General features: G+C 34.1%; 7 protein-coding genes across 7 annotated transcripts in view; 1 reads left to right on the forward strand and 6 right to left on the reverse strand.

The window, feature by feature from the left end:
* Window positions 1-2228: 2228 nt before the first annotated feature.
* LOC132725518 (pituitary tumor-transforming gene 1 protein-interacting protein-like) lies at window positions 2229-8473 on the reverse strand. The gene is made up of 3 exons (XM_060710655.1): window positions 8317-8473; window positions 3826-4027; window positions 2229-2481 (listed from the first exon to the last, which is right to left on the reverse strand). The coding sequence occupies exons 1-3, from the start codon at window positions 8360-8362 to the stop codon at window positions 2244-2246; spliced, it is 486 nt and encodes a 161-aa protein (XP_060566638.1). The 5' UTR covers window positions 8363-8473; the 3' UTR covers window positions 2229-2243.
* Window positions 8474-14747: 6274 nt separating this feature from the next.
* LOC132725519 (uncharacterized) lies at window positions 14748-20830 on the reverse strand. The gene is made up of 3 exons (XM_060710656.1): window positions 20682-20830; window positions 18692-18893; window positions 14748-15409 (listed from the first exon to the last, which is right to left on the reverse strand). Exons 1-3 carry the CDS (start codon window positions 20728-20730, stop codon window positions 15316-15318), a joined length of 345 nt encoding a protein of 114 aa, XP_060566639.1. The 5' UTR covers window positions 20731-20830; the 3' UTR covers window positions 14748-15315.
* Window positions 20831-24347: 3517 nt separating this feature from the next.
* LOC132725521 (uncharacterized) lies at window positions 24348-25295 on the reverse strand. Its single transcript, XM_060710658.1, has one exon. It carries the CDS (start codon window positions 25293-25295, stop codon window positions 24348-24350), a length of 948 nt encoding a protein of 315 aa, XP_060566641.1.
* A 605-nt stretch (window positions 25296-25900) lies between these two features.
* LOC132725515 (uncharacterized) lies at window positions 25901-27121 on the reverse strand. Its single transcript, XM_060710649.1, has one exon. It carries the CDS (start codon window positions 27119-27121, stop codon window positions 25901-25903), a length of 1221 nt encoding a protein of 406 aa, XP_060566632.1.
* An 8558-nt stretch (window positions 27122-35679) lies between these two features.
* On the reverse strand, window positions 35680-42680 carry LOC132725520 (uncharacterized). The gene is made up of 3 exons (XM_060710657.1): window positions 42519-42680; window positions 40079-40280; window positions 35680-38341 (listed from the first exon to the last, which is right to left on the reverse strand). Exons 1-3 carry the CDS (start codon window positions 42565-42567, stop codon window positions 38248-38250), a joined length of 345 nt encoding a protein of 114 aa, XP_060566640.1. The 5' UTR covers window positions 42568-42680; the 3' UTR covers window positions 35680-38247.
* Window positions 42681-51108: 8428 nt separating this feature from the next.
* LOC132725516 (uncharacterized protein F54H12.2-like) lies at window positions 51109-52365 on the forward strand. The gene has a single exon (XM_060710653.1). It carries the CDS (start codon window positions 51109-51111, stop codon window positions 52363-52365), a length of 1257 nt encoding a protein of 418 aa, XP_060566636.1.
* An 18013-nt stretch (window positions 52366-70378) lies between these two features.
* The window catches only part of LOC132725517 (deoxycytidylate deaminase-like), a gene marked incomplete at its 5' end in the record, with an annotated part of 2298 nt that continues 587 nt past the window's right edge, over window positions 70379-72089 (reverse strand). The window contains 1 exon segment of the mRNA XM_060710654.1: window positions 70379-70749. Coding sequence (XP_060566637.1) covers window positions 70692-70749 — 58 coding nt within the window.

The following is a 72089-nucleotide window of genomic DNA, read 5'->3' on the forward strand; positions in this document are numbered from 1 at the left end:
ATTAGTACAAAATGCAAGCATTGAAAGTATTATTATCATTTAGTATCCATTTAATGTTAAACTATTGAAACTTTTTAATTGTTTTATTTGATGCAGGTGAAGTTGCTTCAAACGGGATCTTAAATCACAATGGCAGGGACCAGTTGAGAAGAGAAAGCACTTGCAAAGGCTTCATTCCAAGTACCTATATCAGTAGCCATTAATTTGGCAAGAACAATTGTAAATACTGGCTGTGCCTCAGTGAAAATTACAAAAAATTGTAATGATAATTTTTTACTGGAAAAAAAAACAGTTTTAGCATTTGTGAATTTTTTTCTTCAATGACAGGATTTTGAATTGGATTTTATTGATGCAGTATCAATTGTGTAAGACTGTAACTAAATAGTAAATGTAATTAAATATAGTAATCCATTTAAGACAAAGTGAAAATTGGTTGTATTTATCCCCATCTTCAGTGATAGTGATTCTAGTTACTTCAGTGATATTTCAGCTCACCTTAGCACAGAGTGCTATTGTGAACTATTGGATTGCATAATGTCTGTTATCTGTACCTGAATCTTGTCAAAGATATTTCCCCTTCAACCATTTCTTATTTATATAGATTGAGTAGCAACAAATGCCAAAAATTTCTGACAAGTGTGCATTTTAGATTTATTCAAATGAAAAAGATATTTGCACCAAGTATTTCTGCATTAGGGTGTGTTTTTTCATCCCTTAAACAATAAGGACACCTGTATTTTTGACCTGTAAATTTTACACCTGTATTTTTGAGCTAAAAATTATACACCTGTATTTTTAGACCTGTAAAATTTTACACCTGTATTTTTAGACCTGTAAAATTTTACACCTGTATTTTAACAGCTGTAAAACAGTACAACTGTATTTTGGACCCGTAGAAAAATACGGTTAATTTACATATTTCGTTCATAATACAGGTGTAAAACAGCTGTATTTTTGAAAAAACAGGTGTAATTTGCTATTCGTTTATCTAAACTGAAAAGAAATACAGCTGTAATTTTTAACAGAAAAACAGGTGTATTTCAGGCAAAAATACAGGAGTAAAATTTCGTACAGGCCTCTATTAAACAAAAGAAATGGCCCCTTAGTCAATTTAATTGGAACGGACATATTACTAAATAAAGTATATTACTTTCATATTTGTAAATTGTTCAAGGTTAGGCTTTGTTAATTGCATTTGATTTTATTATCCCTCACTTTTTTCATGATGCTAATTTCCCAAGTTATTTTTACTGTTAATGCAAGTGTGCCACATGACTAAGAATTTTGTACTGTTACATAGGTAACAGTATTTTTTAACAGTATAAAATCTGGTCATGTGGTCTATTTTCTAAATAAAATGAAATAAAACGGCCGCCATTTTTCTCTCGATTCATTCTTCTTTTCTTTGTTAAACCCCGATAGGACATCAATTTCTTCTCTGGAGTATCTATGACACCCATAAAATTTAGTAGTTCGCACCCTGGTGTGCTTTTCGTGTATAAAATATCTTTTTGTTGAATAGTCAAAAAGTGAACATCCGTTTTCAACGGAAGTACTTGCAATGTAAATAATTAATTGTCAAACTGGAACATGCAGATGATTTAAGCATGCCACAAAGGATTATTTAACAATTTTAATCAGTGAAATGTACAGAGATGGTGGACAGACATAGGATATCATCGTTATTTTGTCAAAAACCATGCTAAGAATATTCTGAAAACAGAAGGATCAGATTTCACAGATCATAACCGTGTAAATGGGCTGGTGTTTTGTTTTCTAAATAAAACCTAGCTAATTGCATGTTTATGAATTGTAGATATCATCACTTGCATAAAGAATAAAAGAAAGAGAAAACTTCTCAAGTTGGCCTAAAGTACACTTAAAACTTGAAAGGTAAGGACAGTTTAATAAGTTTAAATTAGTTATCATTGACAATTTCAGATCATCGCATATTTTTGTTCGGGTTAATAAAATAAATAACACGGGTTTGTGAGTAACAGTAAAAATATCATCCCGAGGAAATTACTGTTACCCGAGGCGTAGCCTCGGGTAACAGTAATTTCCTCGGGATGATATTTTTACTGTTACCCACAAACCCATGTGTTATTTATATAATGTCATTAGTCCAGGCTTATTACTGAAGAATGATTCATGTGGTAGTTACATAGATTGTAATATACAGAAATAATAACAGACCACATGATCAGCAAAATATATTTGCTATGAATGAGTTGAATAATAACTCAACATTTAACAAAACCAGGACATAACATAGAGCTGGCTACATTTTCAGATTCTACTAAGACCCTTATACATGTATAACATATAAACGTTACACAATACTTACTAGGTGGTGCAGCTGTATGGATTACCACAGGGGCTGGGTTCTTCCTACAACATCCACAGCAGCAACAACAACAACAGGTACAGATTCCGATTATAATGAGCAATCCCACAATGCCAGACACAATCGGCACCCACCTAAAATTAAAAAAAGAAAATATGTAAAACATTTATCAGTCCATGAGATAGCTTTTACAAGATAGCATTCTCTCAGGATTTTTGGACAAAATGTACCTAGATAGAAATAATAAAAAGTTCCTCTGCAGGTAGTTTTTTCCCTAGAATATTAAAAATTTTAACACTGGATGAGTTTTCTTCAAATAAAGTGGCTACATCCTTACCAGGAAAGCATGAGTGTTAATGATTTTGTGAAAGTCTTATACCAGACTGATTCAATCAATGAGAAAGTTTTTCTGAACAATCAATTGGGGAATGATTATGTAAATACACAGAGACTTTACAAGCTAACATTGTGTACACACCTCTGCTGCTTTAAACTGTTTCTCTTAACTGACACAGTGCCAGCTAGACTTCTGAGTGCCGTTTTATCAACGGTCATGTGCCTAGTCGTAGCTTAGATTTGGTAGTACGACCAATCTGACCCTCACAGCGTGTTTCATCAACATGGTCACAGCTAAGACATTGTAGATAAACGTCCTAACTCTATGACTGCTGCAGGCCAGTCATAAGTAGGGTCACAGTTATGACTGTCTTTGTTGATAAAAAGGCACTGGTGCTTAGAGTACACAACTCTTTTCTAGCAAGGGTAAATTTCCCTATCTTCTGAGGGTCACTGATAAAGACTATTCCCAAAACAACATTTTTATCCAAAATAAGTGGAAAAGTCCAAGGATAGTAGGTCAATAACTGTGTGCATAAACATACAAGTTTCATTGGAATCATAAGGTAACCATAATACACAGACCCAACATGGAGGACCCTTCAGGTTTCTATCAGATGCATCTACCACATACAACATCTTAACATATAGAACTATAGGCTGCCTTTATTAGCTGTGCATGCTTTAATACCAATGATTTCTTTTTATAAATTTTTTTTAACTTTTCAAGCATTTTGTCATACATGTATTTTAAAAAAAATTTAACCACGACCCAATATTTTTTACCAGAGGGGGTTGCAAAATCTTGACACATGGTATTGTATACCCCATAACGCCCCTGTTAAAATTCTACAAGATTTCATGATGTGGTTAAGGGTCAATTTAATGCTTATTTCCACTTAATTTTAGGTATTTTTCGTTAAAAAAGGCTTAAGTTGATGTCCACCTCTCAAAGGGGTCAGCCTACATACTATCAAAATCCCATATGGGGGTCATGACCCTCAACCTCCCAACTTCCCACCTCTGGATCCAGGCATGGCTTTACCTATTTGTAAGTATACTAAAATATAGAGCTAAGACAGGGAACTTAATATTGTGCCAACTTGTTAATCTAAATATAGAAAAACACAAAAACAACTTACATGTGTTCTTGAACCCAGTCGCGGACACAATCATCATTCTGATTTTTTGTAGCAGGAATCTGCCTCATAGGATCACTGCAACACTGCTTGTATTGTTTTGCAAATGTTAAACAGCAATAATCTGCACATAGCTCGGCCTTATGGTGATCACCATTTCCATCTGTGTAACTTCCACAGCAGTCACCTGCTTCTGATCCGTGACCTGTTGATATATTTTATATTCCTCTAATTTTTTGTTATAAATAAGAAAGGCATTTTTTAAATTAAGAAATTTCATAAAATTATCCAATGGTCAACATACTACATAACTGAAACCATGAGTAGGTTTTCATGGCTTTTACCATATCTTACCACAAAGACCTCGTTAAAACATTTTAGTATATTATCAGGTAGGTTTTCTTGTTTCTAAAAGGAACATTATTTTCTATAGCAACACTTTAATGTGCTTCGGTGACTAATTTTAACTCTGCATCCTGCTTCCAGAAACCAATGAGTTTGCTGTGGATTGCTGTGGATGCAGTTTCAAATAATGCGTGTTTTCTGGAAGCATGCATTTTTCTAAATAGGGACTCATATCGGATAGGAATAATTATGGCAAGTAATTAATGCAAGTTATGTCAATCTAATTAATGACAGTTCTTACTATTCTTAGAGGACATTTTTATCTGTTACTAGCCTAGTTGATGTCAACATTTTTATTTGCGTTGCCCTTGCTTGGAATTCATTTTACTGATTTGACCCACCCTGGGATGTACTATCGTATGTTCCAGACCCACCCAAAGTCGAATTAACTACATGTACTATATCATGTATATAGTAAGCAAGATTTTTTGAAACATTTTCCTATGTTCAGATAAAAAATATCTTAATAAATTAAGTTACAAACAATAAAGAAATACAACTACAATTAAGTAGACTGTTTGCTGCATATTAAAGTTGCTGTTCTGAGTATTTATTTGATTAAATTATAAAATTTTCTAAATTCATAAAGGGCCATAATTCCGTCAAAATCCATCACAGAGTATAGTGGCCTGAATTTATGACCCTGCAGATATCAGTAAGTTTGCTGTCAATACCTTTTAATAAGTTGTTTTAATATTGCAAAAAAACATTAACCAAAAACATTCAAAGTTTAGAAAGGACCATAATTCAGTCAAAATCCATGTAAGAACTATGTACCTTGGATAGTAACCTCTGGTTATGACCCCACAGACATGCATTAAAAATCAAGTGAATTATCTTCAGTACTTTTATAACTTCTTAAGATTGATGTTGCATGCAAAACCTTAACCAATAATTTTCTATGTTCAAAAAGGGCCATTATTCTGAAGAAGAAAACTCATACTAGAGTTATAGGCCTTGGACCTCCTAGTATTATGCTCTTAACCCTTTCACTGCCATAGGGACGGCTTAAGCTGCCCCTGTTATTTTCGGTGTATTTGCCATATGGACGGCTTTAGCCGTTTCTATAATAATAATAGTAATAATAATAAATTAATGATAATAATAATAATAATGATAAATATAAAGAAAATTATACCATCGACAATAATTATTATTATAATAACAGATTTGGAAACATATATAATTATTATAATACTAATAACAAATAATAATAATTATATTAATTAATAATATAGTAATTTCTTAGAAAATCCTCTGGCAAATAGGTGAACAATAAAACAATAACCCTCTGGCAGCAAAATTTAAGGGTTAAATAAGTGTACGAAGTTACAAGCAACTATTATTATGTAGTGGTTGATATGAAGATGCATACATCATCTAACAGTGTTATGTAGTCCAAATAATTAGCCGGGGGGGAAAAAGTTATTTAACATTTTATAGTTATCATTGTGACATATTACATTTTATATTATCAAGGGTAACATGGTAAATGAAAGATGAATATCAGATTTATGAAGGATGAACATGAAATAGGTTATGTATAATGGGTCTTATAATATAATTAGGACTACAGTGTTATGCAGACATCAATACTGACACGTGGGTGAGTAAGGTAGCCCTACTATTCTTCAATTAGTCAAGCTAAAAAAGGGGTATAACTCTATACTAGATAAAAAGCAAATTCGTTGAATTTATATCCCCCGCAAAGCCGGTTATTACTAACACATAAGGCTTTATTTACATAAATTAATCATGGCATGCAAATTTCCTTTTCGTATTAATGGTTCCCATAAAATCTTGTTGAATCAATCCAACAGTTGAAAGGAAATAGTAATATTCCTCTATATGCATACTGCACAAATAATCAAGGGCCATAACTCTGTCTTGAAGAGTCTGACTCAAACAAGGCAATGATTTGTGCATCTCCCCATGGTATTGATTGTTGCAATAAAGTTTCATTGAATTTCAGCCAGAACATGCAGAAAAATAGAGCGCAAACGATTATTGCTCTATATGCATGTTGAAGGGTCTGACTGGAATAAGGTGACGATATGCACATCTCCTCTTGGTATTGAAGGTTCCAATAAAGTTTGGTTAAATTCCAGCTAGTAGTTGCTGAGAAGAAGCGCAGAAACTATTATTGCTCTATATGCATACTGCATAAATAATCAAGGGCTATAAGTCTGTCTTGAAGGGTCTGACATGATCAAGGCTTAAATATGCCCATCTCCTCTTGGTATTGATGGTTCCCAAAAAGTTTTATTGAATTCCAGCCAATAGTTGCAGAGAAATAGAGCTGAAACGATTACTGCTCTTTATGCATATTGCATAATAACTAATCAAGGGCCATAACTTAAAGGAGTTAAAGGATCTGACCGGAACAAGGTGACAATATGTGCATTTCCTCTTGGTATTGTAGGTTGCCATAATGTTTCGTTGAATTTCAGACAGTAGTTACAGAAAAATATTGCAGAAATTATTATTGCTCTATATGCATACAGCATAACTAATCAAGGGCCATAACTCTGAGTTTAAAAGTCTGATCAGAACAAGGCAACAATATGCGCATCTCCTCTTGGTATTGAAGGTTCCTGCAAAGTTTCGTTGAATTCCAGTAAGTAGTTGCAGAGAAGTAGGGTGGAAACAATTATTGCTCTATATGCATACTGTATAACTAATCAAGGGCCATAACTCAGAGTTAATGGGTCTGAATAGAACAAGGCGTCGATATGCACATCTTCTCTTGATATTGATGGTTCCCATAAAGTTTGTTGAATTCCAGCCAGGAGTTGCAGAGAACTAGTACCGAAAAAAAATTTGGACGGATGGATGGAAATTGAAATTAAAATCACAGAAAATATTGTTTGAAAGGAGGATAACTCTTTCAATAATAATTTGATTCACGAATAACGGAATTCGCAAACCTTGCTAAATGCCGTTTTCCGGTACTTTCTGTACATAGCTCTGGGGAATTCTCCAAATGGAGTGTAATAACGAACACTGTGTTTGGCCTTTTTTCATTAAAGTGAAATAAAACGGTTATTTCTTTCTATGAAAATAATTAAATACATGTAGCATTGTATGAATAATTCCATACAAAAAGATAAAGTAAATAAAAAAGTTTACACAGAAAATATCTCTATTTATCATGGAAGATGCCACTACGACTGTTTTAATTTTATTGATTTTCATTATAAACAATTTATTTTTTGAAAAATTTGCAATAGATATTATAGGAACATTGATAATTTTCAATTTCACCTTCAACGGTAAAATAATGATAATTGGTGTAATTCCCCAGAGCTAAATCCATAACGTACCGGAAAACGGTGTTTAGCTAGGTTTTCAAAAAGGTCAATTGCTTTAAAAAATTTGAACTTGACCTGTGTTTTGATAAACAGATAAAATATACTTGCAAACACAATTATCTTTAAAATACTTCAAAGTTACCAAATGATGGGCTAAACCGATAATACCACCTGTTAAAATGGGGCATACCTCTTTCAATAATATTTAAGTTGGTAGCTCTAGGAGTGAAAATCAAACTTGACTTGTGTAGGCGTTCAGCACACTTGTCTTGCCAATAATTGACAAATTATCATAAAATAATCTCCCCTTGTTGAAAAAAAATCAAGGGGAGATTATTTTTTGTTAATTTGACATGATTGCACAATTATAAAATCAAGAATTTTATAATAATTATTGGCAAGGACTCCTGTAGATATAACATACATGTAATTACATGTCAATGTATTACATTCCAAAATATCAACACAATCGCTGAAATCCTTCAAAAATTAAATTGTCTACGGACAGACGGACACTATCAAATACCAAAGCGTGTAAAAAAAAAAAAATACTGTACTGTACCGCGCATAGATTTATACTTTAAATTTATGATAATTACCGGTATATAGGTTTAACAGTATAATAGAGTTGAGATGTACCGTAACGGCGTAAGCAAAAAACAGAAAACACAAAGGAGTCAACAAAATAGTCCTCAAACTTTGAGCAAACTTTAAATTAATTTAGCTTAAACATTAAAATAGGATATTTACAAACATGTAAAAAATAGAAAAAGATTACCTGCCAACACAACCAAAATTACGGCGAATGTACAAAGAGTCCACATTTTGCTAAGAGTAAGACACGACTTTAGTATGTTGAGCTAACCTCCTGGAAAACAGAGAATTACTGTACGTTACAGAGCGTGTCTGGGGTATGACAAGGGAAAATACATATAATAACTTCAAGTTTGTAACATCTAAACTTCTCAAAGAATTATGAGAAACATAGGCTTTTTTTACTGAACTTATCAGTGCTATTCTTATTATCTCATTTAGAACTGTTTAATTATAAAATAAAATTTCTAGATTACGGTTTCCCTTTTTAGCGCCTCCAGATTTTCAGAAAATCGCAATTAAAGGGTGCATATAATAAGGGCGCCAGGTAATTCAAGGGAGGCAACTTACGTAAAAAAAGAATGGCCTTCGTGATAAGTTAGTTTTCTTATCTAGATCTCTTTGTGTAAAAAGGGGAAATTCACGTTACATTAAAATTATTTAGTAAGTTCTCGAACTTTAGCTCTGTTTTCGTACAGCCATGGAGGAAGAACCTTGAACATCGCAGATTGGACTGTAGACTGATAATGTTTTATAAGATCTGGAACATACGATACTTTATAGTACATCCCAGATAAGATATACCATAATCTAGTTGCAATTAATCTCCCAACATATGTTCAAACCCCACATAGATTAACCAGACATATGCACCCCTTATCCCTACGCCAAATACAGGTATCTTCCGACTATCATAGGTACTCTTTCTTCCCTCATAGCATTATACTATGGTAACATTGCCACCCTGCCCAACTTGAGTCAGTTCAAACAGGCAGTGTTGGGTTTGCAGTATTAGTCTTACTCCCAGTGTTTTTAAACTATTTTATTTCTTATCATCTTGTTTCACTATTAACATTTTAACCATGACTAGAATACATCTTCAGTCTCACCTTCCAAGCATGTCAATGTTTGGACTTTTCTTTTTTTTTTTTAGCTTTTCTTTTCACCTTTTACTAACAATCCGCCGTGCACTAAACTCCTGCCTTTAACACTCGTAAGAGGGGTTGGCAGTATATTACCGACGCCAGACATGGAGTTTAACCCTTCAAAATGCCAAGTAATCCATAACCATTTATTAAACACAATTTATATATGCTCCATGGCCAAGTCCAAGAGTCTGTTACAAATGCTAAATATCTCGGACTAGATCTGTCTGCTGACCTTAAATTTAATACACATATATCTCTAATAACCTCCAATGTAAACAGATCCCTTGGCTTTATTAAAACAAATGTTATTACTAAAAATGAGAGAGTGACAGAACTAGCATACAAGTCCGGCCACATGTTGAATATGCTTCAATTACTGACATCCAGAGACGTGCAATAAGATGGGTTAAAAGGGATTAGGCTACTCTCCTCACTCTAGTGTCACAGTCATGCAGGAAGAACTGGGCTGGCGATTTCTTGAACATCGCAGATTGGACTGTAGACTGATAATGTTTTATAAGATATACCATAATCTAGTTGCAATTAATCTCCCAACATATGTTCAAACCCCAAATAGATTAACCATACATAATATTATGCAACCCTTATCCCTACGCCAAATACAGGTATCCCTCATAGCATTATACTATGGAATAAACTTCCTAGTAACATTGCCACCCTGCCCAACTTGTGTCAGGTCAAACAGGCAGTGGTGGGTTTGCAGTACTAGTCTTACTCCCAGTGTTTTTAAACTATTTTATCTCTTATCATCTTGTTTCGCAATTTAACCATGACTGGAATACATTTTCAGTCTCACCTTCCAAGCATGTCAATGTTTGGACTTTTCTTTTTTAGCTTTTCTTTTCACATTTTACTAACAATCCGACGTGCACTAAATTCCTGCCTTTAACACTCGTAAGAGGGGTTGGCAGTATCCAGAGATAGATAGATAGTAATTGCTGCGGTGATGACAGAAATATAAATTTCATGGATAAGAAGTTTCCAAGGGTGAAAAATCAACATTACGCAAATTTATAAAGACAATATCAGGTAACTTTGGACCCATGTTTTGAAATATTTTGATCTGTCTCAAAAAAATATAACAATAGATAAATTGGTTAAGTACTATCGAAGAACAATATAGGCCTAAGAGGTCGAATAACATTTTGATTTTTTTCTTCAAAAAATTAAAAATTGTAAATCTTAATGTTCAATTTCCTGAAATATATGGGAGTTTGGCCTAATATAATACGCTCCGTTAGGATTACTCTGGATGGGGACAGATCTATACAATTCCATGTTACTTCTATTTCTATAAATTATGTTTTGTAAATTCGTAAATGAGATATAGTGCGACATTTTTAGCATGTTGAAGTAATGTCGTGCGCTCTATTTAACTTACTTACCCTAAAAATATTGTAACACGGACATATAATAATTATGTAATTAAATTCCGCGATGGGAGAATTCATGATAACAGGCGGACATCACCTATTATCACGTTGTATGTACTTGATAATGCCAGGCTCTGATGATTATAACAGGGTCTGGGGCTGTGAAATAGTAAAAAAGGCGCAAGAATTTCTACTTTAATCTTTTTGATTAATCCTGCCAAATTTCAATCCCGTTTTTGATCTATAAAACTGCTTTGTTTTTTGTAAACAGTTCCTGCACTGTTATGTTGTATCATGGATGATAACAAGATTCAAACTATTCTACTATTTATTATAACCATTTTATAAATGTTGTTACGAAAGAATGCCCGGCATGATCATACAAAGATAACATAGCATTAATGCATACATCAAGTAAAGGGAAGTAATATCATTTTACTGTACGAATAAACATGTAAAGAGTTATCTGATCTTGATATCATAACACGCACCATGGCAAAATATCAACTCTTGGCTCAAATTATATTCATTTCCACTTATTTTCAGCTAATTGTGTAAAGAAATTACATCTATATGACCCTTTGTTTCTTTTCTGTTGGTTAACAATTCTATATGGTAACGTTTTTCTGTGAAAATGACATTAAAATTTATACATTTTTTGGAGATGCGAAAAGAGAAACTATAAATCTTATAATCGCTGGTTTCCTTGAAATTGTAAAAGGTACATGTGATAGGTGGCTCAAACAGGATAATCAACAGAACTTTAATTGTATGTGTATCCTTTGTCTGTCGACTGTGTCAATTGAGCCGCGCCATGACAAAACCAACATAATGGGTTTGCGACCAGCATGGATCCAGACCAGCCTACGCATCCGCGCAGTCTGATCAGGATACACGCTGTTCGCTTACAAACCCTATTACAAGAAAAGAAACTGATAGCGAACAGCATGGATCCTGATCAGACTGCGCGGAGGCGCAGGTTGGTTTGGATCCATGCTGGTCGCAAACCCACCATGTTGGTTTTGTCATGGCACGGCTCAAACATCTTCAAACGACACATCATCCACTGGGGGATTCACATTTGTTGAATTTCTTCCCTGACAAAATTTCCGTTTATATTGCAACCAGTAATAAGGGCTGATCCATAATGGAATTTGAAAATATATTGTAAAAATATTAACAAATACTCGTATTTAATTGAATCAAGTGACCAAATGATACAGCTTATGATCAGCCATTCAGCTCTCTTAAAATGTCGGCTTACAACTTACTAACATTATGATAAAAAAGCGAACTTAGTCATTATCCATAAAAATCAAATGTAACCAATTATTTATTTTCGCAATTATCTATATCGCTTTGGGTTTATACAGAATTTATTTTAGTTCAATTGTGTAGGAAGCTATTAGCTTGTAAACACACTTTCGAATCCGTTCCTGGAACCAACCAGTACAGAGCAATGAGTGTAAAGTTTCTTGCTCAAGGAAACAACGACTTGCCCATGTCAGGGTTTGAACCCATGCGGCTAGCGATCAATAGATTACAAGTCTGACGCGTTAACCACTCGGCAATGCCGCCGCCTATATCGCTTTGGAATCTTCAAAGTCATGTAAAACCCTTCACATTCCGAATATTCAGTGAGACTTCGGAAATCTGGTCTTATATAATAGCGAGTTGGTCTTGTAATGAGTTTGGTCAGACCGAAAAAACTGACAGAACGTTTACAAGATTTTCTACACATTGTACAAGTATTTTTCTGGACTGTTTTATTTTCAAGTTTCTCTCTAACGAGAGAATAATATTTTGGTAATGCACACTTTTATTATTTTTCTATTTTGACATTACAAATCTCTTTTTTTAACAAGGAATAAGATTAACACAACTTCATCAAACAATTTTAAAATGTAAATTTCGACGAGATATGAGCAAAACAATTTGTGCAAATATTGCCATTTTAATATTTATTATTTTTCGCTCTACAGAATATAAAAATGCATTCAGTTCTGAATATAAAACAATTATGCAATAAAAAACAACAACATAGTGACATATCGGCAAAGTCATTCAGTTATCCCAATTGTGTTATTCAGTATTATAAAATGCATGCAAACTAAACACTTGGAAGGAAAAAGGTCTTTATTCATCAATATACCTCAAATTAGAATAAAAAAATGAGCCGCGTTAACGACAAAACCAACGTAATGCGTTTGCGACCAGCATGGATCCAGATCAGCCTGCGCATCCGCGCAGTCTGATCAGGATCCATGCTGTTCGCTTATCAACCCTTTAACAAGTAGAGACACTGACAGCGAACAGCATGGATCCTGATCAGACTGCGCGGATGCGCAGGCTGGTCTGGATCCATGCTGGTCGCAAAACCATTATGTTGGTTTTGTCGTGACGCGGCTCAAATGTACATTTGTCCAGCTTATGTCTCTATGATATGTCTTGATTCATAACCAACCATAAAAAAACAACTTTGAACGTTGTTTTACACTTAACCTGCTGGAACCGGAAGTAATTATTTTGGCCTCTTCCACCAGTCAAGAACAATGCCAGTCTGCACATCCGCCCAGTTAAACCAGTCTACTGTACAATGCATTAACTATTTAATTTTTTTACTATGCCGATATTGAAAACCCTTAACTTTAGTAAAAGTTTGTTTTAAATTAAAGCAGGAAAAATCCTTTGCATAAATTTCGAAGGTTAAGTTATTCTTGTTCTAACACATGATATATACCATAGACTTTATACATGTATACGTTTTTTCCCCAAATTGTCTATTATTATAGTAACAGCGATTTAGTTCTGATAGGTAATATTGCCAATTGTAAGTTATTAGTTTAATTAAAAAATATCTATTTCATGCCACCTGGGATGAAAGCTTAAGGTCAATATGAGCCACCCTCTGTTCCGCTTCCTGTATAGCATATATAACCAATGGCACAGGACGTGATTTATATAACATAAACCCATTCATATATGGCCATATAAACTGTCAAAAGTTTTTAAAACGAATTGATGATAATGTACAAATACCTCTTTATTTTGGTTATAAAAAGAGAAAATAATTTACAATTTTGCTATGCATAGCCGTGTTAATTGAAAATATAAACGTCACGATTATTCAAATCGACGTTACAGACGTGAAATTTCACAAGAATGAAGCGTTCCTTATCACTGTAAAAAATATCTAGACCAATGGTCCTACTTAGCTTAAACGTAAAGATACATGCCTCCATATGAGCTCAAAAAATTAAAGAAAATCAACCTTAAATAAAATGTACTAAGATTATAAGAGAAGTAGAAATATTTATAATTCACTCAATAATTTACATGTTACATGCAATGAATGACTGATTTAGCACTTATTTATCACCCCATTTCTACTGCGTGAGTCACGGAGTAAGGGCTTTTTTTGTATATTTTGACATTTACTTGATAATTTACGTGGACTGAAGCTGACGTTTGAAATGTGTTATTAACTTTCTTTGTTCACTTATAAAGAAAGATAATTTATTGACGTATACATTCAGTACATATAGTCATTTCACACACATTTGTATAACTTACAATTAAACACGATATCACGGTACATGAACAAAAGTTGTGGCACAAAATATTCAATTTACATATTTTTGGAGAATGAACGTTAACATTAACGTTAACAGCATTTAGTACTAAAGTAAGCTTAGCTATGAAAAAGCGTTTACATTCTTAAAGATAAAAAAGTGGATTTTAAAATTAATTATATGCTGTGATAAGATTGCATTTAGCAGTGATCCATAATTGACACATTATCAAGTAACTTAAGAACTCAAATATAACGAGACAAATTTATACATTGATTTACAGAGCATTAAGTAGTTCAATTTGATGCTTTGTAGCATAAAACAAATATTTACCTAAACCTATACTGTATATAATTTTACTTTTTAATACATTTTCCTTTTTTTTTTTTTTTTTTAATAAGCTTGAATCTGGAGGCATGCTACTTTAAACAACCCGAAAACGTATCTTTTACATCCAAGTAACCTTTCAACGAAACTAAATGATAATTATATACAATCTAATAGTCTATTATTACAATTTAATAAAACTACTTATATATATGACTACACGATATTCAACCATAAAATAATAAAACAATTTCCCACCACAATATAATATAAACACAATGCATACAATATCCATTGAGTTTAGTCTCTGTCATGTCATTTGTTCAGATAATCTATATAATATAAATATATAAAAATGGCTCAGCGTCATTAAAGTGCACCAAAAATCATTCACTTCTTCGGCAAATTTAGGAATGTTTACATGTAAGGCATATGAGAAAATCTATTGTCAGCAGTTCTGTTGCAGATCTTTATAAACAGTATTTGAGCTGTGTCATGACAAAACACACATATTGGGTTTGCGACCAGCATGGATCCAGACCAGCCTGCGCATCCGCGCAGTCTGATCAGGATCCATACTGTTCGCTATCAGTTTCTCTACTTGTAATAGAGTTGGTAAGCGAACAGCATGGATCCTGATCAGACTGCGCGGATTGGTCTGGATCCATGCTGGTCGCAAACGCATTATGTTGGTTTTGTCGTGACGTGGCTTATTTTATTTTTTGACACGTATCCTCTGCACTTATCGTTTGCAACAAGCACAGCAGCAACAGCAGCAGACGACAATACCGATGATAATCAGCAATCCCACAATGCCACAAACAATCGGTACCCATCTATAATAAAAGACAAAAATGCACATTAATTTTATTGTTTCATATTTTTCACATAACAAATCAATTTTGTAAGACTATAAACTATTTACTCTACCCTAATTCCATATTCCATATAATTTCTGTATATAGATCAAAAGCAAAAAAGATGTTACCATGAAAGAATCAATTTAATGAGGACAAAACCAATTTTTTTAAATCATTCTAATCAATTTAATTTCATTGGATATATAGTATTTTATTTGAAAAATGTGAGAAGAAGTAATTAATTGGAAAATGTTTCCAAGTCCTTCAAGATTTTAACAGGGGGGGGGGGGACACGTAACTAGTGCCGATACGAGATTTGAAAGTTTTTGTTCTATATAATAACAAGAATAACAAGTTAGGTCATGCTATGACAAATATTTCCTTTCAGAGAATCAGACCTTTCTTTTCGTTTTATTTTTGCTTTCTTTTCGTACAGTTCTTGCGCTCTGGTATCTTCTATAATAATTATTTACATGTAAGTAGTTCATTTTTATCACGGTCAAAATTGTATTTTACTCCACAAATAATTTTCACCAGAAAAAGGTTTGGCTATGGTGGCTGATTTGGAACGCTTTTGTGTTGGCGCTAGCGACAACAGGACAAAGCGCCAAACGGCGCGTTGTCGGACTTTCGTCTTGTCATCCTCTCGCTAGCGATTTACGCCAAACGCCAAATGTCACAATGCCGCTCGGTTCAAATCTAAGGATTGGCTTATAAGCCAAGCGACAGAGCGACATCGCGACAACGCTATCGACAACGCAACGCGCAATGTACCATAGAAAACGGTTTGTTTTATCATATTATAGCATAAAATCGGCTATTTTTCCCTCTTTTGCCCATGTTATAACGGGACCAAAACCATGTGTTAACATAGTCACGCGCTCTTGTTATAGCCCGGTTTCACCTATGCGCAATACATACAGGGCCCAGTAAACAAACAAACAAAAAATGACGATTTGGCCTGTTTGCCGAAGAGTCATGCGTTCTTGTTATATTGAAATTTATTGATTCGAGGGCCTCAGTCGCATATTCCAGTAACTATGCCGGAAAAACGGCGTATAGACAGCGGTGCTAATCTTGGTTGTCGCCCTTTCTAAGAAACGGACAGTTGTCAATGTAAACAAATACAGTAGAATCTACCTGTCATTCAGTTTAACACTCCGATTAACTTACAAAACTAGAGAACACAAAATTAATATGAGAAAATGTTTTTTATTTATGTTAATGTTGATAAATGCTCTTTATATTTCTTTGAGAGAATAATGCTTAGTGCCTGATTTTTTTATAAACTTGTTTGCTTGAGAAAAAAAAAACGATTCTGATGTCACTGATCTTTTTTCTATCGTCAATCTGAAATCACTCTAAGAATTTCTGAGGGTCATGTTTTGTCTTGGGTAGAGGGTACAGTAATGTAACGGTTTTTTTCTTGAGATAATAAATCTTCAAAGGCCAAGCTTTGTTAAATCAATTAAAATTCAAAATTTCGATCGGTTCCGAAAATTTTCCAAGTTGTTGGCCCCGGAAAAATGAAACGCATACGTAAAACATAGAATTGGATAAATACCGTCCAGGCACAAGAATTTAATGTTATTGTGTTTTGTATAAACTATGCATCACGAATCTGTTTGAAAATTTTATGCTATAATAGCGTCAACGCACGTTTATTTCGTGTTATAAAGTCTGCAGAGTCCCTCGGAACTGTTGGAGCCCTCGCCCTACCGGGCTCGGGCACCAACCGTTCCTCGGGACTCTGCAGACGTTATAACACGGAAAAACGTGCGTTAACCCTATAAAAGAAGCGTTTCATATGATGGATGATGTACACTTTGCGCGCTGCGTAGTCGATAGCGACAACACTACCTATATCGTTATTGCCTTTTCGTATTGTCGTCTTGTCGCTAGCGGCAAACGGCGCGTTGTCGCACTGTCGTCTTGTCGCTAGCGAAGCACGCCAAATCAGCCACCATAGTTTCATGTTCTTCTATTTATATACACTCCTGCGCATCGGTCGAATGTTTCACTTAAGGCCTCAACAGACGGTAGGATTTTGAAGTACAACACCAATTAAAACTGAGATGTACAGACAAATCTTAATGTATGAATGCTACTATTTCTTGATTTCGGAAACCTTAAGTCAAGATGTAAGGGATAGGACATGTTCTATTTTAAAAATCTTGTCGTACAAATTTTTACAGACATACCACAATGACAAGTAACAGATAATCAAATCATCTCCTGATAATGGGTGTAATGAATGAAATTCCAGAACAATTAGGGCTAAAAGGTAAACATAGTAGTAAGATGGGGTAAAAATGATGTTGAAAAACTCTTCAGGAGACCCAAAGTTGTGTTATGTTCGAATCCCAAATTATTCCGAAAATGATTATGTCACGGTATTAAATTGTTCTCTAATTAGGGGAAGGGAGGTAGTTTGTATGCGGCCAGATAGCTTAGCCAGTAGAGCCGCAATACGGTATTCCGAGGGTCCGTGGTTTGAGTCTTGGTCAGGCTTCACATAAAAAAAAATATATTATATATATTTTTTTAAATGGAGGTGTTTGAATCATTACTCATGGCGAAAAAAAAGTAGTGAGTAAAGTATGTAAAGGATCAATGTAAAGGGATCCTTTTTAGGGGAAACCTCAGATGATTCTTACAGTGTAGAATTACCGTCTGAATGCAAGTGTTGTATAGCTTTAAAGATTGTACATCTTATCTCTAATTAGTGCTGTACGTAGAACTAAATCCTCCCGTCTATTGAGGCGTGACTCACTTCAGCGTGAGTGCATTCAGTAAGCTGTGAAGGGAGCGTACTATTTATACATTTAAGTCAAACTATTTTTCGTTTCCTGTTTGGAGCAAACAAGTTCCTGACTGCAAATAATGTCAAGTGAAAGGTTTGACGAGTGAAAGGTTTCTTCAATCTATTTTACAAAACCTATAGTTTCATGATTACAGAAATTGAAAGTTAAGAAAATATAGCAATAGACAGAGCATATTAGTTTAGTTTAAACCTATTTATTTAAGCTCGATTGTGAAGCAAGTTCATGCAATTTATATTAATCACTTTCGAGTCTGTTTCATGGAACCAACCAGTACTGTCATATTAAGTAACATGGTCGTGACCCGAGTATGCTTCGAACTCATGACCCCTGGGTTTCAAGGCAAACACCTTAACCACTAGGCCACTGCTGTCCTTTTAATCCCTTCGAGTCACTGACGGATAGGAAAACTTCAAGTACCATACTAAATACTTACATATGCTGACTTAGCCAGTCTTTAACGCAATCTTCATTTTGGTTCTTAGTCGCAGGTATCTGCCTGCTGGAATCGTCGCAGCATTCTTTATATTCAATGCCTAGTCTTATGCAACAGTAATCCGGACATAGTTCTGCTTTATGTTCTTTTCCGGAAATGTCCGTGTAACTTCCACAGCAGTCCGCGGCTTCTGAGCCCTGACCTGTCAACATAAACAATCTTTGCAGTTGAATTTTGTATGAGGTGGGCATATGCGCTATTGATCCGGATATAGATTGTATTTGACAATGCTACAGGCGAACGCGATGGAATATCAACATTATTGAACTCGATAACACACATGCCATAATTATCTGGGAAAACTATGTACAAAAAGCAGCATTCTGAACATCTCGGCCGAAGTTTGACGGAAAGAGCCGAGAAGACGCGACTACGGACCCCAGTCATGTCAGGGTTAATTTTGAAAGATTGCCACGGAGTATTAGCCACAGATATGTATTTTTAATCAAAAGTAGGTCACTGTACGACGGCCAATGAGAACCTTAATGTATACATGTAGTAACCCGAGACAATATAAAGAGGAGGAGGTAGCCATACATCTGCAAAACTAACAATAATAAAACACAATTAAACAATATATACAATTTAAACGCCAAACAATACGCCTACACATTTACAAGAACAACCGTCATTCTTTTGAACGTATAAATTAATTATGATAAACACTGAAGGATGAACGATTGCTTCAAAGGTAAGTCGTGTGTGTTTATCTCGTATCTAATTTACATCAACTAAATCTTAGAGAAGCGTGCCCTAAGATTCAGCCAATGCCATTAAAATGTCTGATATTTTCGTATTAGATTATCTTCTTATAAATAGTTCATTGAAAAATAAAGAACTTTAGCGAAACGTTTTAAAAAATCGAATATTAGGTTTAAATATGCGTTTAAGAGATATTTTCAAAATCCGTATACAAAATTGTATAATTGATGAAAAATATTATTACACGTCATAACTTTACCCCAACAAGAACACAGTCTGGGGTATTCCTGCATTTGCTGCAAGTTTATAAATATCTACAGTGATCTAGCAGATATGTTTTTACTACTGGTAAACAAAAAAACCTGATTTCATTTTGTATCTGATTTTTTTTTGTAAGAGTTAGCTCGTTTAAAAGTTTCTAGAAGTTAAAGGTGTATATAATGCGAAAACTGCCTTTTTGTGCACTGTGGGCGGCTAGGTCAACCGCACATTTTCCATAAGTATTTCAAATAATGACAAAAACAATAGAAATGTATCATTTGGATATTCTTATTAGATGCTGCATAAAAAGTGTTGATAAAGTACTAGATCTAAGTGTTTTAGAATGATCATTAATTATCTGATAAAAAATATTATTTTGTTCTAGAACAATTTTTTATCTGTTCTATGAATATATTTGATATTGTATCATGTATTTTCCGCTTGCCAACAACTTCCATGTTTAATTCGTTCGTGGTTTGTTGTCATATTTAATACTAAATACTATCAAATTATCAATGTATTTATATTTATTCATTGTTTTACAGACCAAATCACTTTAAACACAAACTATTTGGCATTTTGGATTTCGTTATCAAAAACAACATCATAACTATATATAGAACAGAAATGATTAGCACAAAACTGGGGGGCGTGTTACTTTAACCAAACATATTTAACCTTCAAAAAATGCCCTTAAGAATGTAAACTGTAATTAAGTACAAGTAACAACAATGACATACAAAACAAGAGTTGTTTTTAAGCCAGGACATTGTCCTTAAAGTAATACATACATGTACACAATCGTGTTTACATACTGTATACGTATCTTGTTTTCTGATACCGTCGGAGAAGAAAATAGAAAAAAAAAACTTAACCTGTGTAATAACGTATTATTTATAAAATATACAATTATTTTTTTTATATTTAAAACGAATCACATGTATAATTATATAAAAAAAATAATTACCTGATAATACAAACAAAACAACACCGATAATCAACAACAACTTAAGCATTTTCACGGTATTTACACTATCACTATCGTCTACGCTATGCCGTTTGCCTTACTGTGAGTAATAATCATTTTGAAGAGGGCCCGTGAAGGGTGTTTTGATAAGCATCAATAATTAAACGGACACTATTGTTATCAATTCAATTCACTTCGAAAAAGTCATTTTGATCATGTATATTTGATTACCATGCATTTAAACATTTTCTTATTAAGTAAATAAAAATCCTCTCAAATTCTAGGGCGTATTATTGTTTATTTTCCTTTCATTTTCTTCTAAAGTCGATAAGAAACAGCTTCGGAACGCCTCTTAGTTTCGGAAAATACGTATTTCAAAATACAGGAAAAAACACTTGATTTGAATAATGTATCTTTATGAATAATATGTCCGGTTTCAATAGTGTTTCATTTTTTCGCATTTTTGTTTTAGTTTTTACTTAAAATGTATTATTTATTGTCTGAATCGATAGATCGGACAACTTTTATCTTGCATAATCCGATAGAAGATGAATCATTCAATCTAATTGTATTGAACATATTTCATCCGCCCGCGAGGCATGCACATATACAATTTGTTTTGTAAATCCAACCCGAGAACACAATGTTATGTCACAGATGTCATTATATACTGTCTGGACAGGCTTATAAATCAATCAATAATCGTTGCATAATTCGAAACTATCTGATAAACTGAAATGATATATGTACAAACAATTATAACATAGACCTCTATACGTGTATAAGCTTCGATCTTTAAGTGGTTTTATTATTCTTACGTTTTGGACTTTCTTTAGGGATTCTGTATTTCTCTATTTTATTATTCTTAGATTTCTTGGAGTTCTCTGAAGTAGTGTTATTAGACTTTTTGTGAATTGAAGGTCAGTGGGGGTAATAAATCATGCATAACTTATTCTTTTAAATTGTTTTTATTATATATACATGTTTCTTATTACTCTGTATAAAGTGGCAATGTTTCAATGCTATGTAGATGTGTATACTGTTATGTATTGAAATGATAGCAGCGCAGTTGCATATCCTATAAAAAAAATTCCAAGTGTAAGTTGCGCGCCATTTTTTTTCATTTAGATTCAAAATGACTATATTTTGGTAGTAAATTGTATAGTTATATTATATTTGGTAGAAAATGTTTACATTTAATTATATTATATTTAGAAGTAAAATGTATAATTATATTATATTTGGAAGTAAAATGTATAATTACAGTGTATATTATATTTGGTAGTAAAATGTATGATTATATTATAGTTGGTAGTAAAATGTATGATTGTATTATATTTAGTAGTAAAATTATGATTATATTACATTTGATAGTAAAATGTATACATGTAATTATATTATAATAGTATTCGGTAGTAAAATGTATAATTATGTTATATTTAGTAGTAAAATGTACATATATATTATATTTAGTAGTAAAATGTATAATAATGTTATATTTGCTAGTAAAATGTATGATTATATTATATTTGGTATATTTCGAGGTAAAATTTCATTGTTCTTTTCTTTTTTAAACTAAGCTACTTTAGATGTATTACTACTTACATTAATTAATCTGATTTCTCATTGTTTTAAATGTTTCATTTAATTATTAACATAATAAAATGTTTTGTTCATAAATTTCATTTAAATATCACACTTATAATTAATCTAAATCAATACCGTTTTTATACTAAAAAGCAATAACAGTTATTTTGTATACCATTTCAGATCAAAATATGACAAGACAATTGTTGTGTAAACACTAAATAATCAAAAGATTGCACTGGTTCTTCAATAACGTTGTTTATTATCGATTACCGGAAGTCAACTCCTATAATGACGTCAATACAATAACATATAAAATGGCGCGTCACGCTAAACGTGACGCTAATATTGGCGCAATAACTCTGTACATGCATATGTACGTAACACTCCGGGGGCCACAATGCTTGTTCAAGATCATATTAAATAAAATAATTATTGTACAAACTGAAATTCAATGAAATGAAGTATTGTAACTTAGAAACTTTAAAATCAGATATATCTAGTGAATTAAATTACAAGTTCGATCAATCAAATAAATTCATAAACTGTCTCTGATAGTAAACCACTATTACAATTAGTTTCAAATCATTGTTATTATACTCTTATTGTAATTAACCGGTAAAGCTTCACTGATTATATATAACAAATGTCAATTTATGTTTCAAAGGCATGCGCGAAAAATTGGTGCCAGCAAATGCACGTGAATCACGTGTACAATGTTATTTAAGTTCTAGTGGGTACAGCTTGGCAATAGGTCGTGTAGTAATTCCTCGTCTGGATTTAACACGGGCTGCTCGAATATGTCCATCACCTCCAGTTACTACATCTTCTATAATTCCTAATGACCAGCGATTCCTTGGTAAATACTCGTCCATGTATTTGAACCACGTCACCAAACATTGATATTGTCACCATGGTTACCAGATTTCTGTGAAACTCTCGCAACGATGTGAGGTATTCGTGTTTCCGATCTTGACCAAAAAATGATCAAGCGTTGCAGTCTTAAATACTGAACAATTTACCGGCCGATTCTTGGGTTAATTCCTTTGTTGTGGGATCTCTGTCGTCTGGATAAATAGGGGAGGTAATCCTTCGTCCGTATAGTAGATGCGATGGTGTTAATGGTTCTTCATCTTTGGTATCTGTATATGTATATGTAAGAGGGCGGTCAATTGATAATGCATTCTATTTCTGTTACAAGTGTACGAAAGAACTTCCATGCTTATTAATGATTTCCAAAGCACTTTTCTGATACATGTCTTGGTAATACCTATAAGTCTCTCCCACCAACCACCATACCAAGGGCATGTTGCGGGATAAAAGTCCATGAAATATTGTGTGTTGCCAAAAATCTCGTCCTTCAGGATTTTGGCAGTGGCTATATATGTAAGGGCGTTATCCGACATTATAATTTTTGGAATTGATTTTCTAACTGAAGAAACGCCGTAGAGCCAAAATGAATGATTCCACAGTCATATCTGGCACAATCTCTAAATGGATAGCTCGTGTATTTGCGCCACGTGAAAAGACAAAATATATGCCTTTTTGTAGATCTCCATGAGGTGTTTTTACTGTCAATGCTCCAGTGAAATCTATCCCTGTCACAGTGAATGGTGGTGCTTGTTTCAATCTGTTGCTCGGTAAAGGGTGTGGGCGTCGGGAATACTATATGCTTTACCTGTTACCTTGCGGCACGTGACGCACGAGCGAACAATTTTCCGGACACGTTGACGAATACTTGGAATCCAGTACTTTTGACGAAGAAATGTGACAGTATTTGCTGTACCGGAATGAAGCTGAACAATATGTGCGTCCTTTATGATAAGGTCTGTAAATTGATGTTTAGACGGAAGAAGGTACGGGAATCTCGTGCTTTCTTGTAACGGTGCATTATGTAATCTACCGCCGCAACGAATTAGCTTATCGTCATCCATAAAAAGATCTAGCTGTGTTACTATAGTTGGTCTTCTTGATCTGCTAGATTTGTTTTTCTAACAGGTACTTTATCACTTCTGGGAAATTTTGTCGTTGCACATGTATTATTAGTTTGTCTGGCTGCTACATCCATCTCGTGTGTCTCTAAAGGTCACGTATTTTCTCTGAACGTCTGCAATTGTTAACAAATCGGTTGACGTAGGCCGTAACACGTAATAGTTTCATATATGAATTATATCTCTGGAAGTCTAGAATCTCTATAATATTTGGTGTTTGTAATGAGTCTCTTGAGGCCGTCAAAACAGTTGTTTCACATATAGGATTGTCATATTCAACAAACTGGTAATCGTTCCTTGGAAATGCTCTCTCATCCGCCAGCCATTTAGGGCCATGCATCCACAATGGATTATTTTGAATTTTTTCGTAGGTAAGTCCTCTCGATAAAAGGTCTGCAGGATTCTCATGAGTCGGGCAATACTGCCATTGAAAACCATTAGACATCTCTTGTATTTCCTTTACACGATTTGAAACAAATATCGGTTGTTTCTTGGCTGAAGAAATCCAACTCAACACGATTTGACTATCGCTCCATAGATATATACTTTTACAATCAATAGCTGACTTTATATGTTGACAAAGTCTTGCTGCAAGAAGTGCTGCACAAAGTTCTAGCTTTGGAACTGTAAGCTGCTTAATTGGGGCTACTTTACTCTTCGCCATGATGAGTATGCTTTCGTTACCGGAAACGAGATATGCGCATGCTCCATACGCTTTAATGCTTGAATCGGCGAAAATATGCAGGCTTTCATCTTTGTGTGTGGATTTTGGGAAATATTGCCGGCTGAATTTTATTCCGGTGGCCTTGACTAAATCTTCTCTTATCTTTATCCATTCCGTAATTATTTCTTCGGGTAAAACCTCATCCCAGTCGAAGTTTTGTTTCCATAGCAACTGTATCAACATTTTTCCTCTAACAGTAATTGGACAGAGCAATCCCAACGGATCAAAGATTGATGACGACTCTTTCAAAATCTCCCTTTTAGTTAATAACAAGTCATTACTTGGGTTTGAAATCTTTGGCGAATACGACATTTCATCGGCTGAAGGATCCCAACGCATTCCCAGGGTCTTTGTGACTGTATCCTTGTCGCCGACTTCATCGGACTGGATAATTCTACGTAATTTTGGGTTGTTTGAGCTCCAGGATCTCAAATTAAAGCGTGCTTGCTGGAACAGGTGTCTGCTGTCTTTGTAGAAATCCAACAGTGAATTCTCATCTGGTATGCTTGCAAGAATATTGTCTTACATATTTAACGCTTCCTTGACTCGGTCTGTAATGCTTTACATTGATGTAAAATCTAAATGTTTCAATAATAACTGGCGTTCAAGAATGATGGTGAGCACGTTGCCTCCAAAAAAGCACTGACTTGAAAACGGTATAATCTGAAGAGAACTATCTGGATCATTTGGATCTGATAGCCAAAAAAACGGGTGACGGTCACGGTCCGTCTTGATGTAAAGGCTGACGTTTAAGAATGCTTTCTCAATAATCGCCAGTGCAGACAGCAAAAATTTGTTGTAAACCGGAAACGCAGTAATATTGAAGTTCAAAGTTCCGTTAAGTTGTGGTGGTATATTCCATCAGAAATCATTTTTAAACTTGGAAAAATTCTTAGAATGATCTGGCAACTGCAAACTCATAAACGATACGAATGGGTGTGGTTGCCGAGTCTTTTTCTCACAGGATGATGGGGAATGTAGTGTACTTTTGGTCGTGGTAATAATGGGGTCGGGACTAATGTGTCGTCTATACTATGAGACAATGGCTCTATAACCTTCTCTATAAATCCTCTCTGTTCCTGCTCGTAAATAATATCTCCATATTTCTTTAGAAGTTCTGGGTCTTTTTTCAATCTATTTACAAAATTTATAGTTCTTCGTCGGCTTATGTTCTCGTTACTTGATAGAAAAGGATGGTCATCTTTCCATGGTAATTTGGCAATGTATTGTCCATTACTGTACGTAATACTATTGTCCTGATACTCTCTTGTTTTCTCAAAGTTTAACTGTTGGTTTGGTTTCAGTTCAACTCCAATGGACTCCACCTCCCAAAATTTCTCTAAATTTACAACATCTTGTGTTTTCATAGTAATAACGTTCATCATGGATACGGGAATCGACGTAGAATTTATTAGAGTACCTGTTTTCAATGGTCCTGATAGAAGGTATCCGATTTTAGATAGTATAGCTGTAGGCCCGTCTCCTCTAATAACTTGATCTTGTATAACGTCCCAGTAATGATCAGCACCAATAAGAATCTCGATATCAAAATCTTCATCTCCTGAGACTGGATGTGCGAGTTTGAGCCCTTTCAGGTAAGGAAGGTGACCAGCATGTTTGTGATAAGATTTCAGTGGCATGGAAATTTCAGGCACTATCAAAACATTTATAGGAATATTTTCTTTTGCTGTTTCTATATACACGGTTGCTCTGCTTAAATGTCGCACGCGACGCTCTGTGTCTCCGAAACCCGACATGTATAATGTTTCACTTCCGGTGGGCTCCAATTGTAATTTTTGGGCTAGGTGTTCACTTATAAATGAACTCTGGGAACCTTCATCAAATAGGATATTGGCGGAAATGGAGGTACTTTTTGAGGTTACCATGGAAACTGCTGTCTTTAATAATACAGGACCTGTTGTGGTAGAGTGAGCAGAATGTAATACCGAAGTGGAGTTCTTTTTCTCATTGTTGATAACAGGATACTTATCTGTAGATTTGGCTGCTATTTCTACTCCACAAATACTAGTATGATGTCTGCGTGAGCATATTTTACACTTGAATTTAGACTTACAGTCTGTAATCTTGTGGTTTCCCAGACAATTAAAACATAGCCTTCTTTCCTTCACTATCTTCATTCTCTGTTCACGATCTTTACATTTTACACAGTCTATACAAGAGTGCTCTCCCTTACAAAACACGCATCTTTGTCTTTGTGATCGTAAGTTGCTTGGTATGGGTGTATTTTTTCTTTCTGTTCTAGAATGTACTAGAATCAGATTTTGTTAGAAAAGTTGCTGTCGGAATTAAGTCTTGAGGCGTATTCAGCAAATTTCCAGCGTCTAAAATATTGATTTCATCATTCAGTATACATTTCATCAATTCACGCAAAGTCCACGACTGTATCCCGTGCGCACGTGTAATGTTTGTTCTGACCTCTGGCGGTAGTTTTTGAAGGATAACCGGTGTAAGTAGTGAACCGTATGTGGTCTCATTCTGATTCAGTGAAGCTAATGCTCTGATATATGTCTCTGTTGTATCATAGAATTTTCTAACGCTCTGTATAGTATACCTGGGTGCTGGAACTTCTAGTAATGCTTTCATGTAAGTTTGTATAATTCTGTCCTTTTGACCATATCTCTCATGTAACAATGAAATAGCCTGTTCATAATTAACATTAGTTAAGGCAAATCCAGCTATTGTTTGCAAAGCTTCATTTTTAAGACACGACTTCAAGTAATTGAATTTCTGTACTCCGCTAAGTGAAAGATTCGTGTGTATAGCAGACTCGTAAGAATCCCAGAATGAACACCAGTCAAGGACATTTCCGTCGAACTTCGGCAAATCTAACTTTGGTAATTTGTGATATACTGAGCTTTGAGATAAGGACGGTAAGAAATGCATCTGGGAACTATTCTCGCTGATACCTGGCGCACAAATCTCGGATGTTTCGCTTGAAACGGACGCTTGAAATGGCTGAGCATTAGGGTTAAGAGCCGGGGAATTGTAGTTCAAATTTGAAATTGATACCTTCCTAAAATCATGTATCTTCTGTATCTTGGTCTTTAACATGTATATATACTCATCATGCTCAAGAATTTCTGTTTCTATTTGTTCTTCTTCTTCGTCTTGAAAAGAATCAAGGATCTTTTCGTGAATCTCCGTGATCGTCTGCTGTTTCTGTTTGAGGGAATCAATGATCGTCACAAGTTCCTCGTAATCGGCTGCCTCCCGCTGAATTATCTCGAATTTGTTCAGGAGTCGTGTAACTGCGCCTTTGTGACCCTTCTGTATAGAACGTAATTTTGTTGTCATAGTGTTATCCGGTTCGCGGGACCAAAATGTTGTGTAAACACTAAATAATCAAAAGATTGCACTGGTTCTTCAATAACGTTGTTTATTATCGATTACCGGAAGTCAACTCCTATAATGACGTCAATACAATAACATATAAAATGGCGCGTCACGCTAAACGTGACGCTAATATTGGCGCAATAACTCTGTACATGCATATGTACGTAACAACAATATTGCACTTTTTGAAGCATTTCACACAATAAGATTAACGATCATGGACACAAATTCATATATGTCAGAAGAGAATAGATGTGCCCTCTTGGTTCAACTTGAGTAGTAATGAACAGACCAGTAAGATGAACACTAAAGAAGATTTTGCCAGATGAAAGGTACATCACAAGACTTAATTTTCATTTTTACACATAAATAAAGTTCAGCTACAGTAAAAAAAAAACATTATAAGTGCAATTAAAATATAAATTGATATATTCTAGAAATGTCATAATTCTTGTTACCACTTCATAATAAAATGTATATATTTTTCAGAATTTCCATTGGTAACAGTAATGAACACAAATTGACAACTGGTATTTGAATCGCCTTTAATTGTAATACCTCTTCATGGCAGTTGCAGAACAGATGAAAAAAACTATCAAACAGTTCAAAGAAGAATTACAGAAAACTGAGGAAGAAAATAAACAGTGATATTGAACTTTTGTTACAAACAAACTTTTAAATGATAACAGTTGCATATCTTGTTTATACAGGATTTTCAACATATGTATATTCATTACAGTTTTCAATGTTTAAAACATCAGCAAAAAACATTAAGAGCTTTTATTATGAAGCAAGCAAAACAAACAGCTTGACTGATAGAAATAGATAGATGTTGCAAGCTGACAAAATGTATTTTTAGCATATTTTAAAGGACCATTTGTTTAATCTTTTGTGTCTTAATTCAAATAAAATAATTAAAAAAGAAATCATCGCATTACTTTGTTTTTAACATTACTTTGTTTTTAACATTGTGCTTTGTTACATATATGGTACAGCTGCAGGGAATATGTCAACATGGTAATAACATTTAATATTTTGTCCTCTTATTGCATTATATACTGTTGAGTGAATATTTCTTGGAATGTTAAAAGAAGTGCTGAAGCTAGATGCTGTCTTTCCTAATACCCTCCGACTGCAAGGTCCTGCACATGTTTTCTGCAAATGTTCAGTCCCCTAAGTAAATGAAATGTCTGGGGTTGGTTAGTCCAGGCAACATCTTCTGGAAGTGCCGTGTACCCCAATGATTTGTTATATATCAGCTAGTACAGGCTTCCAACAATATGACCACATTATCAAGTCGGACCAACTGGACAAGTGCAATAAGCTAATGATACTTCAGCTTCGTCTTAAGATTTGACTGATATTTGCAATTAAATGATTGTAATTTGTTATATACTAAGTATTTAATACTGTAATTAATTAAAACAGTTGATAATATATAAGTTTTACATCCGTTACTTAGCATGAAATGTATTTTTCCATTGCTGTAAACAACATCATGTGTTAAGATACTGAAAATCCATTGAAATGTATACGACGGGGGTGTGGTGTCATGTCTAAACAAAATTGTTTTTTTGATTTGGTAAGGCTGCCTGTAAAGTTAACCAGTTACTAGACGGTCATCTAGAATTTTTGATTTTTAGATACAAAGTGAAAAAACTTATTGTTTTTTATTTTATTTCAATGGCTAAATTTAGGGGAAGTATGGTACAGAATTCAGCATCCAACTGTTTACATCTGTTATCAATTAATTGCTTTATACATTCTTGACCAACAGCAATTAAATACTGATAACATAGATAATGTCTGTATAAGTTGCAAAGAGTTAACCTGATATTTATACTTGACACAGAATATTAGATATTACTTGTAATTATCATAAACATGAATTCACTTTTCAGGTCTCGAATACATGTATATCATTCACTGTATATAGCGTAAAATAAACCTTGTTGTTGATTTATTTATCTCCAGTAGAGATAATATAACTCTCAACAAGTATATATAGTACTGTCAGTACTATATTAAGATCTCTAAATCTTTCGGCCATATATTCGGCCATATATTCGTGATATGTTTACATAGAGCAGATACTGGAGCTTGTCGTTCTGAAAAATCTATGAATATGTATGAGGTAATATTAAGAAGGGTCTATTATTAAACACAATTTATACATGCTCCATGGCCAGGTCCTTACGGAGGAGCATTAGTGCCAGGTGTATGTTTTTTATTAACTCGAAATTTCGAGTTACTAACCCGAAATTTCGACTTATTAACTCGAAATTTCGACATACTAACTCGAAATTTCAAGTTACTTATCTCGAAATTTCGACTTACTAACTCAAATTTCGACTTATTGGCGTCCGCGCCGAAGCGCGGCGCCTTTTATGTAATGAAATCAGATTTTGTGAAAGGGCGACATCAACTTCTCGAGCCTTTATAGTTGTTCATAATAAAAGCCGATCATTCCGATCGGTATGAGGGTGCTTGATTATTAATTAGTCGCGAAATGTACAATGAATAGCGAACTGGAGAATTTCGCAATGCAAACATTTTCAAATTAAATAACCTTTTCCGTCAATAAATCGCGCTCTTCAAGGTATTTTTATTTATACTTTGTAGTACACAGTGGATTATTATGGTATGTTATTCCGAAAGCTGTAAATAGAATGATGAGTTGATGACCTAAATATTCCGAAAATCTTTTTATAGAGGGATGTACTCCTGTCGGTAATTCCCGCTCTCTCCTGGTCTATTTTGACGACCGACGAATAGTACCACATGTTTATTGTCCGGTCTCTCCCGGTTTTGGAGTAGATGTTTGATATCGTTACAGAACAGAACAAATATTTTACAGATAAATAAGCTTTTTTCAAAATGAATGTTTGTCACTTAGTTTGGTTACAATAATTAATAAACACAGATCAACTCTCAAAATTATTGCTTATTATTATACATAAACATACAATTAAAAAAACCAACAACACAAATCGCATGTTTTATTTTATCTATATGAGATAAAACCAATAAATATGTACAATAATTGAGAAAAAATGTACATTTTTATAGCGTTAATATGACACTATCAACTTTGAAACATTTTATTTAATTTGTTATTCGTGTTTAGTAAAGATGCCGAGGAATTATTCAAAGTTACAAATCAGATTTTATGAATTATTCAATTGATTGATAATTTAAGAAATGATAAAGAAAAATACAAATGTACATGTATATGGTTTAAGAATAAACAATATTATATATTGAAAGATTAACCCTAATTTACTGACTTTTTCCAGTTAAGTTTTGACTTATAATCGTCGGTCATTATGACAATTGAATTCTTAAAATAATAGTAAACGTAAAAACTCAGTATTAAAATAGTGCATAAAGCACAAAAAAAAGAAAAGAAAACAGTATTCATAAAATCTGTATTTTTTTATTAAAAAAGATATTATAATTAGTGTATAATAAACATTTATGCTCAACATGATCAACATGGTAATTTAACAAGTGTCATATTGCTACTAAGTGTGAACAGATACCTTAAGAGGGGGTCTTCGCTAATAGCGATAACATAATAAGGGACAATTACACAAGTGTGGTGTTGATCATGCGTTACTCATATGGATTATAAATGATTGTATACATGTATATCCGTTGCTATTAATAATCACGATCATAAAGAAATAACAAGTAATATTCTAATTTCTAGCATGCCAATCAAATTTATAAATAATGAACAATGTCTTTCGTTCGTTCATTCATAAGTGATATACAATTCTGGTAAAAACCAACGAACCATTAAACAGTTTATCATCATATATCTACTAGTTCATCTGCACCTGCTGCATTTCTTGCTTGGACGCCCTTTGATGCTTTGCATCAATGCTTTTCTTGTAAACATTACTGGAATGGCCAAATTTATGAGTTACCATGTGTTTAGATATATAAGATATAGTACTTAGGGAGTGCGGTTTCAAGAACGATGGAGATGGAGAAACGGGGTGCCCGGACAAACTATTAAAGTTTAACTTAAACTTAGTAATGGCATGTACACGCCAGAGCTAAAAAAACACAAGGCTTCCTTTAATGTGTACGTTCAGGCGTTCTTCAGACGTTGTATGTGATTCTACCTATTCGACCATATCTTTTCACTAATCATATTCTTCTCATCCATGTGAATAAAACGATCCTATACTTCACGTGTGGGACATCTGAGGAAAGTATCACTGAGTGGCCAAAATAGGGGTGCTGGGGCTTTTGTCAAATTTGTTGGAATGACTATATTTCTTGTAAAATTGGATGCTTTTATATTATTCCCAACATGTATATAACAACAAGTTCCACTTTTATCAACTTTTATCAACACAATATGAATCAAAGTCTTAGTAAATAATGAATAATGTTACAAAAACATTATTAGTATAAAGAAACGTGACAGACTAACTGGCGTATACACGCCATTTAAAACTTATTTAACACATGAATGTTGCACAGTTTACAATAGGGTGGGTTTTGGACTTGTTGTATCTCCACATGATGGTTGTATGTGTGCTTTAGAAAAAGAAACATCCGGTTAACACGGAAATGTGGAAAGTGTGATTTTACATACCCTCCCCCCCTCCACAAAAAGCGAAGGATATGTTCAGTATGTGTGGACAATTTGACCCTATTAAATTGTTCTGTTAAATACATAGGTGCTCTGTCAATGTGCAACAGCAACACACGAAAGAAAGTATCTTGAATTCAATCCCTGTTTCACCGGTAACCAATGAAAGTCGTGCAATTTAAGTCGAAATTTCGAGTTAATAAGTCGAAATTTCGAGTAAGTAAGTCGAAATTTCGAGTAAGTAAGTCAAAATTTTGAGTAAGTAAGTCGAAATTTCGAGATAAGTAACTCGAAATTTCGACTTACTACCTCGAAATTTCGACTTATTAACTCGAAATTTCGGAGATAAGTTACTCGAAATTTCGAGATAAGTAACTCGAAATTTCGAAATAAGTAAGTCGAAATTTCGAGTTAGTAAGTCGAAATTTCGAGTTAGTATCTCGAAATTTCGAGTTAATAAAAAACATACACCTGGCACTAATGCTCTTCCGTAGTTCCTAGAGTCTGTTACAAATGCTAAATATCTCGGACTAGATCTGTCTGCTGACCTCAAATTTAATACAGATATATCTCGAATAACTTCCAATGCAAACAGGCTTTATTAAAAGAAATGTTGTTACTAAAAATGAGAAAGTGACAGATTTAGCATACAAGTCCGGTCACAGGTTGAATATGCTTCAACTATTTCGTCTCCTTACACTAAAACCAATATTGACAAAGTTGAGATGATCCAGAGACGTTAAAAGGGATAACTCCCCTCACTCTAGTGTCACAGTCATGCAGGAATAACTGGGCTGGCGATTCCTTTAACATCGCAGATTCGACTGTAGACTGATAATGTTTTATAAGATATATAACCTAGTTGCAATTAATCTCCCAACATATGTTCAAACCCCACATAGATTAACCAGACATATGCACCCCTTATCCCTACGCCAAATACAGGTATTCTCCGACTACCATAAGTACTCTTTCCTCCCTCATAGCATTATACTATGGAATAAACTTCCTAGCAACATTGCCCCTGTCAAACAGGAAGTGGTGCGTTTGCAGTACTAGTCTTTCTCCCAGTGTTTTTAAACTATTTTATCTCTTATCATCTTGTTTCATTATTAACATTTTAACCATGACTAGAATACATTTTCAATCTTACCTTCCAAGCATATTAATTCTTGGACTTTTCTTTTTTAGCTTTTCTTTTCACCTTTGACTAACAATCCGACGTGCACTAAATTCCTGCCTATAACACTCGTAAGAGGGGTTGGCAGTATCCAGAGATAGATCGAAGTAATATCATTTACTGTACGAATAAACATGTAAAGAGTTATCTGATCTTGATATTATAACATGCACCAACTCTTGGCTCAATTATATTCATTTCCACTTATTTTCAGCTAATTGTGTAAAGAAATTACATCTATATGACCATTTGTTTCTTTTCTGTTGGTTCACAATCCTATATGGTAACTTGTTTCTGTGAAAAAGACAATAAACTAAACATTATTTGGAGATGCGAAAGCGAAACTGTTTATCTTATGATCGCTGGTTTCCTTGAAAATTGTAAAAGGTACATGTGATAGGTTGCTCACAGAACTTTAATTGTGTTTGTATCCTTTGTCTGTTGACTGTGTCAAATGAGCCGTGCCATGACAAAACCAACATTATGGGTTTGCGACCAGCATGTTTATACAGAATGCTGTTCGCTTACAAACCCTATTACAAGTAAAGAAACTGATAGCGAACAGCATGGATCCTGATCAGACTGCGCGGAGGCGCAGGCTGGTTTGGATCCATGCTGGTCGCAAACCCACTATGTTGGTTTTGTCATGGCACGGCTCAAATATCTTCAAACGACACATCATCCACTGGGGGGATTCACATTTGTTAAATTTCTTCCCTGACAAAATTTCCGTTTATATTGCAACAAGTAATAAGGACTGATTCATAATGGTTTTTGAAAATATATTGTAAAACTCTTAACAGATATTTAGTTGAATCAAGTGACCAAATGATGGAGCTAATGATCAGCCATTCAGCTCTCTTAAAATGTCGGCTTACAACTTACTAACATTATGATATAAAAGCGAACTTAGTTATTATCCATAAAAATCAAATGTAGCCTGGCAATTATCTATATCGCTTTGGTTTATACAGAATTTATTTTAGTTCGATTGTGTAGGAAGCTATTAGCTTGTAAACACACTTTCGAATCCGTTCCTGGAACCAACCTAAGTACTGAGCAATGAGTGTAAAATTCTTGCTCAAGGAAACAACGACTTGCCCATGTCAGGGTTTGAACCCGTGCGGCTAGCGATCATTTGATTACAAGTCCGACGCGTTAACCACTCGGTAATGCCGCCACCTTTATTTGGAATCTTCAAAGTCATGTAAAGCCCTTCACATTCCGAATATTCAGTAAAACCTCACTAATGAGACCACCGAAGGGATTTCGGAAATCTGGTGTTAATAGCGAGTTGGTCATATAATGAGTTTGGTCAGACCGAAAAAACTGACATAACGTTTACAAGATTTTCTACACATTGTACAACTATTTTTCTGAACTGTTTTATTTTCAAGTTTCTCTCTAACGAGAGAATAATATTTTGATAATGCACACTTTCGTTATTTTTCTATTTTGACATTACAAATCTCTTTTTTTAACAAGGAAAGAGATAAACACAACTTCATCAAACAATTTTAAATGTACATTTCATTGAGATATGAGCAAAACGATTTGTGCAAAGATTGCCATTTTAATATTTATTTATTTTCGCTATACAAAATATAAAAATGCATACAGTTCTGAATATAAAACAATTATGCAATAAAAAACAACACCATAGTGACATATCGGCAAAGTCATTCAGTTATCCCGATTGTGTTATTCAGTATTATAAAATGCATGCAAACTAAACACTTGGAAAGGAAAAAAGTCTTTCTTCATCAATATACCACAAATAAGAATTAAAAAAATGAGCCGCGTCACGACAAAACCAACGTTATGCGTTTGCGACCAGCATGGATCCAGATCAGCCTGCGCATCCGCGCAGTCTGATCAGGATCCATGCTGTTCGCTTACCAACCCTTTCACAAGTAGAGACACTGATAGCGAAAATCATGGATCCTGATCCATGATGGTCGCAAAACCATTATGTTGGTTTTGTCGTGACGCGGCTCAAATGTACATTTGTCCAGCTTATGTCTCTATGAAATGTTTTGATTCATAACCAACCATAAAAAACTACTTTGAACGTTGTTTTACACTTAACCTGCTGGAACCGGAAGTAATTATCTTGGCCTCTTCCACCAGTCAAGAACAATGCCAGTCTGCACATCTGTCCAGTTTTACCAGTCTACTGTACTATGCATTAACTAAATTATTTACTATGCCGATATTGAAAACCCTTAACTTTCGTAAAAGTTTGTTTTAAATTAAAGCAGGACAAATCCTTTGCATACATTTCGCAGTTATTCTTGTTCTAACACATGATAATTATATACCATAGACATACATGTATACGTTTTTTTCCAAAATGTCTATTATTATAGTAACAGAGATTTAGTTTTGATAGGTAATATTACAATATGTCCCAAGACGCGATTTATATAACATAAACCCATTCATATATGGCCATATAAACTGTCAAAAGTTTTTATAACGAAGTGATGATAATGTACAAATACCTCTTTATTTTGGTTATAAAAAGAGAAAATAATTTACAACTTTGCTATGCATAGCCGTGTAAATAGAAAATATAAACGACACGATTATACAGACGTGAAATTTCACAAGAATGAAGTGTTCGTTATCACTGTAAAAGTCTCTAGACCAATGGTCCTACTTAGCTAAAACGTAAAGATACATGCCTCCATATGAGCTAAAAGAATTAAAGAAAATCAACCTTAAATAAAAATTAATGTACTAAGATTATAAGAGAAGTAGAAATATTTATAATTTACTCAATAATTTACATGTTACATGCAATGAATGACTGATTTAGCAGTATTTTCCCCCCATTTCTACTGCGTGACTCACGGAGTAAGGGCTTTTTTTGTATAGCTTGACATTTACTTGATAATTTACGTGGACTGAAGCTGACGTTTGAAATGTGTTATTAACTTTCTTTGTTCACTTATAAAGATAGATAATTTATTGACGTAAACTTTCAGTACATAGTCATTTTACACACATTTGTATAGTACAATGAAACACGATATCATGGTACATGAACAAAAGTTGTGGCACAAAATTTTCAATTTACATATTTTTGGAGAATGAACGTTAACATGAACGTTAACAGCATTTAGAACTAAAGTAAGCTTAGCTATGAAAAAGCGTTTACATTCTTAAAGATATAAAAAGTGGATTTTAAGCTTAATCATATGCTGTGATAAGATTGCATTTAGCAGTGATTCATAATTGACACATTATCAAGTAATTTCAAGAATAAACAATATCATTCTCAAATATAACGAGACAAATTTATACATTGACTTACAGAGCATTAAGTAGTTCAATTTGATGCTTTGTAGCATAAAACAAATATTTACCTAAACCTATACTGTATATAATTTTACTTTTTAATACATTTTCCTTTTTTTTCCTTTTTTTTTAATAAGCTTGAATCTGGAGGCATGCTACTTTAAACAACCCGAAAACGTATCTTTTACATCCAAGTAACCTTTCAACGAAACTAAATGATAATTATATACAATCTAATAGTCTATTATTAAAATTTAATAAAACTACTTATATATAATTATATGACTACACGATATTCAACCATAAAATAATAAAACAATTTCCCACCACAATATAATATAAACACAATGCATACAATATCCAGGAAGTTTAGTCTCTGTCATGTCATTTGTTCAGATAATCTATATAATATAAATATATAAAAAATGGCTCAGCGTCATTAAAGTGCACCAAAAGTCATTCACTTCTTCGGCAAATTTACGAATGTTTACATGTAAGGCATATGAGAAAATCTATTGTCAGCAGTTCTGTTGCAGATCTTTATAAGCAGTATTTGAGCCGTGTCATGACAAAACACACATAATGGGTTTGCGACCAGCATGGATCCAGACCAGCCGACGCATCCGCGCAGTCTGATCAGGATCCATGCTGTTCGCTATTAGTTTCTCTACTTGTTATAGTTGGTAAGCGAACAGCATGGATCCTGATCAGACTGCGCGGATGCGCAGGCTGGTCTGGATCCATGCTGGTCGCAGACCCTTTATGTTGGTTTTGTCGTGACGTGGCTCATTTTATTTTTTGACACGTATCGTCTGCACTTATCGTCTGCAACAACCACAGCAGCAACAGCAGCAGACGACAATACCGATGATAATCAGCAATCCCACAATGCCACAAACAATCGGTACCCATCTGTAATTAAAGAAAAAAAATGCACATTCATTTTATTGTTTCATGTTTTTCACTTTACAAATCAATTTTGTATGACTATAAACTATTTACTCTACTCTAATTCCATATCAACGCGGAAGATATCTTGCGCATGCGCTTTCTGCATATAGATCAAAAGCAAAATAGATTTTACCATGAAAGAATCAATTTAATCAGGACAAAACCAATTTTTAAAAATATTTCTAATCAATTTCATTAGATATATAGTATGGCTACTTTTTTATTTGAAAAATTTGAGAAGAAGTAATTATTGGAAAATGTTTACAAGTCCTTCGAGGGGGGGGGGGGCCCCGGCGGGGGGGGGGGGTCACGTAACTTGTGCTTTTTGTTCTATATAATAACATGTTCTGCCATGCTATGTCAAATATTTCCTTTCAAAAAATAAGGATTTTCTTTTCGTTTTTTTTTTGCTTCCTTTTCGTACACTTCTTTCGCTCCGGTATCTTCTATAATAATTATTTACATGTAAGTAGTTCACTTTTATCACGGTCAAAATTGTATTTTACTCTAAATTTTCACCGGAAAAAGGTTTGACTGAAAACTATGGTGGCTGATTTGGAACGCTTTTGTGCGTCGTGTTGGCGCTAGCGACAACAGGACAAAGCGCCAAACGACGCGTTGTCGGACTTTCGTCTTGTCGTCCTGTCGCTAACGGTGTACGCCAAACGGCGCGATGTCTCCAAATGTCACATTGTCGCTCGGTTCAAATCGAAGGATAGGCTTATAAGCCAAGCGACAGGGCGACATAGCGACGACCCTATCGAAACGCAACGCGCATTGTACAAAATCAGCCACCATAGAAAACGGCTTGTTTTTAATACAATGTAAATTATAAAAGAAGCGTTTCCTATGATGGATGATTTGGTAGTGTTTTCGCGTTGCTTTGTCGATAGCGACAACACAACCTATATCGTTATCGTCTTCTCGTATTGTCGTCTTGTCGCTAGCGACAAACGGCGCGTTGTCGCACTGTCGTCTTGTCGCTAGCAAAGCACGCCAAACGGCGCGTTGTCTTGCGGCGCGTTGTCGCCTTATCACTTGGCTTATATATATACAAATAGGCAATCCTTCGATTTGAGCCCAGTGACAATGTGACATCGCGACAATACGCCGCACGACAATGCGTTGTTTTGCGTGTTTCGTTAGCGACAGGACGACAAGACGACAGTCCGTTTGGCACTTTGTTGTGCTGTCGCTAGCGACAACACGACGCACAAAAGTGTTCCAAATCCGCCACTATAGTTTCATGTTGTTCTATTTATACATTTAAGCCAAACTACTTTTCGTTTCCTGTTTGGAGCAAACAAGTTCCTGACTGCAAATAATGTCAAGTGAAAGGTTTGACGTGTGAAAGGTTTCTTCAATCTATTTTACAAAACCCATAGTTTCATGATTGCAGATTTGTATTATAGAAATTGAAAGTTACGAAAGTATAGCAATAGACAGAGCATATAAGTTTAGTTTAAGCTCGATTGCGAAACAAGTTCTTGCAACTTATATTTATCACTTTCGAGTCCGCTTCATGGAACCAACCAGTACTGTCATATGAAGTAACATGTTCGTGACTCGAGTATGCTTCGAACTCATGACCCCTGGGTTGAAAGGCAAACACCTTAACCACTAGGCCACCGCTGCCCTTTTTATCTCTTCGAGTCACTGACGGATAGGAAAACTTTAAGTACCAAAATTAATACTTACATATGCTGACTAAGCCAGTCTTTAACACAATCTTCATTTTGGTTCTTAGTCGCAGGTATCTGCCTGCTGGAATCGTCGCAGCATCCTTTATATGCAATGCCTATTTTTAGGCAACAGTAATCTGGACATAGTTCCGCTTTATGTTTTTCTCCGGAAATGTCCGTGTAACTTCCACAGCAGTCCGCGGCTTCTGAGCCCTGACCTGTCAACATAAACAATCTTTACAGTTGAACTTTGTATGAGGTGGACATATGCGCTATTGATCCGGATATAGATTGTATTTGATACTGCTACAGGCGAACGCAATGGAATATCAACATTATTGAACTCGATAACACACATGCCATAATTATCTGGAAAACTATGTATGTATGTTGTCGAAATGAGCGCCAGGCACAAAAAGCATCATTCTGAACATCTCGGCCGAAGTTTGACGAAAGAGACGAGAAGATGCAACTACGGACCCCAGTCATGTCAGGGTTAATTTTTGAAAGATTGCCACGGAGTATTAGCTAAAGATATGTATTTCTTAATCAAAAGTAAGTCATTGTACGTCGGCCAATGAGAACCTAAATGTATACACAAAAAATATACATGTAATAACCTGAAACAATATAAAGAGGAGGAGGTAGCCATACATCTGCAAAACTAACAATTAAACAATATATACAATTTAAACGCCCAACAATACGCCTACACATTTACAAGATCTACCGCCATTCTTTTGTTTCTTGAGCGTTAATGTATAATTATGATAAAAACTCAAGGATGAACGTACGATTGCTTCAAAGATAAGTCGTGTGTGTTTACCTCGTGTCTAATTTACATCAACTAAATCTTAGAGAAGCAAGCCTCCAGATTCAGCCAATGCCATTAAAATGGCTGATATTGTTGTATCAGATTATCTTCTTACAGTTCATTGAAAAGTAAAAAAATAAAATAAAAAAATAATCGAATATTAGGTCTGTATATGCGTTTAAAGTGACATTATCCCCATCCAAGTGTATAAATGAGTGAACAGGTGAAAGTCAAAATAAGTTTTCATTTTGCCATAATTCCTTCTATAATATACAATTATTTCACATAAACAATAAACAACACATGAAATCAAACGATTTTTTCGTAAATATCCATTAGAATTTACCTGTAACGTTCAGTTCATAAAAAGAGTGGGACAGTCTTTTAATATTTTAGGCAGATTTAAAATTTTATCCTAAACAATTTTGTCCCAAACATTTTCCAATATAAATTGTTGGTCAATCACCATTTTAACAGTCAATATTTTGAAGCAAATATTCAGTTCAGCTCAAATTGACTATGAAAATATCAGCATAATGTATGAGATATTTTCACAATCTATAAACAAAATTGTATAATTTATGATATCTTTAAGATATCATTACCAGTCATAACTTTACAGTATTTCTGCATTTGCAGCAAGTGTATAAATATCTAGCAGATATTTTTTTTTTACTGGTAAATCAAAAAAAAAAAAATCTAATTTCGTTTTGTATCTGATTTTTTTGTTCAAAAGTTTCTAGACGTTAAAGGTGTTTATCTTTCATGGATATTTTTTAACGATGTTTTTGTGCCCTGTGGGCGGCTAGGTCAACCGCCATTAAAGTGGGGCACATTTTCATTAGTATTTCAAATAATGACAAAATCGATAGAAATGTATCATTTGGATATTCTTATTAAATGCTGCATAAACAAGTGTTGATAAAGTTCTAGATCCAAGTGTTTTAGAATGATCATTTAAATTATCTGATAAATAATAATAATTTGATTTAGAACAATTTATTATCTGTTCTATGAATATATTTGATATTGTATCATGTATTTCACTCTTGCCAACAACTTCCATGCATGATTCTTTCATTGTTTGTTGTCAGTCTGATCAGGGCTTATACCAACCCTCTATTACAAGTAGAGAACCTGATAGCGAACAACATGGATCCTGATCAGATCTGGTCTGGATCCATGCTGTTCGCAAACCTAGTATGTTGGTTTTGTCGTGATGCGGCTCAAATACTATCAACGTAATTATTCATTGTATTACAGACCAATTCTCTTGAAACACAAACTAACTACATCATTACTATATATAGAATAGAAAAAAAACTGGGGGCGTGTTTACTTTATCCAACATAACATATTTAACCCTCAAAAATGCACTTAAGAATGTAAACTGTAATTAATTACAAGTAACAACAATGACATCCAAAACACGAGTTGTTTTTAAGCCAGGACATTGTCCTAAAAGTAATACATACATGAACACAATCGTGTTTACATACTACGTATCTTGTTTTCTGATACCGTCGGAGAAGAAAATAAAAAAAAAACTTAAACTGTGTAATAACGTATTAATTTATAAAATATACAATTATTTATTACATTTAAAAAGAATCACATGTATAATTATATAAAAAATAATTACCTGATAAGACAAACAAAACAACACCGATAATCAACAACAACTTAAGCATTTTCACGGTATTTACACTATCACTATCGTCTACGCTATGCCGTTTGCCTTACTGTGAGTAATAATCATTTGAAGAGGCCCGTGAAGGGTGTTTTGATAAGCATCAATAATTAACGGACACCATTGTTATCAATTCAATTCACTTCGAAAAAGTCATTTTGGTCATGTATATTTGATTACCATGCATTTAAACATATTCTTATTAAGTAAATAAAAATCCTCTCAAATTCTAGGGCGTATTATTGTTTATTTTCCTTTCATTTCTTCTAAAGTCGATAAATGACTTTGTTAAGAAACAGCTTCGGAACGCCTCTTATTTTCGGAAAATACGTATTTCAAAATAAAGGAAAAAACACTTGATTTGAATAATGTATCTTTATAAATAATATGTCCGGTTTCAATAGTGTTTCATTTTTAGCATTTTTGTTTTAGTTTTTACTTAAAATGTATTATTTATTGTCTGAATCGATAGATCGGACAACTTTTATCTTGCATAATCCGATAGAAGATGAATCATTCAATCTAATTGTATTGAACACATTTCATTCGAATCCATTAAGGCTTAATATTTAAAAGCCCGCGAGGCATGCACATATACAAAATTTTATGTAAATCCAACCCCAGAACACAATGTTATGTCACAGATGTCTTATATACTGTCGGGGCAGGCTTATAAATCAATCAATAATCGTTACATAATATGCATCATTTTCTCGTGTCAACTGTGGAAAAAAACATTCGCCCAATATCGTTGCAAATTCGATTTTGTACAACTTTGGAGGGTCTACTTTGAACATTATAAGGCCTAAAGCCCTAACCCAAGTAATATGTCCCGGAGATTTCCGCGTGGCTTGGTCATTTGTTTGCACCGCGATTTGTTCTTTCTCTTTATAAATTTTGGAAAAAAAACATCATTTTCACGAGCCTATAAACTGAAGTGATATATGTACAAACACTTATAACATAGACCTATAAACATGTATAAGCTTCGATCTTTATGTGGTTTTATTATTCTTACGTTTTGGACTTTCTTTAGGGATTCTGTATTTCTCTATTTTATTATTCTTAGATTTCTTGGAGTTCTCTGAAGTAGTGTTATTAGACTTTTTGTGAACTGAAGGTTCAGTGGGGGTAATAAATCATGTATAAATTATTCTTTTAAATTGTTTTTATTATATATACATGTTTCTTATTTCTCTGTATAAAGTGGCAATGTTTCAATGCATACTGTTATGTATTGAAATGATAGCAGCACTGTAGGAGCACATTTGTCTCGGAGCACATTTGTCTTACGTAAGACCAATGCGGTCGCATTTGTCCCACATGAGACAAATGGGACCTAAAATGTCTACCCCCAAAAAATCATTTGTGTAACAAATGTGCTCCGAACAAGTTTTTTAAGGGACAAGAAAGCACATTTGTCTCATGTGTTTTTAAGGGACAAAAAAGCACATTTGTCTCATGTCATTTTTCATGAATTATTTGTCACATATTTCTCCACGGCAGAAATGTTTTACCTCATGTCAAGTGTAATCATCAATAGGTTTCCTTATGCTTTCTTTATGAAAACCTGAAGTTTACTATTAATTATAATATCTCTAATTCAAAAAATTGATTGGCTTCACCTGAAGGCGTACACTGAAACATACTAAATTCCGTTCACGGTGGTACAATGGTGACAGCGCGATGGCACGATGGTACGTTGATGAAAACGCGATGGTGCGATGGTGAAAACACAATGGTACGAGCGTGAAACAACGATTGTACAATAGTAGTATATGCGCCTCTTTAGCGCCACGACTGCGCATGCGCGACGCCATATTAGATTCTATAGTTAGAATGACATTATCGTTCTATTTTTAGAATGTTAGCATTCGTCTATTTTTAGAAATCTATTTTTTAATCTCCCGGAAGTATACGGAGCTGACTCGTACACACGATCTAGGGCTTGAATTGCGGACATTGTAGGTCAGGTCCTCGTCCCTAGACGGAGAGATAAATATTATCATTTATAAAAGAATTGTCTGAAAATAAATACCTGCTTAACATTTTAATAAATAAAAGCAAATAAACTAGAATTAGAAAAATACAAATAGCTTATGTTTTTTAATATGGTCAAAACGTGATCGTAGTCACAGTGTCTGGTGTATGTTTATTTAGGGACGGATGTGCGGACAATGGTCCATTCAACTGTAAAAATTAATCTCTTTAAAGTTGCCACTTGGTCTGGCGTATGTTTACTTAGGGACGGATATGGGGACAATGGTCCATTTAACTGTCAAAGTTAATCCCTTTAAAGTAGCCACTTGGTCTGGCGTTTGTTAATTTAGGGACGGATACACTAACAAAGGACTTTTGAGATGCCAAAGTTAATCTCTTTAAAGTCGCCATTACGTTTAGCGTGTGTTGATTTAAGGACGGATGGGTTAACAATAGTCTTTTGAAATGTTAAAAATAAACCTTTACAAGGAGTCACGTGTTTGATGATGTATATATCTAAAATTAGCAATGATGTTCTATTCTAAAAATAACTACCAATAAAAACGTTTCTTTAGACAGCCAATCAAATGCAAAAAGCAAGTGACCAATCAGGAGAGACCTCTGTTGTATATAAGACAGTGATACACTTACACTGGTCATAAGAGTTTTGATACTCGACCAATAAATATGACTAGCTACAGATGCAAATTCAGTATCGGTAATCAGAGATATGTACAAGTTAATGAATGAAAAGGCGAGCTGAGAGTCGATATCAGAGAATGGCAGGATGACAAACCAACAAAAAAGGGCATCAGCTTAACGTTAATGCGATGGAAAAACCTGATAGATCAGTTAGAATATGTGGACAGAGCTTTACAAGACAAGCAACACTATAGGTCCCACGTTGGAGGAAATGTCTACTGTAACATCACCGACAACAGCGTATGTGTAGACATTAGACAATACTGGAAGCCAGAACAGGAAATAGTACCAACTAAAAAGGGTATATGTTTAAGACCCAAAGAGTATTCCTGTTTAAAGGAACTTGTTGTAGAGATAGGACGAGTGTTACCTGAATTGGATGCAGTGGTGCCCTGTTATCTACAAAGTGATCACATGAACCAGATTGGAGCTCTACAATGCCTAGAATGCAACCCCAATGATTGTGGAAACTTGTGAAATAACGTGACTATAAATAGCAATGACAAAAGTACTATAAATAGATCGATAACCTCATTCTAAAAATAACATCAAATCAAAAATCAAACAGCGCGTATATAAATGAATACCCCACGAAGCTTTGGCATACACAAACTGAACGTCACTGACTGCACACCCCTCAACAAAAATATGGAATATTACGAAAATAGACTGAAGACGTTTGAAACCTATCCGAAACAAATGATACCAGATAAATATCAGTTAGCAAGTGCGGGATTGTATTATAGCGGAAAATCAGAGTGTTTCAGATGTCACATTAAATTGAGTGACTTAGTAAGATCAGACAACGCTTTGAGAGAACATTACAAGTGGTCACCCCATTGCGAATATATTAAAATAGTAGGCGCTCCTCAACAAAAACCGATCCCAATAGGCGGATTTGGCGCGTTTGTATCAACACCTAAGCCAACACCTTGCGGCTTTGGAGGACTAAGTTCAACTACAACTGGAGCAAACTTGTTTGTCAATAATAAGGCTATCACGACCCACCAGACGCATTGAATATGTTAACACGTGTCTGTATGGTTTGGATATGGCTGAGACACTATCAAGTGAGACGAGAATATCGCGAAGCTACAGGACATTTACTCGACATTTTGGAACGCTATATAGAAGAAACCAGAACACATACTTTATACTCCACTGTATTGTAAAATGTGTCATAATTTTGTAAGAATGTATATTTGTATTTGTTGTCAATAAACATGTCTAACTGGAAACAATATTTGTCTTCTTTGTATTTTGACACATCCAACCCAGCAAGCTATTCAGGTGTAGAAAAATTGTACCAATATATCAAGTCTGAGGGAAAATTAAAATCGGGAGGCATAAAATCCGAAAATGGCTTCAAAGTCAGCAGGCCTATTCCCTGACTAGAGGAGCCAGAAGGAAGTTTCCTCGATCACGCGTCATTGTAGAAGGGATAGATAGTCAATGGGATATGGACTTGATGGATATGGTTGAATTTTTTTTTTCTTCTTTTTTTTTTTTATTTCTCTTTATTGTACAATGCAAACAATAAAAGTCATGAAATAATACAATAATACAATACCATGAAATTTGATGTACTAACAATGTTGTGAAGTGATACACACAAATTCATACATTTGCAAAGTACTATATGTATTTTCTTATTATATTTTTTTTTAAAAGGCAAAGTTTACTCTGCACAAACGTTCAATTATTTAAGAGTTAAGTTACAACAACAATAAGTGTCACAATTTTTTACAGCTAATAATGTTAGGTACTTTCATTTTCATTGATTAAGTTTTTGTATTCTTTCCATACATCCTGCATTGTTTCAAACCTAAGCATTTTTTTTTGGCATTGATTATTTCTGTTTTAACCAAAAATAGTAATTGATTTTTAAAAGCCTCTAAGCATGGCAATACGGACTTCATTTTACATTTGTAAATATAATGTTTTAATAATAATAATATATTATTCTCTGGAACTGTGAATCGGGAACAGCCGAAAACGACAGATTGTTCTGAAAAATGAAAAGATAAATTTGGAATTTTGTTTGTTAACCAGTCCTGCACGTCCCTTATAAACATGTTGACTATGTCACATTCCCAAAATAAATGTTTTATGGTTTCTGGATTGACATTACAAAATGTACAGTTGTCGTTGTCCCTAACATTAATCTTTTTCAGTACTACATTAGTACCTAAAATACGATGCGTTATTCTATATTGAAGCCATAAAAGTTTTGGATCCTTAGTCACTTTAAAGGGTAAAGAGTAGATACTTTTCCAATTAAGATAAATATTAGAAAAATCATTTTGCCATTTTATTTCTGATTTTGTCTGACGATTATTATTGACCAGCACGTCGTATATTGCGCGACATCCTTTGCGACTTTTGTTAAGTATTTGGATGGCAATTGGCAATATCGGGTTTTTTACTTTGATATCATTTTGATTTACATGAAAATCCGTCAAAGTTTTTCTGAAGGAACGTATTATACCTTCATATTCAAGAAAGTTTGATCTAACATCAAATAATCTTTGAAATTCTTGAAAACTATAAAACAACCCATTTTCTTTTACAAAATCGTTGACAAACAAAACACCTTTTCTTAAGTAGTGTTTAAATTCAAACGATTTTCCTGCAATTTTGAAATTAGGATTTAACCATACCGGATTGGACAAGAAATCTGCCCAATTACCTGAACGAATTTTACATTGAAATAAATAAAATGAATTCAAAACACCCTTCCAAAACAAATTGTTTACTCTACTTTTATGTTGTAACAAATAGTCACTACCATATTTGGTCGACTGGTAAAGAGCTGGACACAATTCTTGTACCAGAAAAGCATATTTAGTGTTTGAAGATAAAAGTCTTCTTATCCAAGTGATTTTCAAAGCACTGATGAAATGTATTAAGTCAACCGCTCTAAGCCCACCATTACATATATCTTGTGTGAGTTTTATTCTACTTATCTTATATGGTTGACTTGGCCAAACATAATGACGGTTATAAATACGTTTTAGTGGCAATAGATATTTTTCTCGCTTTGGCTATTGTGAACCTATCAAAACCAAGAAAGAGGGTGATGTTGTTAATGCATTAGAGCGAATTTTATCCGGTCCTAGAAAACCAAATACGGTGAGAACAGACAGAGGCATGGAGTTAAGAAGCAAAGAGGTCAATAAATATCTTCAGCACAAGAACATTCATCACTTCTACGCTTTAAATACGGAGACAAAAGCGAACTTTGCAGAGATATGTATCAAGACGCTAAAGCATAAACTGTTTAGATATATGATAAAAAACAGAACCCAACGTTACGTTGACGTGCTCAGGAATATTACACTTTCATATAACTCAACTATACATAGAAGTCTTATACAATGGCACGGAAGTGTCACATTGCAGGTTCCATGAAAACCGCCGTATGAACACATCTGCGGATGTTTCTAAATTCAAAATTTTACTATTTCATGTTTAAATGTTGAATTCTGCTTAATCCGGTGCTAGGGGGCGTGGACGGTAACTTGCACTTTCCAGTACCGTCCTTGGATAGGCTCAATCAAACCGAGCCTGCAACATTTTCAATATTGCCGTGTTGGGCTTTCTTTAGATATTCTGTATTTATCTATTTTATGATCACATCCGTGTTATTTGTGCCGTGTGGCGGCTGTAAAAAAGTCTCCCCGTACATTTAATCAATGATGTTATATTCTCGATCCTTGAAGATCGTTCAGCACGACATTATTGTTGTGCTTGTGGTATTTTTAGTTTCAACTTTTCGGCATTTTCTAGTTGGGTGGTTCCAATATTACTACTTGAATAATGTTGAATCACCCTTATGATATGTTGCCTGCTTTTTAAATTTGTCTTTTGACGTCTTATCTGTGATACGCAGGCTTCATAACCTCTGATCCCCTTTCAAAATTCCATTTTATTTAGTTCCGCCCATTGTTTTCTCGTTTAGGGCACACGCTTTTTATTACTTGGGGACCATACGCCGCTTTTCATGGAATGGTACGGAAGTGTCACATTGAAGGTTCCATGAAAACCGCCGTATGAACACATCTGCGGATGTTTCTAAATTAGAGATATACCCCCCCCCCCCCCAGAGAAATTGTCATTAATGATATTGAAACTTTACATCATGATAATTACCAACGTCGTGTGCAGCGTTAACTTTAGCTGTTCCATTGACTTGAGGCATTTATGCTATCGTATAGCAAACGCTCGTTATGATCCAAAAACATTTTCCGGATTGATTTGGCAACACAAAACCATTGGCGGAAAATGTTTAGTTTTCGCCAATGGTGTAATCAATTGCAACGGAAAGGCACCCAGTGCTACAGAGGGGCGTCAGAGACTACGTCAATATGAAAGACGTATACAACGTCTCGGATTTACAGTACGGCTGAAAGAGATCAAATTGATAACAATATCCGCAAGTCATACCTTAAGTAACGCCTTAGATCTACCATTGTTGGCAAAAGAAAGACAGATTATCTATGAACCAGAGTTGTTTCCCGCCCTAAACTTTAAAAGAGAAGGAGTCAACTTTTGTTGTTTTCATACTGGTAAAGTGGTGATTACTGGGATTAAGTCGCTTTCACAAATAGATGACATAGTCTACCCTGTACTTATTGAGCTGGAACTCTACACACGTAAGAAAGAGTGAGCGCTGAGAGAAATCAACCATGAATCAGTCTCAAGTGTACCGTAAACTCAATTTCCTTCTTCAGTTAAAAGATGCCACTGTAGCTGCTAGAAAAAATATGATCACTAATATGACAGGGGGTCATATGAAGGCTATAGTGCAAGTGGCCAAAAGATTGGTGAATGGAACCATTAATCCCCCGAGAAGAGATGTTCAATTACTTGAAAGAAGACAAAATTTGCTACGATCCCTAGCTTCTGAAAATGTGTCGCTGACTAGAAAGAAATCTCTGTTAAGACGTCATCACTCGTTTGTATCCGTATTGTTAAGACCACCGTATCTCTTAGACACTATTATGGACGAAATACGGACAACTAGAGAAGCGTAAGAAGACAGTGGTCATATGTCTGTGTGAAAGCAAACAAACATGTCAGACTTTTACCTATATCTCAGTAGTAGTGATTCTCAGGACATACGTAAGAACAATAAACCCGCAGACTTTTATATTCAGTTTCCCAAATCGTACACCTTTGATGGACATTGGATTTGCGCTGTGACAGAAATTACTCTCACCTGTGACTTTACGCCTAAAAGTAAAAGACTGTATTTATGCTGCAACCTGATACAACAAACGTAAGAAATACGCAAGTACCCGTACTTAGAAATATTGAAGTCGGTTCGAGATACAAGAAACTTCAATTTTTAGAATATAGCCACCCAGTATACGCACCAGTGACTGTGAATCATTTCAACTCCTTACATTTGTATTTGAGAGACGAAGATTTAAACTCAGTTGAGTTCATTTCCAACGATCTTCATTGTGTATTACATTTCAAAAAGTATAGGCTCCATAGAAGTTAACGATCACAAACAACAAAAATTGGTACCCTATACACCCAACCCTGAAAAATGGTATCAACATTTCAAGGATATGAGTGAGGGTTATGTAAGACCCGATCACAGAGGCCGTTACATCGTCGGTAGCGGTAATCATCTTAGAAACCTGACCGAAATGAGACAACAACCTCCTCAAGTAAAACTGGTCTCACCCGTAGCACAAGCGATAGAAATAGCAAAGTCAGAGGTCAATCGTAAGAAGGTTGAATTGGGCAAAGAGCGTAAGAAGGGGCCTCAAAAGCGTAAGAAGACACCTATAACCGCCTACAAATCATCTAAACGAAATAGAACAAATCCAGAATTTCAATTTTAAACATGGAAAATTTTCATCAGAAAGAGCTGTCTTTGTTTGTTACACCCCCTGCAGACACGTCATTACAATCGAGAGAATGGATTACATACCGTCCAGTAAATCAAGTGACAAACGCATCCGCTCTCGAATTTAATATACCGGGTCATACATCGGCGTACTTGGATCTAAAAAGAAGCGTGCTCAACCTAAAACTGCAAATAGTCCACGGGGACGGTAGTGCAGTAGATCCGGACGAAGTAGTTGGTCCTATCAATTTACCATTACACACCATATTCGGTCAGATCGATGTATCTCTTCAACAAACGCCTTTTTCGCATACAGGAATCAATTATCCCTATAAAGCGGTCATCGACACGATATTACAGTCCAACGAAAATATGCAAATTAACCTACTGACCAGCCAACTCTTCCATAAAGATACGGGAGACGTTGGTACCAATGATGGTAAAACAGGAAGTAATGGTGGACTATTTTTCAGATACAGACTCGCTAAAGGTAGCAAAATTGTAGAAACGGAAGGACCATTACACTTTGAATCTTTTCAACAGTCGAAGCTACTCATTAACGGAGTCTCTGTAGGTATAAAACTCCATCCTACCAGAGACCCATTTAGATTAATTACAGGCACCGTCAATCCCGATTATCGAGTGAAAATAGTGGACGCATATTTTAAACTATGTATTCAACGTCTAGCTAGTAGCGTACTTATAGCGCACGAAAAACTTATTCAAGACACACCAGCCGTATACCCTTACTTACGCACAGAGATCAAAACGACAGCTATTGCTACGGGTCAATTCAGTTACAGCGCGGACGATATCTTTCAAGGATTAGTGCCCAGTAAACTGATTGTAGGTCTAGTTCCGAGTGCCGCGTTTAATGGTGATTACGCGCAGAACCATTTCAACTTTAAACATTACAACTGCAGCTTTGTAGGACTCTATGTGGATGGACAGTCTTTACCTAGCCAAACGATGCAACCTAATTATACGGCTGATCAGTATGTTGAGTGTTACAGAACATTAGCTCTCTACAGAAGCGATGTGAACATCTCCAGACAAGATTATAAGAATGGCTACTGTTTGTATGCCCTAGATATTGACCCCTACTATTCATTCAACACGAAAAGGAGGGGCCATTGTCGTCTAGAACTCAAGTTTGCAGAGGCTTTACCAGAGAGCGTCACCTTGATTATGTACGCCACATTCCCAGAAGTACTCAATATTGACAACCAAGGGCCGTCTATAGGAAATGAATAATTTAGAACTGGAACGTTTACTTGAAGGATACCCAGTCCAGGTGTGCGCTGCTGATCAAATCCGTAAACAAAAAGGAAAATTCGTAATCGCTAATACAGACACGAGTAATGGACCAGGGAAACATTAGGTTACCTTTTATTTTCCAAGACAAGACCGTACGAGTTCTTTAACTCTCTCGGAAAAATACCAAGTGACTACAATGTGGGCTTTGAAACTGTATTAACGAACACGTTTTGGATGGTGTGTGATCCTATTCAGGACACTAAATCAGATACCTGTGGACTGTATTGTGTATATTATATCATGGACAGATGTACATTTTGTACAGGAAGTACTATAAAAGACCTTGTCAAACCTTTTAATGTAAATGATAGACAATGGAATGATATATATTGTAAATAAAAACAGACATTAAAATGTATTTATATGTATTTTATTTTGTATGTATCAATAAATATAAAAAGAGAAGAACATTGTCTTTGTTGTTTCTTTAATAAATCCAGTAAATAGTTTTGTCAATAGTTTTAAGAGTCATTTTGGGTTTCTTCACACTTTTTGTTTTCTTTTCACGTTCCCCAGGTGGCGGCAAGACACTTTAGGTGGGATAAAATGGTCATCTTTTACTTCTCCAAACCCTTTGTAACTAGGCTGCAGTATGCGCTGGTACTTTTCGTAAGGAAAAAGAATAAACTTTTCCATTATTGTAGTACAGGTTCCAAATACGCTAAGGTAATTTTCACCAAAATATATATTGTTCTCAGGTTGCCTGGAATAGCTTCTTTTTCTTTTGAAATCCATTTTTTTGTTTCCAAGCAAGTAGATAAAACGTCTATGTCGTTTAAAAAGTGATTTTCAGTAGACGTCAATTTTATCGTGAATCGCAGAATGTTGTAGGCGATTTGAGCTAGCACTTTTAGTTGTTTTTTCGTAACTGTTCTTAACAATGCTTTCCTTTGGGACTCACTGTAGCGTCCACTAGTAAATTCAAAATATGGCGTTGCTGTTTGATGAGTTCGACCATAATTACTCTTACAAGTTTCGTACTGCTTCTTACGTTAATCTGTAGACTATAGGGTCCTCCCTCGGGAAAATTTGAGTTCGTAATCGATATTTATCCTCAGCATGTGGACTCATGTCTACCAAAAAGTAACCGTGCTTTGTGCTTAGGGCGTCTTCATAGGCTTTAACAAATCCTTTACTTTTACCGGGATACAACTGCCGTCCCAATATTCCCACCTGAGAGACATCTCTTAAATTTTTCATCAATACCATATACCATGTATTTAAAGCAATTGTTCTAGCATGTTTACCTCCTGGATACAAGTTTTGCGTGATAAGTATGACAGACACTCTTCTGTGATGACATCCTTGCGTGAAAAGAAGCTCCATATCTTTGTTTTTCATAACTTCGTGCATAAGATCGTCAACGATAATAAGTTTATGTCTCTTGTCTTGGGTAAAATGATCCAGTTCCTCCACTGTTGGAAGCCCTTGTTTACTATAAAAGTTTGGAATGGATCTTTCCATCTCATCAAATAAATCCTGATGAATTCCATAAGAATATAAGATGTGTGTTGGTGGGTCTGCAGAATACATATCCTTCACGTTTTGCAAAAATTTGTACACCCATTGCGTTTTTCCGCTTCCTGTCTGACCACTTATACATATACTGGAGCATGGTTCGAACGGTAGGGATGACTTCATTATTTCTTTAGCTTTGGACTGGGTAAGGCGTATCCTATACAGCTACTTAATAGACTTATCCACAATTCGCTAGCACCGTTTTGAAGAGATAAGTTAATGATAGAGGTAATGATAATAATGTAGACAATGATCATTTGGCAAAAATAGACAATTTCAGCCTGGGGTACTCGTGCTCCTAATAAATGCCAACGGTCACTAGTGGACCTGCTTTCGTCTTCGTTAGAGTGTGGAAAACGTATAAAAGTTTCCCTCTCTGGTGTGTGAGTGTCTGTAGGATTCATATTCTTACGTTTTATATTGAAAATAAAATACAAAGACATTATATTCTTACATACTTTTATTCAATAATATACATTTTTCAAACAACACGTGACAAATAACAGAAAAAGTAATGACAAAAATTGAAAAAACAAAAACATAAATAGAAACGCTAGTGACAAAAACTGTAACGCTAGTGACAAAAACTGAAACGCGCCCTATGGAAATTTACATGTAAACGTGCAAAAACTGAAACGCTAGTGACAAAAACTAAAACGCTAGTGACAAAAACTGAAACGCTAATGACAAAAAATGAAACGCTAGTGACAAAAATTTAAACGCTAGTGACAAAAACTTCAACATACTTGACAAAAATAGAAATGCTTATTACAAATACAGCATATTTTACATTCATTTTATCTAACATCCGTATGGTACAGTATCAAATTGTTCAATTCTTCTACGTTTGGTATACACCATCTGGTAACTTTTCTTTTCTTCTCTATTATACATTTTTCTTTTTCTTCTATCTCTACAAATTTTACTAGGATTGGTTACAATAATACTTTTATCACTTTCTCCATCTGTAACTATTTCTTTCACACTTTCAAAGTTGATAAGTTGGCTATTTGTATAATTTAATGTGAAACCCCTAACTTTACAAGTTTCGTTGTTTTTGTTGGTTATATAGGCATAATTTTTAGGACCACCCGACACAAATTATACAAAGTGCTCTCCTCCACTCAGCTCATCCGTGAGTTCACCCAAGAAATCTCCTAATGGCGGATCATACTGTTCAGGGCGACTCACATAGATGACGCTGTCCGTATCGTAATACAGTACTCGTCTATCGAGCTTTTCGAGCACACTGTAGAGTTTGAGTCTGGCCCAGCATGTAGTAAATGTAGCTAAGTAGTTGTTCGTTTTATTATCTTCGGGTTGGCAGTCTTGTTTATATTGCCATTCTATTTGTATCATGTCATTGGTAAGTATGTGAAAATTCAGAGGTTCTTTCGTCGGATCGGCAAACAACTGAAAGAACAGGTTGGCCTGTAGTTCGTGAAAGAACTCTGTCTGGCGCATATTGAGTCTCTGACCAAACTTGTCCCAAAAACTGTTGAGACATAATTTAGCCAGAGCTCTCAAACCCGGGTTCTTCGAGATGTTTGCCCGATCCATTGAAACTCCCTCTTTCTGTAAGTATTGAGACACATAATTTGTCATATCTTGCTCATTGTGTATCCAGTCAGGAGAACCGCTTGCCTCTTGCTTAAACTTTAAAAATGTGTTTATGTAATTGGCAAACAGTCCCCCTGATCTGGTCTTTGGGTCATATTGTGTGGATTCCTCCCAGTGGTATACTTCATAAATCTTTTTGATTTGATATCCTAATTTAACGGCCGTTTGAATCTCTGGAGTACACCACGTACCAGTCAACTCTCTTTCTTGTTCAGAACATGCGCATGGGTTTTGATTCTTAGCATCGGCGCAGGTCCTACATAGGGGAAATTTCAACTTGTTATTTGAGCGATACGGTATCACGGGATGGTATAATCCTCTAGGTGGTAGTATTTTAACCTTAGCTATACCAAAATAGCTCTTGATATCTTTAAAATCTTTGGTTATGATGGTAGGATGTCCTACGGGATATTTACAATACTTATTCACCCATGGATACAAGCTCGTGAAATCCACGTACTTGATTTGTTCCTGTTCGTCTGCTTTGTAATAGAGTTGACTGGCATTGGTGCGAACCCCAAAGAAAATTTCCCTCGGGTCTAACCTATAAATTATATCTAAGCTTTCTACGTATTGTTTCAGTTTAGTATTTTGAATCTTTTGTTTTTTGAATTCGTGGTCCCAAATGCAAACGTATTTCATGCCTAACTGTTGAATGTAAGCGTTCTTTTTCATTGTTTACGCATACAATTCATCTAATGATTGGTTAGTGAGTAGGTGGCGCTTTTCTTCTCGGTTATCTGTGAATCAATCAAGGCATCCATGAAAAATACAACCATGGCACTCATAGGCCGTGTTTGTTTCTTCACAGTAACCGTCGAATTTGTAACGCGTTCCCGGTAAAGATTTCTCTCCCTTATTTAAAGCATGCTGAATTTTGACGTTTTTTGTACACGCCACCCATTCTTACCATTGTATGGACGCTTCGCTATATTGATCATTATAACCACTAGGAGGAATTTTCGCTATGGGTGTCCTTACAAATTCTGTCTCAGTTACTTTCTCACCCGTGAGTTTGGTTTCGAGGATCCATTCATTTCCACGCAACACATAAAGCTTTCCGTCTATTAATTTTGAAGGTATCCAATCATCACTGCCCTCTAATTTTACTTTCCATTTTTCTTCTAAAAATTTGGTTCTAAAGACATTCATGCAGACGGAAGCTATGGTCACGGAATCGAATGGATCCACGGCTCCGACCCAAGTTTTTTCTTTCTTTCCTTTTTCATTCACCGCCTCTATTCTTTCACCCTAGCACTCATTAACAACTCTCTAAATTTCAAACACGCTTGTCTTAAAATATCTACATCACTCCTACAATAATCTAATATTTCTTTTCTCAAATCAAACACGTCGTCCTTTCTCTCACTCAACCACACTAACAATTCAGCTCTCTCTTTCTCACTCATAAAATCATGACCATAACACCGAGCATCTGGGTACGGGCGTACATAAGTTTGATTTTCGCTAGTATTGAAGTAATGGGGAAACCAACCTTTCTTTAATTCAGTCAATCCAAACGCTTTAGGGAGGGCGGACAATTTCATAGGTAAAAAATTCAAACTGTCAATCACTCTGACATGTAAATCTGACTCTATTGTCATATACATAATTTTGAAGCCACTGTAAATAATCTTGTCCGGTCTCATGGATTGGTCTATTAAGTACTCTAACAGAAAATAACCGTCGTAACCTTTCATATTATGAGCAAATACTTTGAAATATTCGTGCTGGGGGGATAACAACCATTCGCCAAATTTTTCTGCAGTGTCGGTCCCTTCGAAAGTGACTTCACTGAATCCACATTTTCCAGGACACGGTCCTGGGTCTTCATTGTCGTGTAAATCAGAGTTGTCACATTCGTCGCACCGTGAACCGCATTTTTTACATATAGATTCGGGGGTCAATGGTTTATCAATACATTTTGGACACACAGTATGTGCTACTACAAAATTGGGACGATGAGTGGCTTTTCCGCACCAAGATGATTTACAGTGTTGACATTTAGAGCAAGATTTACATACCTCTTGTGATTGACAGTCTTTACAATTTCGTTGTCTATTTGGTAAATATCCGTTTTCACACTCTAACACTTCATCTTGACTACATTCAAAATCAAAAAATATAAATTTAGAATTGTAATGTTCCTTGACTGGTGTGGCTCTCAAATAACATAAATGTCCTTCTATTACATATTGTACCTATGACGTACTCAGGTATTCTCCGCACTCCGCTCCTCTTTTTTCCTTTTATCGGTTCTTAATACTTTATAACAGGTAGGGCATTTCCAATATTTTGACACCGGATGGTCCGCTGGGGTTTTCCTTTACATTTTCCTTTTCTATGTACTGGTACTGTTTTATGTTGTTTAAAACATTTGTCTGATCTGCATGTCTTGTTACAGTCTGTGCATTTGACTGTGTTGTCTGTTTCTGGGCAGTTGTCCGTCTTACACACAATACAAGAGGTCTCACACTGATGATTTTCTCTGTGGTCGTAGCGTTTGAGGCATTTGTCGCAGAAATACCTCGCGCTGAAGAATCCTGTAATGCTGGTGATGGCGTGAAAGTGGTCTGGCACTGACCACCATCACGCGCACTCCCAACACTTCTTCAAACGCATCCACGTTGTTTAAACTGGCTGGACGATCTAAGGGCACTTCGGCTAGTTGACTGATGGCCACCGCTAATTGTCTCTGTTCGTCTCTCTGTTTATTCCTCAAATGTTTGTAGTAACTTTCTGGTACTTGCTGGGTTTCTAGTATAACTTGTACATTGGATTTCTTTTGGCGTTTTTTTAGCAATCTCTTTCCATTCTTCCGGTGTACAACTATTAAGTTTCGCCCAACTCACCCTTATTGCCCTCGCCATAAACATTTGGTGATCATTTTCGATGGTTACTATTGAGGTTTTCAATTTTAATGAATTGTTCTTGCCTTTTAGTTTGGTAATTCTTCGCCTTGCTCCGCCTTTTGGTAAATCAATAGTGCCTATGGAGATGTAAAAGCTTTCATCAATGGATAAGTTTTGGTTGCTGTTGAGTACTTTTTCAATTATTTCCATAATTTTATTGGCGTCCAACTGGTCCAAGGGCTGGAGAGGAACTATGATGGGGTCGTGTAATACTTGATGATGAATAACGACACGACCCAAGTCATTTCCCGCTAAATTGCCCCGGGCTTCTTCCAACACGTTTTCAAACATTTGGTGAAGTCCAGCTCTTACATCTTGCAGTCTCTGTCCATTATACTGATCATCAATTTTAATCTCATATGTACGATCCACTGCCGCTTTTTTTGCATACGTCCTTTCTGATTTTTCTCTTATCGTATACTGAAGTTCCCGTGGGGCGTCGGGTCTATGAGATGGTCCTGGTTGAGTATCATCCCCACCCCCTATCATGAATGGCAACTGAGGGCTCCACTCCCCATCGTTTACACAGGCTGTCGCCATCTCATCCATTTCTTCATCAAATAATAATGCTTTCACTGCACCTTCGATCTCCTCTTTCTCTCTTACATAATCTAGGCTAATTCTAAATTTTTTTCATCGAGTGACCCTCCTAAACTGTGCAGTATATTGTTCAGTTCCTCCTCCACAAAGTCAGCATCGTAATGGGGGGTTCCTCAATTGAAAAAGACGGAACCGCACCCCCGGGGAATCCTGTATCCCCCATGTCGCAGCAAAATTCATTAATTCGTCAGCGTCGGTGAAAGAATTCACCATCATTTCAAAGGTAGCTGCAATATTTTCCATGTTACTTGTTCGAGTTATGAAATCAGAATGACGATGGGAGTTCGTGCGCGTTATTATATACTCTCCACAAAGCCTCATTTTCAAAACGATGTAAGATATTTTATATTAAGTAAGAACGTCATCAATCTGAATACTGATTGGTTAGATAATTATAGCACTACCGGTTCAAACTAGTCACAACTGAACAGTCACGTTATCGACAAGTTAAAAGCAAGCACAATACTTTTTGTGAGAGGATTAAATCTTTGTCAATATCTCTATTGATAAAATCAATGTCCATTATACCGCATTCGGGTTTGAATAAACAAACGCCAAACAGCGTGGATACTTTAAAGGGATTAATTTTGACACATGAATAGGCTATTGTTAATGTATCCGCCAGACATTGTGACTATAATTACGTTTGATTCACTCGTGATCAGATCTAAAAATAACTAATAAAGTCATAGACCCGAGCATTTAGGAATAATACACTAATGCTTTGTGTCATTTGGTTTCAGGCCGTCAGGAGTAAACAAGTAATATTTTTATTAAATAAGCAATACCGGTTAAAGTAGTCATAACATAATAGTCACGCGATGAACAAGTTACAAAAAAGTGCATTTTCTTTTACCGGTTAAAGTAGTCATAACATAATAGTCACGCGATGAACAAGTTACAAAAAAGTGCATTTTCATTTAAACTTTGAAAAGGGAAAAGTAAAATTGGTAAGTGTCCATTTAAATATACTTATCTACATAATGTTTTATTTTAATGTTTATTCATTTAAATGTATAACACAGAGTACAGAAAATATAAAGGTGATTTTTTATAAAAAAAAAATAATTTTCTGAAGAGAAAAAAAATCAAATTTTATGCATAAATGATTTTACTTCCAGCTTGAGACTACAAGCTTATAGCATTTGTCAAGACCTTTCGCTCGATACCAAACACGGCTAGCTTAGGTCCAGTTATGAAGGTGTAAATCAGTATTTTACGCATGAGTAATTTCACTTCCGGTTTGTTTGTTCTAGCTTGTAGTATTTGTCAAGACCTTTCGTTTGATATGCAATATGCCCATGTTATGTCCAAAGATAAGCGAATAATCGTCATTTTACGCATGAGTGATTTTGTCAGCCATATTCAAACTCTCCTATCTCAAAAACAGTAAAAGGTATATCCATATAATAATACATTTTCTGTATCTACTCACAGAGATCTTTCAAACGGCATATAAATCTAAGGGTTTTATGGACTTTGAAAAAATGGTTTAAAATCCACTAAAGGGCCATAACTCGAGAACGGCTGAAAATCGAATCGAGAACCTAGGGTTTATTTTGAAGCATTAGGTCAGGTCTATCAAATAATATGAAAAATGTCAAATTGCATATCGTAAAGTGTTGCACAAAAGACGAAAATCGCTTTTTCTGTTGTATTTTTGTTCGGTTTTAGTTACCATTGATAATAGTTTTTTTTTATAATTTTGCACATTCGTGATGATCAGTTTTAAAAACATGTTGGCATTTCTTTTCCAAAATGTGTTTAAAATTATGCCCCAGTGGTAAACTGACACTTCAATAGCTTATTGCTTACCAGCTTTTACTTTAGACGGATAAACTTTGACAGTTGAATGGAGCATTGTCCGCATATCCGCCCCTAAATAAACATACGCCAGACCAAGTGGCGACTTTAAAGAGATTAATTTTGACAGTTGAATGGACCATTGTCCGCACATCCGTCCCTAAATAAACATACGCCAGACACTGTGACTACGATCACGTTTGATACACTCGTGATCAGAGTATTTAGAAATAATACACTAATGATTTGTGTCATTTGGTTTCGGGCCGCCTAGAAGTAAACAAGTACTATTTTTATTCAATGTATATTATTTATTTTGACCATATTAAAAAACATAAGCTATTTGTATTTTTTAATTCTAGTTTATTTGCTTTTATTAATTAAAATGTTAAGCAGGTATTTATTTTCAGACATTTCTTTTATAAATGATGATATTTATCTCTTCGTCTAGGGCCGAGGACCTGACCTACAATGTTCACGATTCAAGACCTAGATCGTGTATACGAGTCAGCTTCGTATACTTCCGGGAGATTAAAAATAGATTTCTAAAAATAGACGAATGATAACATTCAAAAAATAGAACGATAATGTCATTCTAACTATAGAATCAAATATGGCGTCGCGCATGCGCAGTCGGGGCGCTAAAGAGGCGCATATACTACTTACGATAGTGAAACACCGATTGTACGATGGTATAAACAACGAAGTCTCGATGATGAAAACGTGATGTTACTATTTTGAAAGACGATGTTACGATGGTGAAAATACGATGGTACGATATGATGAAACTGCGATGGTATGATGATGAAAACGCGATATTATTTTCTCTATCGTATCATCGCATCATCGTGATTTCACCATCGTGCCATCGTGTTTTAATCATCGTACCATCTCAATTTCACCTTTGTACCATTGTGCATAGCTGTTCAGGGAGACAAAAATGTAACTATGTCCAAACGGAACACCGTAATCGGTTGATATTGAATGATACAATATCGTGACTCGTTTCGCATCACGCCGAAATCTCGCGTCTAGCGAAATGTCGCGTCTCTTTCGTCGACGCCAGACAAGAAATTGATTATAGGTCATATACCGCTAAGTAGTATTCCCTTTATAGTCTACATAAAATCACTTAAAGGCCAGTTATGCCAGAGAAATGCTTTTATTTGTATTCTTAAAGCTTTTTTGCTTTTGGTATACTTTTATAGCTCCAAAAAGTTACTCATTGGCTAATTACTAGTACCTGAAGCATTTTTTCATCTGCTGCTTTTTTGCAGTTTGTACAGTTGAAGTGAATTTAGAATGTCAAAATACTACTTTGTTTACATTCTTCTACTTTTATGACGCATTATTTCACATTTATCGCGAATTTCTTTGGGTTGCAAGCATCTAACTTCCTCAGAAATCATTATTTGAATATTAATAAATTCATACTTGCCCTATCTAAAGAAATAAAAATTTATTCATTTCGGAAATCTCGTGGTACGGGATACTTCGACATTGCGAGATCTCGTGTTACAATATCGTGTCTCGCTTCGTGACTCATCGGAATGTCGCGTCTCGCCCGATTCTGAGTGGCCCGATATTCCATAATTATAGCATAACCCGGATTATTTCAGGAACTCATGCATGTTTTAAGTGCTTTTCAATGGCGGATCTGAAAGAATGACGATTTTTATACATATATCTCAGATGAAAACAAAATAGTGTGTAATGGTCTTCTTATTTTCTTTTGTAGATCATTTAAGGGCCTCCGTGGCCGAGTGATTTCAAAAAAACCACTTGCCCCTAACCACTGTAGGTTCGACACATACACGGGGCGTCGAACTATTCATGCGAGGCTCCCGCTCAGGGTCCAAATGCGGAATACGTATACGCGTGAGAACGTAATTGCTATCGCGTGCGCACGTAATAGTATCGCGTGGCCACGTAAAAGCCATCGTGTGCGCACGTAATAGATAAGAAAATTGTATGTCCCCTTGATGCAACCGTAGATACTACCTTGTTTTTGTTAAGAATATTTCTAGTGCCATAAATCATTAAATTCTATAAAACTTTAAGCATTGAAAATAAACGTATCACAATTAATAACGATAAGAATAGACTTGCTGCATGTGGTTTTAGGTTCTGGATGCTGCACTTGTAAAAATTTTCATTGTGACATGCAGAACAGGTATATTTTTATAATTTAATATATGACTCCTATGAATTTTTGACTGACCGGAAGTGACCACAAACGGTATTATAAATACAGAAAACACAGAACAATGGCTGGTAGCCGGTATACAGATGGGTGTAATCATTACCTTTTAAGAATTTTATGGAAAATGTGAGACAAATGTGCTTAGAGTGTCCTTTCTATTGTATGTCGGACACATCTGTCTCATTTCCAATTTGTCTCAAATATGAATGTTTACGAACACATCGGTTACACTTCGTGAGACAAATGTGCAACGAGACAAATGTGCTCCTACACAGCACAGTTGCGTATCCTATCAAACAATTTCCAAGTGTAAGTTGCGCGCGCCATTTTTTTTTTCATTTAGATTCAAAATGACTAAATTTTGGTAGTAAATTGTATAGTTATATTTGGTAGAAAATGTTTACATGTAATTATATTATATTTAGAAGTAAAATGTGTAATTATATTATATTTGGTAGTAAAATGTATAACTATATTATATTTGGTAGTAAAATGTATAATTTTATAATATTTGGTAGTAAAATGTATGATTATATTATATTTGGTAGTAAAATGTATGATTATACAGACCTCGACATTAGCGGTGGTCCATTGGTCCGAGACCACCTGATTTTGGCAAGGACCACCTAATTTTACAGGCAACTGGTCCGTTAGACCACTTGAATTTTCCAAATGGCGAGGGCTCATCTGGGAGAATGGTTATTTGGTCGAAGAACGTGTTGTTTAATTGTTGTTTAAAACCATTTCTCCGATGTACAGGTATATGTTCATTCATCTCATTAGTTCAAAAAGATCTTTGGACATCCATAACCTTTTATTAACTCGCTAACAGTGTAGTTAAAAAAGTAGAAAATTATTTTAATAATTAAAGTATAAAATTCATTCAAATGTCTCTAGTACTGCATTGAATTTATAACATTGTATCACTATGGGATATCGGATAAACACATGAATAATGGTGCAAACAAAGGCAAAGGAAAAATTGAATATCTAGTAATCTTTGTCTACTTTTTTAAACGATCAGAGATCCATTTTTTTCTTATTTAAAGTACTTTAAAAGGTTATAAATACTTTGTCAAAAATAAATAAATTTCAACAAACAAGCATGTATAATAAATCTGTGAGGAAGATAAGCTCAATTATAATGTAGGAATTTTTCTGTTTATCATTAATATTTCATTGTTTCAAAGACAAGAATATAATAACTTAATAGTTTAATTAAAAATTTTAATCTATAAAAAGCAATTATTATTCTTACCAGGAAACAGCAATGAGTATTTGAATAACAGTAAGGAAATAAGTCATTCACATCAGTCATAACTTGAGTTGCGGAAGAAGTCACGTAACCGAAGTATGAGTACTGTCATGTATTTTTCAATGAGATAATATATACTTAATAGGATTACAATGACTTACTATCTGATCTAAGATTGAAATAGAAAATATACATGTTTTCTTCAGTTGTTATAAATCTAATAATAAATACATGTATGTCTCTGTCACCAATTTTAAGTGTAGTTCTTCTAAATCTGAAGTTTCCTTAAAAACAAATGAGTAAAAAAATGGACCACCTGTGTTCAGAAAGGACCACCTGAATTTTGGATCCAGTGGTCCGGCATACCACCTGCTGAAAAAGTTAGTGTCGAGACCTGTTATATTATATTTAGAAGTAAAATGTATAACTATATCATATTTGGTAGTAACATGTATAATTATATTATATTTGGTAGTAAAATGTATGATTATATTATATTTAGAAGTAAAATGTATAACTATATTATATTTGGTAGTAAAATGTATAATTTTATAACATTTGGTAGTAAAATGTATGATTATATTATATTTGGTAGAAAATGTTTACATGTAATTATATTATATTTGGTAGTAAAATGTATAATTATATTATATTTGGTAGTAAAATGTAAAACTATATTATATTTTGTAGTAAAATGTATAATTTTATAATATTTGGTAGTAAAATGTATAATTTTATAATATTTGGTAGTAAAATGTATGATTATATTATATTTGGTAGTAAAATGTATGATTATATAATATAATTAGTACAATGTATGATTATATTATATTTGGTAGTAACATGTAAAATTATATTATATTTAGAAGTAAAATGTATAATTATATTATATTTGGTAGTAAAATGAATGATTATATTATATTTGGTAGAAAATGTTTAGATGTAATTATATTATATTTAGAAGTAAAATGTATAATTATATTATATTTGGTAGTTAAATGTTAAACTTTATTATATTTGGTAGTAAAATTTATGATTATATTATATTTGGTAGTAACATGTATAATTATATTATGCTTGAAAGTAAAATGTATAATTATTCTATATTTGGTAGTAAAATGTATATTTATATTATATTTGGTAGTAAAATGTATAATTATATTATATTTGGTAGTAAAATGTATGACTATATTATATTTGATAGTACAATGTATGATTATATTATATTTGGTATAGTAAAATGTATAATTATATTATATTTGATAGTACAATGTATGATTATATTATATTTGGTAGTAACATGTAAAATTATATTATATTTAGAAGTAAAATGTATAATTATATTATATTTGGTAGTAAAATGTATAAACTATATTATATTTGGTAGTAAAATGTATAATTTTATAATATTTGGTAGTAAAATGTATGATTATATTATATTTGGTAGAAAATATTTACATGTAATTATATTATATTTAGAAGTAAAATGTATAATTATATTATATTTGGTAGTAAAATGTAAAACTATATTATATTCGGTAGTAAAATGTATGATAATTTTATATTTGGTAGAAAATGTTTACAAGTAATTATATCATATTTAGAAGTAAAATGTATAATTATATTATATTTGGTAGTAAAATGTAAAATTATATTATATTTGGTAGTAAAATGTATAATTTTATAATATTTGGTAGTAAAATGTATGATTATATTATATTTGGTAGTAAAATGTATGATTATATTATATTTGATAGTACAATGTATGATTATATTATATTTGGTAGTAACATGTATAATTATATTTAGTAGTTAAATGTATAATTTTATAATATTTGGTAGTAAAATGTATAATTATATTATATTTGGTAGTAAAATGTATAATTATATTATATTTGGTAGTAAAATGTATAATTTTATAATATTTGGTAGTACAATGTATGATTATATTATATTTGGTAGTAACATGTAAAATTATATTATATTTAGAAGTAAAATGTATAATTATATTATATTTGGTAGTAAAATGAATGAGTATATTATATTTGGTAGAAAATGTTTACATGTAATTACATTATATTTAGAAGTAAAATGTATAATTATATTATATTTGGTAGTTAAATGTTAAACTTTATTATATTTGGTAGTAAAATTTATGATTATATTATATTTGGTAGTAACATGTATAATTATATTATGTTTGAAAGTAAAATGTATAATTATTCTATATTTGGTAGTAAAATGTATATTTATATTATATTTGGTAGTAAAATGTATAATTATATTATATTTGGTAGTAAAATGTATGACTATATTATATTTGATAGTACAATGTATGATTATATTATATTTGGTAGTAAAATGTATGATTATATTATATTTGATAGTACAATGTATGATTATATTATATTTAGAAGGAACATGTAAAATTATATTATATTTAGAAGTAAAATGTATAATTATATTATATTTGGTAGTAAAATGTATAAACTATATTATATTTGGTAGTAAAATGTATAATTTTATAATATTTGGTAGTAAAATGTATGATTATATTATATTTGGTAGAAAATATTTACATGTAATTATATTATATTTAGAAGTAAAATGTATAATTATATTATATTTGGTAGTAAAATGTAAAACTATATTATATTCGGTAGTAAAATGTATGATAATTTTATATTTGGTAGAAAATGTTTACAAGTAATTATATCATATTTAGAAGTAAAATGTATAATTATATTATATTTGGTAGTAAAATGTAAAATTATATTATATTTGGTAGTAAAATGTATAATTTTATAATATTTGGTAGTAAAATGTATGATTATATTATATTTGGTAGTAAAATTTATGATTATATTATATTTGATAGTACAATGTATGATTATATTATATTTGGTAGTAACATGTATAATTATATTTAGTAGTTAAATGTATAATTTTATAATATTTGGTAGTAAAATGTATAATTATATTATATTTGGTAGTAAAATGTATAATTATATAATATTTGGTAGTAAAATGTATAATTTTATAATATTTGGTAGTAAAATGAATGATTATATTATATTTCGTAGTAAAATATATGATAATATTATATTTGATAGTACAATGTATGATTATATTATATTTGGTAGTAACATGTATAATTATATTAAATTTTGTAGTAAAATGTATGATTATATTATATTTGATAGTAACATGTATAATTATATTATATTTAGTAGTAAAATGTATAATTTCATAATATTTGGTAGTAAAATGTATAATTATATTATATTTGGTAGTAAAATGTATAATTATATTATATTTGGTAGTAAAATGTATAATTATGTTATATTTGCTAGTAAAAGGTATAATTATATTATATTTGGTATAGTAAAATGTATAATTATATTATAATTGGTAGTAAAATGTATACATGTAATTATATTGTATTTAGTAGTACAATGTATAATTATGAGTACAACATGTTATTCGACTTTGTATATAATGTAAAGATGACATATTTTGTGAGATGGTGTTCTATGTATTCTTGAATAAAAGTTCTGTTCCACCGGTGTCTGTTCTGTTAAGAAACGAAATAAATGGCGACTGACTGGAGAGAATTAAAATAAGATTCATAACCGTCATGTTATTTCTATATGTTATTAGACTTCAGTGCTATGAAGACATCTTAACTCCATGCTAAATTTAAGGACGTCAAGGAGGTCCGAAAGTCTAAAATATATAAAATTTTAATTTTTCACATATATCAACTGGAGCACATAAAATATCGTATGTTTCTGCTATTCCCAGTCCGATTAAAGTGAAAAGCGTTGCAACGCTTTTTAATTTTGGGTCATTTTTCACAATTAGAATAATTATTCTGGAAAAACAGATCAGAGTCAGAGTCAGTGCACATACGTTGTTGGTATTGACTTTCACCAAATTGAGAAAAATCTCTAAAAAAATTCCAGTCCCGCCATGCATGAATAAAAATGCATTTTTATGCCAATCAAGATACATATATTTCTAAAGTATACATAATGCCCCTGGACAATAACCACACACTAATATTTCGTTACGTTTTGTATATGAAAGTTCTATTTGAGCCGCGTCATGACAAAACCAACATAATGGGTTTGCGACCAGCATGGATCCAGACCAGCCTGCGCATCCGCGCAGTCTGATCAGGATCCATGCTGTTCGCTATCTGTTTCTCTACTTGATATAGGGTTTGTAAGCGAACAGCATGGATCCTGATCAGACTGCGCGGATGCGCAGGCTGGTCTGGATCCATGCAGGTTCGCAAACCCACTACGTTGGTTTTGTCGTGACGCGGCTCATTTATTGATTTGCATTTGCTGTTTGTATTGGTGTTCAGGACGCGTAGGAATTCGATAATATTTCTTTATGGCGATTTCGCTCAGTACGAGTACCTACAGTGCAACCTACATGATGGACCAATCGTCTTGCTCTACAGTGAGGTCTACATGTGGACCAATCATCTTGCTCAGAACCAAAACCTACAGTACAACCTTTAAGCTGGTCCAGACGTCTCTCGCTCAGTACCAGTACATAGAAATCAACCTACATGACGAACCAATCGTCTTGCTTAGTACCAGAAGCCACAGTTCAATCTACATGCAGACCAATCGATTTTACTCAGAATTAAGCAGTACCTACAGTGCAACTTTTCCGCTGGACCAATCGTCTTGCTCAGTTCCAGTACCTGCAGCGCAACCTTTACGGTTTACCATATTGTTTTAGTATTTTCTATTATTTGGGGTCATTTTTAGCCTCTCACAACAGCCGCCCCACCTTCAAACCCCCCAAACAGAAGGAGGCACATCCCCCTTCTGGCAACCCCTGATGTATCTTTTGGTTGGGGCCGCGCCGAAAAAGTGGTCACTTTTTTAAACAAAATTTTTCTCAAACAAAAACAAGTGTTGGGGGTCTAAATAAGGCATTTTTTCACCATTTCAGACAACAAAAAGGGGGAGGGGTGAAAAAGGCGTTAAAAGGCGTGTATATCCGGAAATGGGTTAACAGAAAATGATGAAAATACCTGAAATTAGCCAAAATCGCGTTTTCCATATTTAAACATGGCCTAACATATAAATTAGAAGAGAAATTGTTGTTTTGTAGAATTTTTCACATTAACCCATTACTTCATGAGCATTTGGTGAAAAATGGCTGTTTTCATTGCAAAGTCTCCCGTTACAAGTTCAAATTGCTATTAAACTATAAAAACTGCTTCAATACTAATCAAACTTGGCACAAATGTTGACTGGACCATTGTCTATGTAACGACATGCCCAGGCATAAATTTCCTGTTACCATGGCAACGAGGGGACATCTCAAAATTGCCAAAAATCACTATTTTGCGTTGATTTTTTTCCATCAAAATTTATTTATTTCAAAGTGCTGCAACTTCTCAATGGATTGAGATACAGTCAAATGCTTTTCACCGTTGGTTACACGTTACCAAATGATCGATGTGGGGTCATTTTTAGCCTCTCACAAGTCCAAAATTTTCTTGGCGATGAGGGGAACTTCCGCCCCATCTTCACCCCCCCCCAAACAGAAAGGGGCACATCCCCCTTATGGCAACGCCCTGATGTATCTTTTGGTTGGGGGTCCGCGCCGAAAAATTGGTCACTTTTTTTAAACAACATTTCTCAAACAAAAACAAGTGTTGGGGGCCTAAATAAGGCATTTTTCACCATTTGAGACAACAAAAAGGGGGAGGGATAAAAAGGCGTTAAAAGGCGTGTATATCGGGTAATGGGTTAAAAAAAATTTTTTTAAATCCGTACATGAATTATTTTTATTTGCGTCGCGTCTGGCGTCATGTTCTTGACGTGTGTCACTTTCCTGCGCTTCAATGTTAATCAACTACCAAGAGAATATATGTTTCGTTTTTTTTCTCGACATCAAAGTGAAAAATATCCACATTTTTCTCACATCTCAGTGTGATAAATAGAAGACACTCAATGAGTGAAGGTTTTATACTAAATTAAATTACCGGGTTTGAAATAAGTCATATAATGCGCGCCTCATTTTATTTTTGTAAATTTAGCCATGTATTTTCACAAAGTAATCAATGTTTAACCAATTGGTCTCATCATCTTTATATACAAAAAACAGAAACTATGAAAAACGTAGCAAAAATTTCGTATAATTTTCACCATAAAAGGTTGTTGTTTTTTCTGTATGTAAGCACATCTATTGTAATAAAAACTTGTGTAAATACCGAATATTTATCCAGCAAATAAAATAATAAATTGTTTAGTTGTCCTCTAGGCTGGTATCGTTTTATGTCTGTCTGTCTGTCTGTCTGTGTGTGTGTTTTTTTATGGAATCACAGTTTACTTTCTATCTGTCCAATTCTAAATTCCAGTTGTGTTGGCTCGTATCGTCTGAAATATATATAAATAGTGTTTAAAATCAGGTTGTTTGTTCAATATCAATGTTGCGTATCCATATCGTCACCATCTCTATGCAATCTGCTAATTTATAAAATGTACCGTTATCACACATGCACGGGTAATTCTTTGCTAAACACAAATCAGAGATAGGCAGTTCATTCTGATGAAAGGAGGTATTCCATATAATTATGCAAAAGAATTAAAGCATGTAACATCCACAGAACATTTCTTTGATTCCTGTCCATTGCAGATTTGTTTTCAGCAGAGAATAACCCGCACATGTGTAAAATGAGTCCCTATTCCACAATGGGGCAACGATATAGATACGCATTGTGACCTTCGATTTCCGTTTACGATTTTATGGTTATTTAGTTATAAAATGTTCCTGTGCCTTACTATTCGTTTCAATTTTTTTATATTTTAAATATGTATATATACACAAGCGATTCATTGCTTTAAATCAAATAAACTGAACAAAGAGTAACACAATATCAGAAGTTGAAACTGAATGTTTTGGACATTTTAACATGATATGCGGTTTTGACGCAAGCCGTTTAACTATAGCATAACATACTAAGAATGTTTCAATGGATTGGCAAGTGCTAATTGTTTGGGAGTAAAATGTAATTAAATTGGCCTTCCAGATTCTGACAACGTTGATAATTCTTTTAAACACGGTGAAGTTTTTTTTCTGGATTTCAAAAAGTTGATGATTTTTTATCATAATGAAATGCGTATTTCAAAACGTTCCTGCATGTTTTATGACTTGTTTCAATATAAGTTGTCCTTGATAAAATGTGCCTCACTGAACGCACCTGGGTTAGACACTAGTTTCGATGGTTTGAACATAATAAAATGCCATTTACTAAGCGCACCTTGTTTTGGCGCTAGTTTAAATAAATTGACAAAGACCTTGAGCACAGTAAAATGTGCTTTTCTGAATGTACATGGTATTGACGCTAGTTTCAATTTGTTTTCAAAGTTCTTTTGGACTCGTTGAATGTGCCTTATTTTACGTACCTAGTGTTGATGCTAGTTTCAATTTGTTTACAAAGATCCTTTAAATACAGTAAAATATCCCTCACTGGACCTTGTTTTGACACTAGACAAAAATGTGCCTCATCGAACACGCTAGTTTCAATAAGTTTACAAAGATCTTGAACATAGTGTGATTTACTGAACGTTTATAGTTTTACGCTTTTTACAATAAGTTAAATCTATTCCTTTTAGCAACAGTATAATTTCTAACTATACGCACCTGGGTTTGACAAAAGTTTCATTAAGTTGACAACAATCTTTTGGACAGGGTAAAATATGACTTACTGAAAGAA

Source organism: Ruditapes philippinarum, unplaced genomic scaffold (assembly GCF_026571515.1).
Source record: "Ruditapes philippinarum isolate M1 unplaced genomic scaffold, ASM2657151v2 ctg7099_1_1_1_1, whole genome shotgun sequence".
NCBI lineage: Eukaryota > Metazoa > Mollusca > Bivalvia > Venerida > Veneridae > Ruditapes > Ruditapes philippinarum.

Excerpts from the sequence above, each read along its gene's own strand:
- LOC132725518 (XM_060710655.1), bottom strand. The coding sequence starts at position 8,362 with ATGTGGACTCTTTGTACATTCGCCGTAATTTTGGTTGTGTTGGCAG. Across the intron at positions 4,028-8,316 it reads AATTTTGGTTGTGTTGGCAG|GTCACGGATCAGAAGCAGGT; the intron begins GTAATCTTTTTC and ends ATATATCAACAG. Across the intron at positions 2,482-3,825 it reads GACTGGGTTCAAGAACACAT|GTGGGTGCCGATTGTGTCTG; the intron begins GTAAGTTGTTTT and ends TTTTAATTTTAG.
- LOC132725519 (XM_060710656.1), bottom strand. The coding sequence starts at position 20,730 with ATGCTTAAGTTGTTGTTGATTATCGGTGTTGTTTTGTTTGTATTATCA. Across the intron at positions 18,894-20,681 it reads TGTTTTGTTTGTATTATCAG|GTCAGGGCTCAGAAGCCGCG; the intron begins GTAATTATTTTT and ends TTATGTTGACAG. Across the intron at positions 15,410-18,691 it reads GACTGGCTAAGTCAGCATAT|ATGGGTACCGATTGTTTGTG; the intron begins GTAAGTATTTAG and ends CTTTTATTATAG.
- LOC132725521 (XM_060710658.1), bottom strand. The coding sequence starts at position 25,295 with ATGTCGTATTCGCCAAAGATTTCAAACCCAAGTAATGACTTGTTATTA.
- LOC132725515 (XM_060710649.1), bottom strand. The coding sequence starts at position 27,121 with ATGAAGATAGTGAAGGAAAGAAGGCTATGTTTTAATTGTCTGGGAAAC.
- LOC132725520 (XM_060710657.1), bottom strand. The coding sequence starts at position 42,567 with ATGCTTAAGTTGTTGTTGATTATCGGTGTTGTTTTGTTTGTCTTATCA. Across the intron at positions 40,281-42,518 it reads TGTTTTGTTTGTCTTATCAG|GTCAGGGCTCAGAAGCCGCG; the intron begins GTAATTATTTTT and ends TTATGTTGACAG. Across the intron at positions 38,342-40,078 it reads GACTGGCTTAGTCAGCATAT|ATGGGTACCGATTGTTTGTG; the intron begins GTAAGTATTAAT and ends CTTTAATTACAG.
- LOC132725516 (XM_060710653.1), top strand. The coding sequence starts at position 51,109 with ATGGAAAATTTTCATCAGAAAGAGCTGTCTTTGTTTGTTACACCCCCT.